The 72,089-nt window shown below is 38.5% G+C and overlaps 3 protein-coding genes across 3 annotated transcripts; 2 read left to right on the top strand and 1 right to left on the bottom strand.

Moving 5' to 3' along the window:
- Positions 1-7: 7 nt before the first annotated feature.
- On the bottom strand, positions 8-1,414 carry LOC107822125 (uncharacterized). Its single transcript, XM_075243405.1, has one exon. The coding sequence runs from the start codon at positions 1,412-1,414 to the stop codon at positions 8-10; it is 1,407 nt and encodes a 468-aa protein (XP_075099506.1).
- A 40,845-nt stretch (positions 1,415-42,259) lies between these two features.
- Positions 42,260-45,237, top strand: LOC107782377 (uncharacterized). Its single transcript, XM_016603257.2, has 2 exons — positions 42,260-42,453; positions 42,810-45,237. The coding sequence occupies exon 2, from the start codon at positions 42,831-42,833 to the stop codon at positions 44,670-44,672; it is 1,842 nt and encodes a 613-aa protein (XP_016458743.2). The 5' UTR covers positions 42,260-42,453; positions 42,810-42,830; the 3' UTR covers positions 44,673-45,237.
- On the top strand, positions 44,754-45,222 carry LOC142176275 (uncharacterized). Its single transcript, XM_075243406.1, has 2 exons — positions 44,754-45,041; positions 45,139-45,222. The coding sequence occupies exons 1-2, from the start codon at positions 44,754-44,756 to the stop codon at positions 45,220-45,222; spliced, it is 372 nt and encodes a 123-aa protein (XP_075099507.1).
- Positions 45,238-72,089: the final 26,852 nt, after the last annotated feature.

The following is a 72,089-nucleotide window of genomic DNA, read 5'->3' on the forward strand; positions in this document are numbered from 1 at the left end:
GAGATCCTCAACGAGTATCACCTGGTCTTTGAAGCCCAAGTTCTTGGTTTAATCCACTTCCTGTATGAACTTCACCAAGCATTAATAACTCATCTATTTTTTTAGCTTGATCATCTCTAAGCATCTCCCTACGCTTATAAGAACCTCCAACAACATTCAAAATATTAGCAAGAATGTCAAAAAAATTATTTACATCATGGTGTTTCTTTGCAACAACTACAAGAGTCAATTGCAACCGATGAGCAAAGCAATGTTTGCAATGTGCCGAAGGATTATCTTTCTGAATCAAAGTTTTAAGACCATTGATGTTTCCTTGCATGTTACTAGCTCCATCATACCCTTGTCCCCGTATTAAAGATGAACTCAATGAATGTTGTAAAAGCAAAGAATATATTTCATTTTGTAATGCATGTGCACTTGTATCTTTAACATGAACAAGGCCAAGGAATCGCTCAATAAGTTCACCCTCTTTATTGACATAGCGCAGAACAAGAGCCAATTGTTCCTTATGAGAGACATCCTTAGACTCATCAACTAATATCCCAAAAAAATTCCCATTCAAGTCTTCAATAATTTCTTTCACCGTTTCTTTTGCACAAGAATTCACAATATCTTTCTGAATATCAGGAGAAGTCATGGTATTATTTTTTGGAGCTTTTTCTAATACCATATTTTTCACATCTTCCTTCATATCTGCATACCATTTTAAGAGATCTAAAAAATGGCCTCTCCTAGTAGAAGTTACACTCTCATCATGGCCCCGAAAAGGAATTCCTTCTTTCAAAAGATACATTATCACATCAATTGAAGCATTCAAACGAACTTGATGATCACTTTTAATTTTCTCAGATTGTTTGTCCAAAGAAGTTAGAATGGATTGTTCTTGGTTCATTAAATCTAGCATCATATTGAAACATCGATTATGAACACTACCCACGTTACCCACATGTGAATTAAATCTTTCTAAAGCTTTATTCCAACCTCTAAAACCATCCGTTGTGAAAGCATCACCTACTTTTTTTCCATATCCTCCAACCTCATTTCTAAACAAGTAACAACATAAACAAAATGCTGCATCTTGTTTAATGCTATATGCTAACCATTGAGAACATGAAGTTTTAAACCATTGAGGATTAAAGTGACGCATTATTCCCCCAAAATCTCTTTTTGGAAAGACAAAACCACGGGGTTGACAAGCTCCATTTTGTATATAATTTCTCCTTATACGGTCACGTAAATTAGGAGGATATTCTGAAATTGGTTTTCTTTTAGCAGGATCGGGCTCATAATAACACACTTTATCCGATGCTTGGGAAGGATTAATATTGTTATTAATAACTGGACATGGAGAACTTGTCAAAGGAGAGCTAGAAGAAGTTGCAGAAGCTTGAGCTTGGTAAAAACTCGTGATCATATCGACTTTTGCTAGAAAAAACTAAAAATCACAAAATAGAAATTTACTTGAAGTAAAAGAGTAAATCATCATGTACTTTATTTCAATTACAAAAGTATGAGACGACATCTAACTTGTGTCAAGTTTCATCAATCAACACCAAATTTCCAGATTCAAGCAAACATCTTCATTGTCTGTTTCAATAATTAAAACCGTGCTTAGTTGTCTACTTGTCTTATTGATTTGATTATTAGTTATGACAATTTACTTCACAAATTAATAGAGGAAAAAGCAAAATTTAGGACCCTAAGATTCTTTCTTTACTGGTCCCAAAATAAAACTATTGAAACTCAGAACTTTTGTCAAGATAGGTAGGGTTGGTGAGAAGCAAACTTTACTTCATGAGATAAACTGACGAACCCTAGCAGAGGAAGCAGCAGAACCTTAGCTTTTTCTTTGATTTGGGAATTGGAAGAAACCCCAGCAGAACCCTAGTTTTTTTTATTTGGGAATTGGGAGAAAAAGTTTGTCTTTAAAAAATTAAAATCCAGAAAGCCTTTGTTAAACAAAGAAAGAAGCAAAGACTTCTGAGTATTAAAGAAAGAAGCAAACATTGCTTCTGTTAAACAAAAGAAACTTTAAGTACTTAAGTTAGAAAACGATGTCGTAGTGAAAAAATGTATTAAAAAAATGAAACAAAAAAAACACTACTTTAGTGGGGAATTGAACCCATATCTTTATCCAAAGAACCCACAACCCTTACCATTGAACCCTATCAACCTTCATCTTTCTTCAGCAACAAAAGAGAAAGAACAGCTTCAGCCGTCTCCAGCCACCGGACCTCCTCTCCAAAACTTCAGCCATGAAACCCACCTTAAACCACCATGAACGTCCAACCATGTAAAGCTCCAAAACTACAGAAATTTTCACCCATAAGACAATCCAAAAGGTAGAAAAGAAAAAAAAAATGAAGCTTCTTCATGTAATAAAAACGCAGCAGCTGCTGCGGATCTTCTTCCTCCAAAACACTTCTAAAAGAAAAAGCCAAAAATCAACGAAAAACAGCCATCAAATTCGCTGAAATTTGGAAGTTGTGTTCGAGGTCTCGGAATTGCTGCGCTTCCGTTTGAGCTCCGGTCGGCTGTCTCTGTTTGAGTTCTTTCCAGTCGCTTGGTTCTGTTTGTTGTCGCCGGTAAACACTCTGATCAACAATTTTCCGGATGTTAAGCTCGTGTAATTCCAACTCAGATAATTTATATAAAAGGTCCGATCTTTTAACTTTTTTTCATCCAGTTCTTCATGTATTGTTCAAATATGTTCCCTTCCCCTTCTTGTGGGCTAAGTTATTATTAGCAGAATGTTTTGTTGTCTTTTTCCTAATTGTTTGCGTGATTTGTTTATTTTAAAATGATATATTATGCCTCTTTATTTTATTTGTTTAGTTCTACTTCAATGAATAATGAAAATATAAGATCTAGGATTAGCCTTCTTTCAAGATTTTGGTTACTTTAATACCGTCCATTCATAGGGACATCTGATTTCTGAGTGTTTACATGGATTATTGGGGTTTTGGTTAGCTCTATTCAAGCTTTAATTAATATTGGCATTAAGCATTTCTCATGCCCATGTTTGAATTATTTTGTTAAGACATTAGATTAAGACTTTCATTATTTCTTTTATTCATGGAACTACGAGGAAGGTTTCAAATTAATTAGGCCATCTGGTATTTGGTCTGAATAGCATGTAAGAAAAGCCAAATATGTTAATTCCATATCCTACGCCCAATTTCTTTAATAATTAGCGATTTGGTTATTGATATCGGAATAATCCAAATACGCTAAAACGCTTTATGCTCGCCCTTAATTAATCTATCATAGTGATTGTGTACACGTTCGCGTGATATAATTATAATTTTCAAAAATAAATCGAGGTATGCGTTCGCGCAACTTCGGCCAAATTTCTTAATACTAATAAAGCGTTATTAGTTATGGACACATACACGTGATATAATTCTTGACGCGCCAAACCAAATGGATATACGTACGCGTGACTCGTTTCAAGATAATTTCCTTATTAAAAAAGGCAGATACACATAGGTAATTAGATAATTTTAATTGAGTCAAGTATGATCAAAGCAACCGTGCTAGAATCACGGAACTCGGGAATGCCTATCACCTTCTCCCGGGTTAACAGAATTCCTTACTCGGATTTCTGTGTTTGCAGACCATAAATAAGAGTCAACTTCCTCGATTCAGGATTTTAAACCGGTGACTTGGGACACCATAAATTATCCCAAGTGGCGACTCTGATTTTAATATAAATAATCCCGTTTCTATTGTCACTTAAATTAGAGAAAACTCCCTTATATCCTTCCGGGAGTAGTAAAAAGGATGTGTGACAACATTCATAAAGGATGAGGTAACCAACCTTCTTAAAATAGGGTCTATTCGGGAGGTAAAATACCCTGAGTGGTTAGCTAACGTGGTTGTAGTTCCTAAAAAGGAAAACAAACTTAGATGTGCGTAGATTATAAGGATTTAAACAAAGCTTGCCCTAAAGACTCTTTTTCACTGCCTAACATCGATCGCATGATCGATGCCACGGCCCGCCACGAGATCCTTACCTTTCTCAATTCCTACTCCGGGTACAATCAGATTCAGATGAACTAGGGGGGCCTGGAGAAGACCTCGTTTATCACTAAGTTTGGAACTTATTGTTACAACATAATGCCTTTCGGGCTAAAAAATGTAGGAGCTACATACCAACGCCTAGTTAACAAAATATTCGAGGAGTAGATAGGTAAATCAATAGAAGTTTACATTGACGATATGTTAGTTAAGTCCCTACGCGCAGAGGACCATTTAACTCACTTGCAGGAAACATTCAAAATCTTGAGGAAGTACAACATGAAGCTTAACCCGAAAAAATGTCCCTTCGAAGTCGGCTCGGAAAAGTTCCCCGGCTTCATGGTGTCTAATCAGGGAATCGAGATCAACCTCGATAAGATTAAGGCCATTAAAGATATCACAATCGTGGATAGCATGAAAGCCATACAAAGGATAACAGGACGAATAGCCACCTTGGGTCGATTCATTTCGAGGTCATCAGATCGAAGTCATAGGTTCTTTTCCTTACTCAAAAAGAAAAAGAATTTCGCATGGACCCCGGAATGCCAACAAGCCTTAGAAGCATTGAAGCGATACTTATCGAGCCCGCCTTTGCTTCACACCCTGAAGGTAGATGAAAGGCTTTACTTATATTTGGTAGTGTACGAGATAGCGGTAAGTGTGGTGCTAGTTCGAGAAGAGCAAGGTATGCAATTCCCTGTTTATTATGTAAGTCAAACTCTAGGAGATGCTGAAACTAGATATCCTCACTTAGAAAAGTGAGCACTTGCATTAATAAGCGCATCTAGGAAGCTAAAGCCATATTTTCAGTGTCATCCCATATGTGTGCTAACCACTTATCCTCTCTGAAATGTTTTGCATAAGCTCGAACTATCAGGCCAATTAGCCAAATGGGCAATCGAACTCGGTGGGTACAATATCGAATATCAACCCTGAACGGCCATCAAGACTCAAATATTGGCCGACTTCATGGCCGATTTTATGCCGACCCTCGTACCCAAAGTGGAAAAGAAACTTTTGCTAAAATCCCTTTTTACAGATGGTGCCTCGAATGTGAAAAGGTCCGGGATCGGCATTGTTTTGAAGCCACCAACAGGTGGTACTATTAGACAATCTATCAAAACTTCTAGGTTGACTGATAATGAGGCCGAGTATGAGGCTCGAGTTAGCTAAAAACTTGGGGGTAGAAATCATTGAAGCTAAGTGCGACCCACTGTTGGTGGTTAATCAAGTAAACAAAAGCTTTGAAGTTTGAGAGGATAGGATGCAACAGTACTTGGATAAGATGCAGGTAACTTTGCACCGCTTTAAGGAGTGGATTCTAGATCATGTGCCTCGAGAACAAAATAGTGAGGCCGACGCACTTGCTAATTTGGGGTCATCTGTAGAAGATGATGATATCATCCCAGGGACTGTCCTCCAATTATCGACGTCTGTGATTGAAGAAGGTCATGCCGAGATAAATTCTACAAGTTTGACTTGGGATTGGAGGAATAAGTATATTGACTATTTGAAAAATGGAAAACTCCCATCGGACCACAAAGAGTCGAGGACTCTACGAACCAAGGCTGCTAGGTTCACATTAGATGAAGATGGAACATTGTACAGGAGGACGTTCGATGGACCATTAGCGGTATGTTTAGGGCCGGGGGACACCGATTATGTTCTACGAGAAATCCACGAAGGTACTCGGCGCCGAGTCTTTGGTCCGCAAAATTATTAGAGCAGGATATTACTGGGATAGCATGGAAAAAGACAATAAGGAGTTTGTTAAAAAGTGTGATAAATGTCAAAGTTTCGCACCAATGATTCATCAACCCGGAGAGCAACTACAGTCAGTTCTGTCCCTGTGGCCTTTCATGAAATGGGGAATGGACATAGTCGGTACTCTACCAACGACACTAAGTAAAGCTAAATTCATTTTGTTTATAATTGACTACTTTTCTAAGTGGGTGGAAGCACAGGCCTTCGAGAAGGTCAGAGAAAAAGAAGTTATCGACTTTATTTGGGACCACATCATGCGTCGGTTCGGGATACCTGCCGAAATTGTGTGCGACAGTGGCAAGCAATTCATCGGTAGCAAGGTAACAGAGTTCCTCAAAGTACACAAAATAAAAAGGATTTTATCAACAACATATCATCCAACTGGGAGCGGACAGGCCGAGTGAACAAACAAAACTATCATTCAAAACCTAAAGAAAAGGTTGGACGATGCCAAAGGAAAATGGAGAGAAGTCCTACCAGAGGTCCTTTGGGCATATCGAACAACATCAAAGTTCAGCATGGGGGATACTCCGTTCTCTTTAGTATACGGCTTCGAGGCCTTAATCCTGGTCGAAGTCGGAGAACCCAGTGCTAGGTTTTGACATGCATCGGAGGAATCAAATCACGATGATATGAGTACTAGCCTCGAGCTGTTGGATGAAAAACTAGAAGTAGCACTTGTTCGGATGGTCGCACAGAAGCAAAGAGTCGAGAGATACTATAAAACAAGGACCAACCTTCGACACTTCAGAATCAGGGACTTATTTATACGGAAAGTCACCCTCAATACTCGAGACCCGAATGAAGGGAAACTAGGCCCGAATTGGGAAGGACCGTACCGAGTCATCGGAGTTGTCGGTAAAGGATCTTACAAACTTAGAACGATGGAAGGCGAGAAATTATCAAACAATTGGAATGTATCATTACTCAAATAATATTACTGGTAAGGTATGGCCTTCTCCTTTTTCATTTGAATTTAAGGCTAACTCATTGCAGGTGTTCGATCGATGTTGAGGGCACCTTTCCACATGCAGACCTTGGGTTTTAAAACACATGTTGCACTCTTTTTCCCTTAGATTGGATTTTGTCCCAAATGGATTTTACCGGTAGGGTTTTTAACGAGGCAATAACTATGTGCTACCTAAGGAGAACTCAACAGTATCCAAGGCTTATTTTCAATCAACCTCAAATACTAGGGTGCATCACCCTCGGAGATTATATTTTTGAGGAAAATATTTCACGCCAAAGAGGGCCTCAATAGAAAAATTTTGTAATTGACCAAATGGTCAGATGAGCCGTGTCCATATAAAATAGTCGAGCCCCGACGACAAAACATGTACGCATGTATCAAATTATTCAAAGAAACATTCCTTATATATCAAAAAACACTTTATGTCTCAACGAAATTTTCTACTATATGAACGTCATACTTATGATTCTGCAAGAAACGACTCAAAGACCAAAACACAATTACACCACGAATACTCGGGGACTGTCATCGATAGTTGACGCATTTGAGTAATCTAAACTCGAATTCATAAGACCTCAAAGAGGCATCCCCTCGACATAAAGGCCAAGGCCATCATACTCGGGGACTAACCTTTTGAACAAGTTCAAAGGGTTATCGGGAAACAAGTCCAAGAGACATACCCGAAGGTTACGGCCATATTAAAGACTATGGTCATATAAAAAGGCTATGGCCGAAATAATGCGATTTGGAGACGTCCGACTTCCGCCATAAGTTAAAGGCCTTCAAATACTTTGAAAAACCGGTTAAACAAAGCTACCCTCCAAAAAGGGCTTCGATAAAATCAGCTCTCGAATAGTTTAAAGGCTTCAATAAAATTAGCCTTCGAAAAAAACTTCAAGAGGTATTCAATTATCGTAACACAAACGGATTACAAATGAGATTCCGATTGATCGAACCTTCGAAAAACCCAATGGGTACAAAAAAACACATGCTAAGGCATAAAGAAATTTTAACTAAGTCTTTTAGCCAAAAAGAGGGAAAAATTATAGTCATCTTAGAGGCCGAAGTGGCCCAACTTAAAGAGCCTAAGGGCCGACCAAAAAGAGCCTAAGGGCCAATATAAAAGAGCCTAAGGGCTGAAGCATGCGGAGTTCGATACCTTACTCTCATTCAACTCGGACTCAAGAGTCCCGTCATCCCGAGCTCACATCAAATAGACTTAAACCTAGCTCGAGGATTAACAAAAACTTTAGGAGTTATTCTATTATAAATATCTCCCATTGATCAATAAAAAACCTAAGGGTTTACTATATTCCGAGTCCGAGCCAATACTCGGACTGATCGTTAGAGGTATAACATCAAACTTTTTCACAAATGAAGATGAGATAAAATTCAGTACAAATCGGCGATGAAGCAGAGAAATTCTTTATATTTATAAAAGATGTTTACAAAAGATATTTACAATACCTACGAGGGGACCTCACACAAAAACACAAAACAAAGGAACCTAATCTACTCCGGGGCCACACCCTTAAGAACCACATCTCTGGAAGCCACATCCTCGGGAGTTGCATCTTCGGGATCTGCATCTTCGGGAATCTCCTCCCCGGGGACTTTATCTTCATTTCCCCCTCTCTCGGAACCACTAGCAAAATCCTCATCATCAAAGAGCAAAACGACAGTCTCTTCCTCCAAAGTCTTTGCTTTTTCAATGTCGGCTGAGAGGTCGAAGCCACAAGCATGTACCTCCTCGAGGGTTTCTCTCCGGGACTGTCACCGGGTATGGTAGAGAGAACATGATAACTTAACTTCAGCCGCAATAGAGATATCATGTACCCGAGTGTTATCAGCTTTGGCGTCCGCTCGATAAGAAGCCACAAATGCCCCTGCCTCGGATTTAGCCTTCGCAAGCTCGACGGCCGATTTAGCTTCGAGCTCCTCAATATTTAAGCTCCGGGTCAAGCTTTCCCTTTTCGCATTTTGAAGTTGGCATTCCACCGAAGCTAACTGGCCCCGAAACATCTCTTTCTCCGAGGCAAGATGGTCCATTTGCTACTTCCACCCCAGGGTCTCGGCCTCTTTCAGCTTAATCTCCTCTCGAAGCTGCTCCGCTAGCTCGCCCTTCTGCTGAGCCTGCAAAATTAAAGGTGTTCGTCACTAAATCAAATAAGTATGCAGTTAACTCCCAAAAAGAACTTGCATTACCTGCTCAATAAGCTCAATATATCATGATGGGCCTTTGCCGGTTCGGCTCGAAGTTCGCTGACCTCCCCCTCTTTTTTGACATAGAGGATCTTGAGGCTGTTCCACTCTTCCGATAGATTTTTGAGCTCGGCCTCACATCGAGCAAGCTTGGCACGAGACTTGGAAAACTCTTCTCAATGAAGCGTCACCGCCTTCACAAATGGAAAAAGTTAAGACTCAGTACAACAAGGATAAAGCACAAGTGTTATTTTAAGGACAAGAACTTACTTGTTTGTGAAGATTTTCGACCTCATCAAAAATAAATGAGGCGTCAGGATCGGGACCATCTTCGATGCCCGCAAGGCATTCCCAAAAAATATCACTCCCTTCATGGGTTGTTCCCACATTAGGAGTCCTCATGGCCTGGGCATCTCGGAATTGCACCTCGGAGAACACCTGGCCCTTTGACAAGTCATCTACATTGATTATCCCAAGTGATTCACTTAGGATATTATTCTTTCTTTGGAGGGTCTCAAAATTAGGCTCTTCGAGCTCGCCCACCAAGTGTCCCCCCGGGACGAGGCACACTTTCTCCACCTGATGGCTCGAGGACTTTGCTCGAGCTCCCCTCCGAAATATCTTCGATTCAAGATTGAACCGCATCTACCACCATCGTTTCAGCGGCCTTTGAAGCGTCGGTGCTTCCTCTTTTTTCGAGCTACCAACAAGCAGTCATCATCTTCTTCTTCTTTATCCCCACCCCGAAGACGTTGGGCCGTTTCTAGAGATAGGGCTACGGTATCGGCCTTACGCTTTCGAGCCTTGCTCTTCTTTGGCTTCGGGGAATTTGTAGGCGACCCCCTCTTCCTTTTATTTTCCTAGGTGGGCTTTGAGATTTCTTCTTCACCAGGTGAGGGCGACTGCATAGAAACAACGTCTCCGAGGCCTGCATAAAGATAAAGTAAGTATTTCACTAAGAAACATAAATATGCAAACAAGAGAACTCACCATGGTTTTTAGCCTCACATCGACCCTTGGCCAAGTCACGCCAGTTGCGTTCCGCATATGAAAAAGTAGAGTCCAATTTCCAAACCCAACCTGCGAGGTCCAGGACTGCACCAGGAAACTAAGCAACAGTTGCACCATCAGAAAGAGATTAGATCGAGAAAAGGATGAGATCGGGAAAGAGTAAGGAAAGCAGAATATTAAGTCAATATCAATAAACCTGTACTTACGTTTCATGTTCCATTCCTCGGGGAATAACATCCTCTCAACAAGAATTAGGTTGGAGGTCCTGATTCGGACAAACCGGCTCATCCATCCTCGGTCCTTGTCCTCATCGATACTAGAGAAGAGAGATTTCGTGGATCGACATTGCAGCTTTATTAGGCCACCTCGATAAAGGCGAGGGTTGTATAGACTGATCAGGTGGTCGAGGGTAAAAGGCATCCCTCGACCAGGCTCGAGAAGTATCTGATTAGATTGATGATGCGCCAGAACAAAGGGTAGATCTGGACAAGCGTCACCTGGTATTGTTGGCAAAAATCAAGAATCACTCAATCTATGGGACCCAGAGTTGGATCTACGGGACCCAACGTAAATGGGTAGATATACACACTTAAGTACTCTGCCTTATGAGTAATGATATCCTCTTCAGGGGAAAGGATCACCGTATCTTTGTTCTTCGAGTTGCAAACCTTTTTCACCTGCTCAAGCTCACCTTCGGTTATCAAGCAGATGTATCGGGGCATGGGCTCGCATCGGCCTGGTGTAGATGTAGGTTTATCGATTTTGAAATCGGAAGTTAGTTCGCATGGCCCAGGAATACACTACTCGATACAAGGTGGCACCACCGTTCAACTTCTGGCCGGCTGCGATGATGAAGAGGCTTTTTTTAGGAACAATTTTAGATGTTTTAGCCATTGCGGTTTGTAAATTCAAGAGAAAAGAAGGAGTAGATGTTGTAGTAAGAGCAAATTGAGAGAGGGGTGAACTCAAAGAGGTTGAAGGAGCTAAAGGGATTTTAAGAATGATTTGAGAAGTAAAGTTTGCAAAAATTGTGAAGTTGGCCTATTTATAGAGGCCGCTTAAGCGTGTTGGGGAAGCCAAATAGCCGACTATTAGACGCCTCCAATTAATGACATTGGGAACTATGTGGAAGCAAATTTTCAATCACTTCAGCCGTTGACATCACGAGATTGACATCATGATCAAGGCGTCGGCGCATCGAAGATCAAATCATTTCTTATTGTCTTACTCTAAGAAACGTGGGGACTATCTGTATACGATCGAAATCTGGTATGCCCGATTTCCCGAGCTCGAGGGGTTGACTTAAGCCTGAATTCAGGATAGATCAAGTTCGAGCTCGATGGACCAGGCTCAAGCTCGATGACAGAGTACAAGGCTTGAAGAATTAAGCGTTTGAGGAATGTCAAAGCGTAATATGACTAGGCCTCGAGATAATGCTGTTATGGATTTATAACAGAATGAGCAAGATTCCTGTCACGTCCCCAAAATCATGGCATAAATCTAGGAATAGATTTGTATGAATCTGTACTAGGCGATTAGACAGTTGTTCCAAGAAGATTCTTTACTATAAATAGAAATGTACCTTATTTAGAGTTTTTCCTATTATATAATGGGGATCCCAATCATTGTAAACATCATCTACTCATTGGCAAAGAATATACTCTCTTACTTTTTCGCTCACCGTTCATCAGAATTGTCCTTTAGCTTTATTATTCTTGCTTTATTATTCTTGATCCATCTCGAGGTCACTTTGGCTCGAGGTCGATACATCCTAGTGACACTGGTTTGATTCACTCATTTCTTTCATTTATACGTTATACTTTTTAATTTATAGTTAGTATTGAATTAAATCACATATACAATGCAAAACGGTCAGTTAAGCACCCTTCATCGAAAAATTATACTGTGTAGTTAAGTAAAAAAGCTCCAATATATATATATATATATATATATATATATATATATATATATATATATATATATATATATACATATATATGTATGTATGTATGTATGTATGTATGTATGTATGTTAAAGAATAGCAGAAGAAGAGTATTATTTGGAAACTTTCTGCTAGCCCAAGATCGTTAACTAAGATTGGAGGATTCAACTAAAGAAGGGCAAGCTTGAAAAGAGAAGATATATTTTAGATAGGAGAACTTATTTTGGAAAGATGGTTGTCTTGATTTTTGGCTTCATTACAAATGAACAAGACACCCCCTATTTATACTAGCCTATGGATGATTCTAGATATGATTCTAGATAATGTACAAAGAAGATTCTAGTAACTTTATCTTCTAACAACACTCTAGAATATCTAGATATGTCTTATCTTCCCACAACATTATAGAACATCTAGATATGTCTACTAGATAAATATCAAGGATACTACACTAGGACATTCTAGAGAATTCTATATTTTTCCAAAATACCAGCTTATTTTTTTTTTCACACTCCCCCTTGAAGTGATATTTTGGAAACTACTCCAAGCTTGTCATAGAAGAACTCGAATGAAGCTTTAGTAAGTTACTTGGTGAATATATCAACGATATTCTTCTTACTTCGCACTTCCAAAGTATTGATAGTTCTATCAAAAATATTTTCCGAATAAAGTGATGTTCCACCTCAATATGTTTAGTTCTTGCATGGAATACTGGATTGTTTGCAAGCTTGAAGGAACTTTGATTATCTCCATAGATCACAATTGGATTTGATATAGGTAGATGCAAGTCTTCAGCAAGTCTTTGCAGCCATACACATTCTTGAGCAGTGAGAGCAACTGCTTTATACTCCGCATCTGTGGTTGACAATGAAACCGAGTCTTGCTTTTTGCTACACCAAGAAACACTTGTTCCACCACAAAGGAAAGGATAGCTCGATGTAGATCTTCGGTCTTCCAAATCACCACCAAAATCAGCATCTGTATAAGTAGCTAACACCAAATCATTCTTCTTCTGGAAGAACAAGCCCATGTCTGATGTTGAGTTGATATAATTTAGAATCCTCTTTTCAGCTTCTAAGTGAGGCTTTCTTGTCCTTTGCATTAATCTACTGACATGTCCCACCGAGAATTCAATGTCCGGCCTTGTAATAATCAAATACAGGAGACTTCCAATAAGAGCTCGAAAAGGCTTGGGATCTGCAAAAAGTGAGCCTTCGTCCCGCCTTAACCTTGTGCGTATATCAAGAGGAGTAGAACATGTTTTGCTTTGCTTCAATCCAAACCTGTCAACGAGTTTCTTGGCATATCCTTCTTGAGTGACAAAGATCCATTTGTTCATGTTTGTCACCTCTAAGCCAAGAAATAGGTGTAGCTCTCCTAACTTCTTGATGTCAAATCTTATGGAAAACTCATCTTGAAGCCTAGCAACTTCATCTTCATTGTTTCTTGTTATTATCATATCATCCACGTACGAAAGAACAACTATATGCAAGTCTCCTTGTTTTTTAACAAATAAGCTAGGATCTTATTGCGATGCATCATAACCGCAGAAATGTAGATACTGAGCAATTTTTCCATATCATGCTCGTGGAGCTTGCTTGAGGCCATAAAGGGCTTTCTTAAGTTTGCATACATGATCAGGATATAAGTTAGAGATATACCTGGGTGGTTTCACCATATAAATATCTTTGTCAAGCTCTCCATATAAGAAAGCATTTTTTACGTCAAGTTGCCATAACTTCTGTCACACCTCTTCTTTACACAACATTCCGGAGGAGGGCATAAGTAAAGAGAGTTTTTCTGATCAAAGGACAATCGAAACGGGATTCTTTATTAATTTCAGAGTCGCCACTTGGGAATTTTATGGCGTCCCAAGTCACCGGTTCTAATCCCGAATCGAGGAAAATATGACTCTGTTTACCAGTCTGCGAACCAGAAATCCGAGTAAGGAATTCTGTTAATTCAGGAGAAGGTGTTAGGCATTCCCGAATTCCGCATTTCTAGCACGGTCGCTTAACAATTTATACTTGGCCTAATTTATCTTGATTTACTAAATACATTTTTTTTTAACTTGTTACATAGTTTTATTACCGCTTTTGGTTAAGATTCTTTATAATTATAGACCTATCTTGAAACGAATCACGCGTACGTATATTCATTTTTTTATATATAAATGTAAAGAATCGTGTCACGCATACGTGTACACAATAAGATTGATAGCATGTTTTTATTTTTATTATATAAAAAAATGAATTTATGGCCTAAATTGTGCGTGCTTAAAATAAACTTACGAACACTCGTCACTCTTGTATGATTAAATGGTGAACTGCACATCTCGGGTTATATGAAATAAATTAATTTAATAACCTCCGAAAAACCCCCTTTTATTAAGAAAGTTTGCTCGAAGTTGTGCGAACGCATACTCCGAATTGTCTTTAGAAATGTAATCATGTCACGCGAACGTGTCCACAATTACACAAAATATTCTTAATGGCAATATAAATTTTCTACAAATGTTTATTATGTCCGTCTATTTTAAATATGAAAGCCATGGAAAATTACTGAATGGAGTGCCTCGAGATTTCCAGAAAAATCAAGATTTATTAGGTGTTGACCACATGTTATATGATTTAAACGTGTGCATTATATACCTCAAAACTATTCAAATTAGAAGAGTTAACGAGATGAAAAATAAATAAATAACGTGCAACTAAAATTACCATTTTATCGTGAATACGGTATCCGTAATTCGTTTATGTATTTTTAGTGATTGATAATTATATGCACAAGTTATTTATTATTTTCCTAGGCTTAGGACTAAGTGTATGTGTTTAAAAACTTGCCAAGCGAATTACGTGTAAAACTAGGAAAAAATTAGTGGAGAAGCAAACTAATAGTTTTCGAAGAATTTTCATTATTCTACTCGGAGCGAACTCTACTTTGTATATCTTTGACTTAAAATGCCGCAATCAGTATTCATAAATCCAATCTTCTTCTACATAACTTGTTTTTAGTCCAAAGTTCTAATTATTTGGTTAATTTGCTTACGATGATTGAGTTTGGGATAGATAAAATCAAACCAATTTTTTATCTCGGCTTATGCAAGCTATTTACAAATACTAAATCTATACTTTGTAAAAAATCATTGACATTATTTTTATATACTATTTTTATAAGAAAATGAGTTAATCGCATTCCTAAAATAAATGGGCCATTTGTTGTTAAGAAAGAGAACTAATCTACAAATTGATTTAATAAAATGACATTACATATACCGCAAATACACATCTGAACCTTCCGGAATATTCCAATATATTAATTGTAACGAATTATATCAATTCACCTCTCACTTATAGTTATCCCCATTATTAGACCATATTTTATGTAAACGAGAATACTTATATCAACTAGAATTAAACAATATCAGGCTTGACGAAGTTTACTAGCGTGGTTCCCCGATATTTCCATGTTACCAAGCGCTTAGTTAACATGGTCTAAATACAAAGTTTAAAGAATAGTCAACTTTCTACCAAGTCCCCTGTCTCGACAATTCGAATATAACTATACTTAATGAGATTCCGAAATAAATAGAATTATTGCAAAGCTTATACTAACTTCAAAAGAGGCCTGATGGACTAATAGCTCCCATGTCGAGCATAAGCTATGTTAGTTAACTAAAAAATTGAAACTCAACTAATGAATTTAAATGGATAGCGGACATATTTGGAATTCCAGATTTCGTTTCTCTGCAACATTGAAACTTTGCAATAACATGGGTCTAAATATATACCTGGAAATGAGGGTAAAAAGAGGTAATATTCAGCAGTAGCAGCACAAAAACCCAACAGCAGAAAAATAGGAAGGTCAGCGAAATTAACAGCAACACACACACAACAGTTCAGCAGATTGAACAGCCCCAAAAAAAATCCGTGAAAACCAGACAAAACAGTAACAGAAAACTCAGAAATTCCAGATTCGAACCAATCAATATCACCAAACAAACCGGACAGTCACAAGGAAACAATATTTCTGATTTTTTAAAACTTAGGAAAGGCAAACTGAAACTCTTAATCTCCAAAATCAGCCTTAACACTAACTTCTAATGTAAAATTCTGTTTTTACCTTTTTCTGATTTTTCTCCCTTTCTTTTCCTCTCTTTTTTTCTTGTTCCTAAAATCAGTCAGTTTTCTTCCTCTCTTTTTCTGTTCTTTCTTTGTTCTTAAAATCCAGTCCCTTCTTTTCTCTCTAATCTCTTTTTTAAAATCTGATCCTAACATCCCCTTTTATACAAATTGTTCCCCCTCCCTCCAGCCTACTGCCCGGACCCCTTTTCCCCTTTTAAAATCAGAAATTTCCCACTTCTCTGATTTTTCACTTAATTAGCTATTAAGGAAAGCTTTTCCTTAATTTCAGCCCCTCCACTCTCTTTGGTTGCCCATTATCACATTATTTTAAAGACACTAAAATCTCACTAACAACACACTAACATTAACATATTATTCCTACTGTTTTATTCTCAAATTACCCTTGAAAACCCATTAATATTACTGCCTATCAGCTGTACCCACTCATTTTAAAGAAGAAAGTTAAACATTTGACTAAACTAATTCCCATCTGATCACCTAAATTATTACAGCTAGAAACCAATTCCAGTCAGAAAAAATACATCCAGTACAAGAGTTCCAATGATTCAGAATAATGCTCATAATTAAACAGAATCTGAATTAATCGGACAATTAACAGTTGAACACTATAATCAACAGAATGCCAAATGATTCAAACTATACGAACAACCTAATCAACGAAGCTTAATTAGTCGATTACATATTACAATTGACATTGAACAAATCAGAAACAAAGAAATAGGCAATTCGGATAATTTTAGTGTTATTGACAGAATCACGGATTAACTGGAAACTAATTAATCGACACAACTTATTAATCGATTACATATAACAATTATAGCAAACATAAACAAATGACAGAATTGGACAAAATAAAAAGTCTAATGAAGACGAGCAGAATTAATTGCTAGAAAATGGAAAATTAATAAAACTAAACTATACAGATACATAGATAGAAAAACATGAATACAAAAATGAAGGAAAATAAAAGTAAAATACATCAGAACCTCAGAAATATTCTGACCTAGGCTCGAACTCATACCTAAGCATTTTGAGGTCGAACAGACTTTAATCGAAGTGTTCTCAATTGAGAACACCTCGATTAAGGTCTATTAGACCCCAACCCTTCAATTAATTTGGACAGATTCCATGATTCGGAATTTTAGGGTTCCGTTTTTTTTTTCAGATTTAGGGCTCGAGTGTTTCTAGCCAGATTCGAAAGGAACCAATGGTGTTTTAGGGGTGAGGGAAGCCTGGGGTCACCTGGTATGAATTTGGGACGGAACTGGGTAAGTTCATATTTGGCTTGAATGTTCAAATGAAGATTCGAAAAGCTTTGAGATGATTCGAGCCAAACGGTTTGAGGATCTGTGTTGGGGGTGGCTGGAAGGTCACTGGGTATTAGTTTGGTGATCATCGGAGATGGTTGGGTTTTCAGGCCAACCTTCGATTTAAGATTCGAAGAGTTGGGGCCTGATTCGAGGGGAGTTATGGTGATGGTTGGAAAGAAGAGGTCGAGGTGATTCAAGGGTGTTAAGGTGGTGACCGGCGGCGTCGTTGCCGCCGGGTTTCAGGTGAGAGGGAACTAGGGCGGCTAGGGTTTGGGGGTGTCGTCTCAGAGACGATGATGAACAGGAAGGCGAGGGGGGTGCTTGGTTAGGGGGCTGGGGTATGAATTCAGTTTATATAGGGGAGGGGTGGTCTGATCTTGACCGTTGGATCAGGTAAGATCTACGGCCTGGATCAACTCATTTAACTGAACGGTGTCGTTTGGTTTAGGTTAGGGAATGGGTCGGTCTCAGACGCAGGTGGGTCGGGTCATGGGGAAAGGCCTGGAACCATCAGATCAAAAATCAATGAACGGTCCCGATTAAATACAATCATGCGACGTCGTTTGGTTTAATGAAAGAACTAAACTAGACCGTTGGATCTATTTGATCAACGGTCCAGATGGAAAATGCCAATACGACGTCGTTTTGTTGTCTTGAGATTACCTAGACGGGCACCATCAAAACGACGTAGCTCTTGCCCTATACTACGTCGTTTGATGGCTTTTGGGTTGACAGATCTGGGTTGGGTAGAAAGTGCAATTCTTGGGCCTAAAACAGGCCCAGTCCGAATCTTTCTTTGCTTTTTTGAACTCTTTTCCTTTCCTTTTTTTAATTTTCTGATTTAAATACAATTCCTAATTAATTAATTATAAAATCTAAATACAACTACAAATATTAATTAATACTTACAATAATTAACACACAAAACAAAGAAAATGAAATCACACAAGGGCACATTTAAATGACAAAATTACAACAATTACATATTTTTTTGTGATTTTCCTTTTTTTATTTTTTTAAAACAAACCTGTTAGTTCCTAAATTGTAAAACTAAATCCTAAATGCACATGCAACACATATTACATTATATTATTTTTTTGTATTTTAAATGCATTAATAAAAGTTACACATGCACACATACCTATGCAAACAAACAGGAAAACCGCACAATATTTCCTAAAAATAACACTTAATTAAAGAAAAGACCTAATTTCGGGAGTTATTTTGGAGTAATTCGTATGAGGCAAAAATCACGTACTCACAGCTGCCCCTCTTTGTCCGGAAACATGAAGAGTTTTCGTGCAAAGATAAAGTAAGCGGATACGAGTGATTTTTGCCTGTTTGAATACTCCGTGGGAAGCATTTTTTGAAAGATTTGACCGAACCTCTGCTTCAAAGGTTTCCTACATATCCTTGGCTATGAAGGAATCAGGTCAATGTAGTTCGGGAAGTTTTGGTAGCTGGGAGTACCATGGGACTGCGATGTTATTGTTGTTGCATGCTGCTTTTACTGCTTGCTGACCTCCTTATTACACCCTGCTTAAAGAAAAACAAAAAGCTAGACTAGACCATGGTATATGAATTACAAAATCTTATCTAGATCATGTCCTTGTGTCGCTTGTTGCTTTGATGTCTTGGTGACTCCTTTGGTATCTTTTGCTTCCGATTTGTCTTGTATTCTCCTTAGACTACCGATCTTGAACTGCTTATTTCCTTTTTGTATTGTTTTTCATCGAGTCTTGTACTTCCTTTCTCTGCTTGGGATTCTTGTTGTTTCCCGCTGGGGATTCCGGTTGGATTCCTCTGCCTTATTGACTCTAAGTGTATTCCTCTATTATATGGGTGGGCTCCTGACTTTGACCGGCAATGTCAAAAATAAATCGCCATTCTGTTCTTCAGGGGGGGCTCCTGACCTCGACAACATCTTTTGAAAATAAATTGACATTCCTCTCTTCAGGCGGGCTCCTGACTTCGACCACAAATGAATCGCCCTTCCTTTCTCTGGGCGGGCGAAATCTTAACAACTTCGAAAATTAATCGCCATTCTATTCTTCAGGGGGGGCTCCTGACCTCGATTACTTTGAAAATTAATCGCCATTCCATTCTTCAGGGGGGCTCCTGACCTCGATTACTTTGAAAATTAATCTCCATTCCATTCTTCAGGGGGGCTCCTGACCTCGACTACTTTGAAAATTAATCGCCATTCCTCTTTTCAGGCGGGCTCCTGACCTCGACTACAAATAAATCGCCATTCCTCTCTTCAGGCGGGCGAAATCTCAACAACTTCGAAATTAATCGTCATTCCATTCTTCAGGGGGGCTCCTGACCTCGATTACTTCAATTGTCCTTCCTTGTTCTTCAGGTGGACGCCTGATTGCTGATACTTCAACTATTCTTCCTTGTTCTCCAGGTGGATGCCTGATTGCTGATATTTCAACTGTTCATCCTTGTTCTCCAGGTGGACGCCTGACTGCTGATATTTCAACTATTCTTCCTTGTTCTCCAGGTGGACGCCTGACTGCTGATATTTCAATTGTTCTTCCTTGTTCTCCAGGTGGACGCCTGATTGCTGCTACTTCAACTATTCTTCCTTGTTCTCCAGGTGGACGCCTGATTGCTGATATTTCAACTATTCTTCCTTGTTCTCTAGGTGGATGCCTGATTGCTGTAAAATAGACAAAAGCAACGAAAACTTTCTGCCCCAGTTTGGTAGTTGGGGACAGCTACTAAATCATATTACCAACTATTACTAAAATTTGAAAGTTGTGTCCCATTATCCAGGAGGTCCCGACAACATTTTAACTAAACGACAATTTCAAATACAAGCTATGTCTTTTAAAGGCATGACTTTTACTAGACCTTGCCATCTAAACCAATTTTAAACTATGTCCCATTATCCAGGAGGGCCCTGAAAACTTTTCGCAAACTTTTACGCCAACCTACATTCCCTTTGGTGCTTATTTGTCCTATATTTATTTACTTATGATTGTTTTAAGGTTTAACCTGTGCCCCATTTTGCAGGAGGGTCCTGAAAATTTATACAACCAAACCTGCATGGTACTTGTTTCCCTCACCGGTGTTTCCTGAAACAAATATTGTCTTTGCCCCTGTTTCAAATCAAAGAAAATCTTGTTAGTTTAAGGCGTGGTGGTTAGTTGTGGCATTCTTGCTGGGGGTGGTTTTCTCTTTGTCCTGCTTTACTGCTTTGAAGCGGTCGAAAGGACTGTTTTGTCCTCATAATTGACTCTTAACCGCAGAATCCCCAACTGTTGTTTTCACTTCTGACCCTTCTAATCGTAACCATATGTCTCTCATGACATTACTGAACCACTTCTCCGATTAAACTTTTGCTCACACCCATATCTTATCTTCATCATATTACCTCCCGCATATCATTCCGTACTTTGCATTGTGCAATTTTGAATCTTGGTAGTATATTTTGACATTCCTTTTTATTTGTTGGAACAAAACTTACCTCAAAAGCTTTAGATGAGTAAGATTATCAGTGATGAAACATGACGACTTTGACAATTAAGAATAAAAAGAAAATCCAAATTTGGATGACTGTTAGAGATAGGAATAAGGAACTTATCTGATTGGAGTCACTGGCACCAATGATCATGGTATGCGTTTTGGATTAATCAGCCCAGTCTATTTAACCAATCTCATTTTCAGATGTTTTACTTTGTTCTCCAAAATTTCCACAACCCAATTTTACTTTTCGCCAACTTACGGACCTTGTTCGACTTGCAGTGTCCTAAAGAGTTTTCACCGACAAACATCCCTCATTTGTTTATTTCTTAATTCCTTTTCGCCTTATGGTTCCTGCGAAGGTTTTCACCGATAAGACTCTCTCTTTTTACTTTCTCTCAGCTTTCGTCGTCTCATGGTGCCCGTGATGGTTTTCACCTATAAGACTCTCTCATTTTCGTCGCTTTTTCCTGTTTGGACTAGAGTGTTATCCTGATATGAATCACCTCCATTTGCTCGACTTGGCATTTCTCTAAGATTGATCAAAAGGTCTTTTGGATATGGTTGGAAAGAAAGGGTATCAAAGGTTTAAAACAATTTGATATGGGTTTAAAATTACAACTCTTGGAGTCACATTTCTTATTAAAATACAACCTCAGCCCCCAGTTTCTTGCTTGGGGGTCTTTTGATATTTTCTTTACCATGTTATACTATGCACATTATGCACATTATTCACCCTATGAGGCGCCTACGTATCCTCTTTGAGGAATCAGGTCAAACGTAGTTCACCCTTTAATTTTTTTTTTATATATTTTTCCTTTTTTTTCTTTTCTTTTGTTATTGATTCCAAAAGAGGGGTATGAAAGAAACAAATGTGGCTCAAAGGGGGAACAAAGGGTACAGTGTTTAGATAGCAGAATAAATTACCTTCGTCATTCCAATCTTCGAAATAATGCCAAATACAAATATTCAATAATTATACCAGAGAAAAATCAAGCGTAATATCTCTTTACTGCATCAGAATTGATAGCCATGTCTATGCATTTTCCTTCAATATCTGTTAAACATAATGCACCATTGGACAATACTCTGGTCACAATGAACGGTCCTTGCCAATTCGGGGCAAACTTGCCCTTTGCTTCAACCTGATGTGGAAGAATACGTTTCAGCACTTGCTGACCCACTTCAAACTTTCGGGGACGCACCTTTTTATTGTATGCTCTTGCTATTCTTCTTTGATACAATTGGCCATGACATACTGCTGCCAATCGTTTTTCATCAATCAAGTTCAACTGCTCCAAACGGGTTTTGACCCATTCATCATCCTCAATCTTAGCTTCGGCGACGATCCGAAGGGAAGGAATTTCAACTTCTGCAGGAATTACCGCCTCAGTTCCATATACCAACAAATAAGGAGTTGCTCCTACCAAAGTGCGAACAGTAGTGCGATATCCCAACAACGCAAATGGTAATTTTTCGTGCCATTGTCTTGAACCTTCTACCATTTTCCGAAGTATCTTCTTTATGTTTTTGTTGGCTGCCTCGACTGCTCCATTTGCCTTGGGCCGATATGGGGTAGAATTGCGATGTATAAACTTAAACTGTTGACATACCTCTTCCATTAAGTTACTGTTGATATTAACATCGTTATCTGTGATGATCACCTTTGGGATTCCGAATCGACAGATGATATTTGAGTGAACGAAATCGACAACGGCTTTCTTGGTCACCGATTTGAATGTTTTGGCCTCAACCCACTTGGTGAAGTAATCAATGGCTACCAGAATGAACCTGTGCCCGTTGGATGTTGTCGGTTCAATTGGTCCAATAATATCCATGCCCCAAGCGACGAAGGGCCATGGTGCCGACATTGTGTGCAATTCGGATGGTGGAGAATGAATCAAATCTCCGTGTATCTGGCATTGATGACATTTGCACACAAAACTGATACAATCTCGCTCCATGGTAAGCCAATAGTAACCAGCTCGGAGAATTTTCTTTGCCAACACATATCCGCTCATGTGGGGTCCGCAAACTCCTGAATGTACTTCAGACATGACAGTCGTAGCTTGTCTAGCATCTATGCATCTTAATAATCCAAGGTCTGGTGTTATTTTATACAAAACTCCTCCACTTAAGAAGAATCCATTTGCCAACCGTCTAATGGTTCTCTTTTGATCCCCTGTGGCTTGTGCTGGATATATCCCCATTCTGATATACTCCTTGATGTCGTGGAACCATGGTTCACCATCAAATTCTTCTTCAATCATGTTGCAGTAAGCGTGCTGATCGTGGACTTGAATATGCAGTGGATCCACATAAGCTTTGTCCGGATGGTGCAACATTGATGCCAGGGTAGCCAATGCATCGGCGACCTCATTATGGATCCTTGGAATATGCCTGAACTCCACTGATCGAAACCGTTGACACAGATCATGTAAACATTGTCGGTATGGTATGAGCTTCAAGTCTCGCGTTTCCCATTCTCCTTGAATTTGATGTACCAGAAGATCCGAGTCTCCCAAGACCAAGATTTCCTGGATATGCATGTCTGCAGCTAGCCTTAACCCCAAAATACAAGCTTCATACTCAGCCATATTATTGGTGCAATAAAACCGAAGTTGAGCCGTAACAGGATAGTGATGCCCGGTTTCAGAAATAATCACAGCTCCTATCCCGACTCCTTTCATGTTAGCAGCCCCATCAAAGAAAAGTTTCCAGCCAGGTTTTTCAATTTTCTCCATCTCACCGATATGCATCACTTCTTCATCGGGAAAATAAGTTCTCAATGGCTCATAATCTTCGTCGACCGGATTTTTCGGCTAAATGATCGGCCAATGCTTGGGTTTTTATTGCAGTCCGAGTCACATAGATGATGTCAAATTCTGTGAGCAATATCTGCCACTTTGCAAGTCTCCCTGTTGGCATAGGCTTTTGAAATATATATTTCAACGGATCCAGACGCGAAATAAGGTAAGTAGTGTAGGATGACAAATAGTGTGTCAATTTCTGAGCTACCCAAGTTAGGGCGCAACATGTCCTTTCCAGATGAGTGTACTTAACCTCATAAGCTGTGAACTTCTTGCTAAGATAATAGATGGCCTGTTCCTTTCTGCCGGTGATGTCATGTTGCCCCAGTATACAACCAAATGAATTTTCTAAGACTGTCAAGTAAAGAATCAAAGGTCTTCCTAGTTCTGGCGGAACCATCACAGGTGGTTTTGACAAGTATCCTTTTATCTTATCAAACGCTTCTTGACACTCATCAGTCCACTTGACCGTAGCATCCTTCTTCAACAATTTGAAAATAGGCTCACAAGTTGTCGTGAGTTGAGCAATAAACCTGCTGATGTAGTTCAACCTCCCTAACAAACTCATTACTTCAGTCTTGTTCCTTGGAGGTGGCAATTCTTGGATGGCTTTGATCTTTGATGGGTCCAACTCGATGCCTCGCCGACTGACTATGAATCCCAATAGTTTTCCAGATGGAACACCAAATGCGCACTTGGCAGGGTTAAGCTTGAGGTTGTACCTGCGAAGTCTCAGGAAAAATTTCCTCAAATCCCCAACGTGGTCGGCCTGATGCTTTGATTTTATGATCACATAGTCCACTTATACCTCAATCTCCTTATGTATCATATCATAAAACACCGTAGTCATTGCTCTCATGTAAGTTGCCCCGGCGTTCTTCAAACCAAATGGCATTACCCGGTAACAATAAGTTCCCCATGGTGTGATGAATGCCGTTTTTTCTGCATCTTCTTCATCCATTAGAATTTGATGATACCCGACATAACAATCCACAAAAGATCCTATCTCATGCCTGGCACAATTATCGATCAAAATATGGATATTGGGTAATGAGAAATTATCTTTCGGACTTGCTTTGTTGAGATTGCAGTAATCGATGCATACTCTAATCTTGTCGTCTTTCTTTGGCACATGAACGACATTAGCCAACCAAACAGGGTATTGAGTGACCCGAATGACCTTTGCATCCAACTGTTTGGTGATTTCTTCTTTAATTCTCACACTCATATCAGTCTTGAATTTCCTCAACTTTTGCTTGACAGGAGGAACCATTGGATCAGTGGGCAATTTGTGAACCACTAAATCAGTTCTCAATCCTGGCATGTCGTCATATGACCATGCGAAAACATCTTTGAATTCGATGAGTGCTTTAATTAACTCTTCCCGGATCTTTGGTTCAAGGTGGACACTTATTTTAGTTTCTTGGATATTATTTGTGTCTCCTAAATTGACGGCTTCTGAATCACTTAGGTTGGGTTTGGGCTTTTCTTCAAAATGAATTAACTCTTTACTAATCTCTTCGAAAGCCTTATCCTCATCATATTCTGATTCGTAATCACAATATACTTCTTGAATTATTATTTCGGAATCAGATTGATTTTTAAGACTGGGCTGAGGATTCCTTATGCATGTCATATCACTTGAGCTAGCGTAAAAAGGACTGTACAGAAAAGAGAAGAAAAACAAAAGAACAACTACCAGGAATGATAATGAAAAGGAAAATATATTTCATTGGATGATGAAAGATAACAAGGTTTGCACACTTCAAACAAACTGCAAGATAAAAAATTGGATTACAACCCTGAAATAACCCAGACAAACTGAAGCAAAATCAAAATAAACTACCAAGACTCCTTTCGAATGGGGAGAGGAGTGGCTTTCCAGTTATTAAGCTATATCTCTGGCGCAACGAATTGAACTTCTGCGTTGCTAGAATCTTCACCGCTTTCCACCATGTTCACATCGTCAAACAGCTTTTCAAATCTTTCAATTAATTCCTCCTCAGGATTAATCATAGATTTAGGAATTGTTGTTATCGGGTGATTTCTGGTACCGGACTTGACAAAAGATTTTAACAGATGTGGGACTGGCTTTGGAAGGACCCATGCCTTCTGTTTTAGCTTTCTGGCCTTTCTCACGTCTGTGAGAGTGGGTATGAATCCCAAACCAAATGTTCCCAAGTTCTCGGGAAGAGATACTGGTTGTATGATGCCTTGCAAAGATGAGCCCAAACCTTTACCGAGTACAAAACCATTTTTCAACATCTCATATGCTACCATGACTGATGCAGCGGTCATCTTTGGATTTGGAATGTATTTCCCCTCCGGAATTTTCTCTACCAACATTGCGTCAGAAACCTGGTAAACCCATGGTCCCTGGTCATTTTTGATTCCCTCGACCGGTACAATGGCACTGCTGTGAACATCTAAGCTGTCTTCCCCATGCACAACTATTTCTTGTCTATCCCATTCAAACTTGACCACCTGGTGTAGTGTTGATGGGACTGCTTTAGCAGCATGGATCCATGGTCGACCCAACAGTAAATTATAGGAAACAGCTATATCCAACACCTGAAACTCCATTGTGAATTCAACTGGCCCTATTGTCAGCTCCAGCCCTATTGTCAGCTCCAGCCCTATGTCGCCAAATGAATCTCTGCTTCCACCGTCAAATCCCCGTACGCAAATACTATTTTTGTGGATCCTCTCCTCTTTTATTTTCAACTTGCTCAGAGTGGAGAGAGGGCAGATGTTTGCGCTTGACCCGTTGTCAACCAATACCCAGGTCACTACGGAGTTTTCACATTTCAATGTGAGGTAAAGAGCTCTGTTGTGCTCAGTACCTTCCACAGGCAATTCATCATCAGAAAATGTGATTCTGTTTGCCTCAAAGATTTTGTTGGCTATTTTTTCCAAGTGATTCAAGGAGATCTTATCGGGAACGTGTGCCTCATTCAAGATCTTCATTAAAGCTTGACGGTGCTCGTCCGAATGGATCAGCAATGACCATAGTGAAATTTGAGCGGGCGTCTTTTTTAATTGTTCCACGATAGAATAGTCATGCAGCTTCATCTTTCTCAAGAATTCTTCCGCTTTTTCTTCAGTCACGGCTTTCTTCATTGGTGTTGGATTATTTTTAGCTTTTCTTAATTCCTCGAGAGTAAAACATCTTCCTGAGCGAGTCAAACCTTGTACTTCACAGATTTCTTCCTTGACTTCTTTTCCTTTGTACATTACCATCACCCGTTCGTAGTTCCATGGAATAGCCTTGTTGTTGATCACTGGTAACTGGGTTACTGGCTTGATAATAACCCGATCTACGCGGGCTCCTTCCACGACTATGATGGGTTTGCTGGCCACCCCTGGTACAATCACCTTTACCCCTTCCTGCTTCGTGGCAACTTCGCTCGAAGATCCCTTCTCAACAACCACAGATGGCTCAATATTGTTTTTGTTCTGCTTAGGTACCGACTTCTTATCTGCTAATTGTTCATCTGTCTTGGCTTCATGAGACCTAATCATCATGACGGTTTGTGACGGCTTCTTGGTTTCCCCATCAGCCCGCACTATTTCTATCATGTTGGCCTCCTGATGGGCTGGCATCGGATTTCTGTTGATATTGGGAGCTTCGGGGGCTTGAACTTCAATTTTATTAGTATCAATCAGCTCATGTATTGCATTTTTTAAGTGCCAGCACTTTTCTGTATCATGACCTGGTGTACCAGAATAATACTCACAGCTAACAGTGTAGTCCAGATTCTTTGGAGGAGGATTTGGCAGCTTAGATTGTATCGGCCTTAGCATATCTAGTTGTCTTAGCCTGTGGAACAGACTAGTGTAGGATTCTCCCAATAGAGTAAAGGTTTTCTTTTTCTGCAACCTTTCACCCTTGAGTGCTTGATTAGGCCTGAAACCTGGTCCGGGATAGGTTCGCGGATATGGGTAGGTACTCGGTATGACAGGAGCATGCCAATGAGCGCGGGCATGTGGTTGATTGTATGCTTGCACATGGTGGACGGAAAAATGAGGTTCCGACGGGTGATAGTAGTATTGGGGTGAATTGTGGTGATAAGTTGGTTGGTGGGATCGAGGTTGATTGTAGTAATGAGGTAAACTTCTGGATCCGGACCAAGTTCCTGAATCAACCATTGCCACTTCCTCTCTTTTCTTCTTTTCCATCCCTCCTACGCCACCTTGAATAGCTTGAGTAGTTGCTTTGATAGCCGAATAGCTCATGATTTTATTTGACTTGAGGCCTTCTTCCACCATACCTCCCATCTTCACTACTTCGTTGAATTATTTTCCTATCGCTGAGACCAAATGGCCATAGTAAGTAGGTTCCAAGGCCTGTAGGAAGTAATCTACCATCTCACTTTCCTTCATTGGGGGATCCACCCTTGCTGCTTGTTCCCTCCACCGGAAACCATATTCTCTAAAGCTTTCACTGTGCTTTTTTCTCAAATTTTGTCAAGGATAGTCGATCTCGGATGATTTCCAGATTGTATTGGAAGTGACAAGCAAATGCCTGTGCCAGGTCATCCCATGTGTACCATCTCCCATGGTCTTGGTGGGTATACCATTCCAAAGCTGATCCGCTCAAACTCTAACTGAAGTAAGCCATTAATAATTCGTCTCTTCCCCCAGCTCCCCTCATCTTGCTGCAAAAACCCCTCAAGTGGGCTACTGGATCGCCGTGCCCGTTGTATAGGTCGAACTTGGGCATCTTGAAACCAGCTGGTAATTGCACATTTGGGAACAAACATAGGTCTTTGTAGGCCACACTAACCTGCCCTCCTAACCCTCGCATGTCTCGTAACGATTGTTCTAAGCTTTTAACTTTCCTGAACATCTCTTCCTGGTCGGTATTTTTGACAAGCTTGTCAATTTCTGTTAGGAGGTCAAAACGGGGAGTAAATGAATGGATTTATGAAGCTTTCAAAGTGGGCTCCAAGGGGTAGTATTGGTTGTCCTGGGCCTGGAACATAGGCTCACTAGGGGATTTGTGGAGTGTAGCTGGGGGAGGTGCTACGAAGACAGGAGTTACTGGTGGAGGAGGGTATGGAACTGGTTTGGGGGGGAGATTGTGGTGCATGAGAAGTGGTGCCTCGGTAGTGCTGGTAAATGGGGAAACTCGGGGATAGATCAGTGGTAGGATTATCCTGAGTTTAAGCTAGTGGTGGGGTGGAGGCAGGGTTAGCAGGGTAAGCTGGGGGTGATTGTCCTGTGGACCAAGACCGATACATCTCGGCCATCTGTTGCTTAAGTTTAAGCATCTCTTCTTTCATTTTACTGACGTCCAACTCCTCTATCTCAACACCTGTGTCGACATCCGGGATAGACAAGCTTTCGGGTATCGGTCCTTTTGATCTGGTTTGATAATGATAATGTGCCAGTATACTCTAGATAAACTAACTGCTTGAATTTTGGAAATGAGCACACTTGTTAGTTTTGAGAGTTTAACACATATACAATTACACGTTGAGATGCAATGTTCCTAGGCAATTAACCATTTTCTATCATGTATTTGCTCGGTTGCTTGTGTCATCCCAGCTTTTCTTGATCTTTCTTTTTATTGTCACTCACTCTTATCTTTATTTCCCTCCCTTTTCATTTTATTCCTTCTTTTGATTGTGGTCAAATCTTATAGAGATTGCCTACGTATCATGTCCCCGCATGAATCAGACCGTGCGTAGTTCTGGCAGAAGGCAATTATCAACACTTTTATTTATTCTTGAAACAATACAAAGACGGAAAGGACATTACATTTGGAAAACATTATAAGAAAATGGTTTAAAAGACTCGACACAAACCCAAATCAAACAAAAAGACATAACTCCTAACAGCTGTGAATATGCTCCACTCCCCACCTTTGTTTTCAATCATTGGAACATCTGCTCACGGTGGGGCTTGACCCGGCTGACCTCCTAGTGTACGATATATTCTTTCTAACTCCATTGCCAAATGACGGGCAAAAGTAGGTGCATGCTCTAGAAACCTTTCATAATCCATCCCTTGGCAGTTCACATAACTTTGAGAGGTGTAAACCGCCAAATCATGAATTTGTGCCCTGAAATCTTGGAGACGTTGGTCTTGGTTTTGCAGTTGCTGTTGGCGAGTGGTGGCTATATCTCTTATGCGGTCTTCGCGATCTAAGGCTGACTCCAATTGAGCTCGAAGTCTGGCCTGATCGAGTCTTGCCTGTGCTCTTTCTCTGTCGATGTCTGCATGCTAATGTTCTCTATTGTACCTTCTCATTTCTTCCAATTGTGCATGGAGTTGAGCTTCTGAATGTATCCAACGGTCCTTCTCTTTCTTGAATTGTGCCTTGTCTTCTTCGGATCTCATTACTTGGCGTTCATTATTAGATTTGACCTCCTCGTTTAATTGTATGATTTTTTTTCCTTAGCTTTGCCTAACTCCTTTTCAGTCTTTGCCAAGATTGAGTCATAATCTTGCATTTTTTCCATCAGATTGATAATGATTTTTTGATCTTTCCAACTTCTCACTGGTGCTTCTGAAGCTTTCTTCATCTGTTGAAATTGAGCGCGGAGATTTTTATTTTCACAAATCAGACTCTTCTTTTCACCTTCTGCTTCTTGTGCTTGTAAGTCTTTCTCCAAATTGAGGTTCCTCAGACTTTCTTTTAAGGCATGAATAGTTGCTTTGTATCCCTTTTCCTTTTCTCCCCAAGCCAATCATTCTTGGATTTTATCATCAAAGGTTTGAACATGTGGTCTTTTTATAGGCCTTCCAAGATCAGGTTCTGGTGCATCATCCACACGGGATCTTTTCTCAAACCACCTAACATATCCTGGATTTATCTCGCCCTTTGCAGGATCTGGAACTTGAGTATCATCTTTCAAGTATCGACACCCATTCCACATATGCTGAATTAAAGCCTCGGGGAGAGTGGCTTCGGGGTGTAGCTCGATCACTTGCATACTCAAATCCTCATCATCAGGCACCACTTGGTATCTACCTAGTTGTCTTAGAACTCTCTGTGGCACATATGGATGGACGTTTCTCAAACCCAACAGCAGCAAATAACTATTCAAGATTGACATGTGTATCACTTTTCTTACCGGGAGCCATCCCAAAGTCCACTCAATTTGACTTCCCGTTAAAGATCTTAAACGAGATATCCAGGCTTCCACCCCTTCTGGAGATTTATAATCTTTTATTCTTTCTTCATAACTCTCGATGAAATTGTCATTGCTTGGACCATACTGCATGAACTTGGGGTGATGCCGGAGATGTTTGATCATCCACATTTGAAACAAAATTTTGCACCCTTCGAAGACTTTTGCCCCTTATTTACATAAAGTCAACGCCCGATAAATGTCTGAGAGAATGATCGGGGCAAGGGTGTGACTTTCCTTGGTAGTGAGGACTTGTACAACTCTCGCTATGCGAATATCAATTGTCCGTTCTTTGTTTGGGAAGATCATGATTCCCAGAAAAGCCACCATGAAAGCGAAGCGACGGTGAATCTGCCAGGTGTCCTTGTTCTGCTTGTTAGTAAGGCCCCTTTTATGAATTTCAAATCCATCCGGCTTTCCGAACCTTGAATACAGGAAGTTGAAAGAACAACACCCTTTGACAACATTGCTTTTTCTGATTTGATTACTGATGTTCAGAAGACCAAAGAATCGATGCACTGAGGAGCCTTTGGGAATATAAGATTTTGGTTTCTCAAATCTCCGTCAAAACCGGCATATCCAGCTATCTCTTCTAATGTGGGAGTAAGCTCGAAATCAGAGAAGCGAAAGACATTGTGAACAGGGTCCCAAAAAGTTACTAACGCCGTAATCAAATCATCGCGTGGTTTAACTTTCATAATATCTGTGAGACTTCCCAAATACTTAATGACCCATTTCTGACCATCTTCTCCTAACTCATGCCACTATATCTGAAGCCGAAATAGAAACTCATCTACATTTGCGAATGGTGGGTTTTGGATGGTGCTCATTTTGTATCTGCGATTAATTTTAACAAAATCAAGACTCCTTTTGACAACAGACACTCATAAAAAAAATTATTTTTTAAAAAAATTTATTTTTTTATTTTTTAAAAAAAAAATAAAAAAAACGACACTTCCCCTTTTTTTCAAAATTTTAAACTATTTTGGGAATTTTCTAAAACAGCCCATTTTCTTTCTCGGCTTTCACAATGATTTTCTATCCTTTCCCAATTAAGCTGGTCAACATGCAAATCCGAGGCAAATGAATGCACAAGTAGCAAGTAAGATGCATCAGGATGGTCTTTTCATTTCGGGTGCACCTGTCCTAGACAGACTCAACCCCTGTGTTGAGTCTCCAAGGTCAAATGCACATGATGCAAACAGACGTTCCTACTAGGGATCCGGTATGAGGCTGAGTTATTCTAAGTGAAAAACCTGAGGCATACTGTTCTAGACCTAGCTTACCCAAACGGACAGCTTGAGCCGAAGTGGGGGCAACGTACCGGGAGCACGAAAGTCTACCCGGCCTAGTTACTTGTCCCAACTTCGTCTTATTTGGTATGACTTCTAACAGAAAGGTGGGCCACGCGCACGTGTGCACCATAAATTCAGAAGACTCAGAAAGAAGAAGGGTTTCGTAGCAGTTTTATATGCATAATTCAGATAATATTAAAGCGGTAAAAAGCAACATTTAGTACATTAAGCATAAATATGTAAAAAAAAATCAGATAACAAGCAAAGCCAACTATAACAGTTATTTTAAGCTCGAATTCTTGAACCCTGAACCAGAGATTCTGGGTTTGTTAATCCCCAGCAGAGTCGCCAGAGCTGTCACACCTCTTTTTTACACAACATCCCGGAGGAGGGCATAAGTAAAGAGAGTTTTTCCGATCAAAGGACAATCGAAACGGGATTCTTTATTAATTTCAGAGTCGCCACCTGGGAATTTTATGGCGTCCCAAGTCATCGGTTCTAATCCCGAATCGAGGAAAATATGACTCTGTTTACCAGTCTGCGAACCAGAAATCCGAGTAAGGAATTCTGTTAATTCGAGAGAAGGTGTTAGGCATTCCCGAATTCCGCGTTTCTAGCACGGTCGCTTAGCAATTTATACTTGGCCTAATTTATCTTGATTTACTAAATACATTTTTTTAACTTGTTACATAGTTTTATTACCGCTTTTGGTTAAGATTGTTTATAATTATAGACCTATCATGAAACGAATCACGCGTACGTATATTCATTTTTTATATATATAAATGTAAATAATCGTGTCACGCATACGTGTACACAATAAGATTGATAGCATGTTTTTATTTTTATTATATAAAAAAAATGAATTTATGGCCTAAATTGTGCGTGCTTAAAATAAACTTACGAACACTCGTCACTCTTGTATGATTAAATGGTGAACTGCACATCTCGGGTTATATGAAATAAATTAATTTAATAACCTCCGAAAAACCCCCTTTTATTAAGAAAGTTTGCTCGAAGTTGTGCGAACGCATACTCCGAATTGTCTTTAGAAATGTAATCATGTCACGCGAACGTGTCCACAATTACACAAAATATTCTTAATGGCAATATAAATTTTCTACAAATGTTTATTATGTCCGTCTATTTTAAATATGAAAGCCATGGGAAATTACTGAATGGAGTGCCTCGAGATTTCCAGAAAAATAAAGATTTATTAGGTGTTGACCACAGGTTATATGATTTAAACGTGTGAATTATATACCTCAAAACTATTCAAATTAGAAGAGTTAATGAGATGAAAAATAAATAAATAAATAACGTGCAACTAAAATTACCATTTTATCGTGAATACGGTATCCGTAATTCGTTTATGTATTTTTAGTGCTTGATAATTATATGCACAAGTTATTTATTATTTTCCTAGTCTTAGGACTAAGTGTATGTGTTTAAAAACTTGCCAAGCGAATTACGTGTAAAACTAGGAAAAAATTAGTTGATAAGCAAACTAATATTTTTCGAAGAATTTTCATTATTCTACTTGGAGCGAACTCTACTTTGTATATCTTTGACTTAAAATGCCGCAATCTGTATTCATAAATCCAATCTTCTTCTACACAACTTGTTTTTAGTCCAAAGTTCTAATTATTTGGTTAATTTGCTTACGATGATTGAGTTTGGGATAGATAAAATCAAACCAATTTTTTATCTCGGCTTATGCAAGCTATTTACAAATACTAAATCTATACTTTGTAAAAAATCATTGACATTATTTTTATATACTATTTTTATAAGAAAATGAGTTAATCGCATTCCTAAAATAAATGGGCCATTTGTTGTTAAGAAAGAGAACTAATCTACAAATTGATTTAATAAAATGACATTACATATACCGCAAATACACATCTGAACCTTCCGGAATATTTCAATATCTTAATTGTAACGAATTATATCAATTCACCTCTCACTTATAGTTATCCCCATTATTAGACCATATTTTATGTAAACGAGAATACTTATATCAACTAGAATTAAACAATATCAGGCTTGACGAAGTTTACTAGCGTGGTTCCCCGATATTTCCATGTTACCAAGCGCTTAGTTAACATGGTCTAAATACAAAGTTTAAAGAATAGTCAACTTTCTACCAAGTCCCATGTCTCGACAATTCGAATATAACTATACTTAATGAGATTTCGAAATAAATAGAATTATTGCAAAGCTTATACTAACTTCAAAAGAGGCCTGATGGACTAATAGCTCCCATGTCGAGCATAAGCTATATTAGTTAACTAAAAAATTGAAACTCAACTAATGAATTTAAATGGATAGCAGACATATTTGGAATTCCAGATTTCGTTTCTCTTCAACATTGAAACTTTGCAATAACATGAATCTAAATATATACCTGGAAATGAGGGTAAAAAGAGGTAATATTCAGCAGTAGCAGCACAAAAACCCAACAGCAGAAAAATAGGAAGGTCAGCGAAATTAACAGCAGCACACACACATCAGTTCAACAGATTGAACAGCCCCAAAAAAAATCCGTGAAAACCAGACAAAACAGTAACAGGAAACTCAGAAATTCCAGATTCGAACCAATCAATATCACCAAACAAACCGGACAGCCACAAGGAAACAATATTTCTGATTTTTTAAAACTTAGGAAAGGCAAACTGAAACTCTTAATCTCCAAAATCAGCCTTAACACTAACTTCGAATGTAAAATTCTGTTTTTACCTTTTTCTGATTTTTCTCCCTTTCTTTTCCTCTTTTTTTTTTTTCTTGTTCCTAAAATCAGCCAGTTTTCTTCCTATCTCTTTTTCTATTCTTTCTTTGTTCTTAAAATCCAATCCCTTCTTTTCTCTCTAATCTCTTTTTTAAAATCTGATCCTAACATCCCCTTTTATACAAATTGTTCCCCCTCCCTCCAGCCTACTGCCCGGACCCCTTTTCCCCTTTTAAAATCAGAAATTTCCCACTTCTCTGATTTTTCACTTAATTAGCCATTAAGGAAAGCTTTTCCTTAATTTCAGCCCCTCCACTCCCTTTGGTTACCCATTATCACATTAATTTAAAGACACTAAAATCCCACTAACAACACACTAACATTAACATATTATTCCTACTGTTTTATTCTCAAATTACCCCTGAAAACCCCTTAATATTACTGCCTATCAGCTGTACCCACTCATTTTAAAGAAGAAAGTTAAACATTTGACTAAACTAATTCCCATCTGATCACCTAAATTATTACAGCTATAAACCAATTCTAGTCAGAAAAAATACATCCAGTACAAGAGTTCCAATGATTCAGAATAATGCTCATAATTAAACAGAATCTGAATTAATCGGACAATTAACAGTTGAACACTATAATCAACAGAATGCCAAATGATTCAAACTATACGAACAACCTAATCAACGAAGCTTAATTAGTCGATTACATATTACAATTGACATTGAACAAATCAGAAACAAAGAAATAGGCAATTCGGGTAATTTTAGTGTTATTGACAGAATCACGGATTAACTGGAAACTAATTAATCGACGCAACTTATTAATCGATTACACATAACAATTATAGCAAACATAAACAAATGACAGAATTGGACAAAATAAAAGTCCACTGAAGATGAGCAGAATTAATTGCTAGAAAATGGAAAATTAATAAAATTAAACTAAACAGATACATAGATAGAAAAACATGAATACAAAAATGAAGGAAAATAAAAGTAAAATACCTCAGAACCTCAGAAATATTCTGACTTAGGCTCGAACTCAGACCTAAGCATTTTGAGGTCGAACAGACTTTAATTGAAGTGTTCTCAATTGAGAACACCTCGATTAAGGTCTATTAGATCCAACCCTTCAATTAATTTGGACAGATTCCATGATTCGGAATTTTAGGGTTCCGTTTTTTTCAGATTTAGGGCTTGAGTGTTTCTAGCCAGATTCGAAAGGAACCAATGGTGTTTTAGGGGTGAGGGAAGCCTGGGGGTCACCTGGTATGAATTTGGGATGGATCTGGGTAAGTTCATATTTGGCTTGAATCTTCAAATGAAGATTCGAGCAGCTTTGAGATGATTCGAGCCAAACTGTTTGAGGATCTGTGTTGGGGGTGGCTGGAAGGTCACTGGGTGTTAGTTTGGTAATCATCGGAGATGGTTGGGTTTACAGTCCAACCTTCGATTTAAGATTCGAAGAGTTGGGTCCTGATTCGAGGGGAGTTATGGTGATGGTTGGAAAGAAGAGGTCGAGGTGATTCAGGGGTGTTAAGGTGGTGACCGGCGGCGTCGTTGCCGCCGGGTTTCAGGTGAGAGGGAACTAGGGCGGCTAGGGTTTGGGGGGGTGTCGTCTCAGAGACGATGATGAACAGGAAGGCGAGGGGGGTGCTTGGTTAGGGGGCTGGGGTATGAATTCAGTTTATATAGGGGAGGGGTGGTCTGATCTTGACCGTTGGATCAGGTAAGATCTACGGCCTGGATCAACTCATTTAACTGAACGGTGTCGTTTGGTTTAGGTTGGGGAATGGGTCGGTCTCAGACGCAGGTGGGTCGGGTCATGGGGAAAGGCCTGGAACCATCAGATCAAAAATCAATGAACGGTCCCGATTAAATACAATCATGCGACGTCGTTTGGTTTAATGAAAGAACTAAACTAGACCGTTGGATCTATTTGATCAACGGTCCAGATGGAAAATGCCAATACGACGTCGTTTGGTTTAATGAAAGAACTAAACTAGACTGTTGGATCTATTTGATCAACGGTCCAGATGGAAAATGCCAATACGACGTCGTTTGGTTGTCTTGAGATTACCTAGACGGGCACCATCAAAACGACGTAGCTCTTGCCCTATACTACGTTGTTTGATGGCTTTTGGGTTGACAGATCTGGGCTGGGTAGGAAGTGCAATTCTTGGGCCTAAAACAAGCCCAGTCCGAATCTTTCTTTGTTTTTTTGAACTCTTTTCCTTTTCTTTTTTTAATTTTCTGATTTAAATACAATTCCTAATTAATTAATTGTAAAATCTAAATACAACTACAAATATTAATTAATACTTACAATAATTAACACACAAAACAAAGAAAATGAAATCACACAAGGGCACATTTAAATGACAAAATTACAACAATTACATATTTTTTATGACTTTCCTTTTTTTTTAAAACAAACCTGTTAATTCCTAAATGCACATGCAACACATATTACATTATATTATTTTTTGTATTTTTAAATGCATTAATTAAATTACACATGCACACATACCTATGCAAACAAACAGGAAAACCGCACAATATTTCCTAAAAATAACACATAATTAAAGAAAAGACCTAATTTCGGGAGTTATTTTGGAGTAATTCGTATGAGGCAAAAATCACGTGCTCACAACTTCCAATTATGGGAGGCTACCAAGGCTGGCACAACTTGGACAAAGATCATCTTAGCCACCGGACTGAAAGTTTCTTCATAATCTTTACCATACTTTTGAGAAAATCCCCGAGCAACCAGCCTTGCTTTATGCCCTATCTATGCTGCCATCTGCTCTTCTTTTGATTTTGTAAACCCATTTACAAGAAATGGGTTGTACATCCTTCGGCTTTGGTACAAGGCTCCAAGTTTGATTTTTCATCAGAGCCTCCATTTCACCATCCATAGCAAGCTCCCACTCTTTGACTCCTTTAGCTTCTTCGAATGAGGAAGGTTCTTCATCATCAATTGGTCCTGCAAAGAAATAGGAATACGTACTGACAAAATTTTTATCTATGAAGCGAGGTGGCTTGATAATAGTTCTTTTTGGCCTTCCCAAACCACTTGAATCATTTTCTTGTTGAGTTTCATGTTGTTGAGGTCCAGGACTCCCCCTTTCTCTTAACTCCTCGGCATTTGTATTATCTAGAGAAGCATCTGCAATGGGCAAGCTTGAATCTCCATTATTTAAGCTTTTGAAACTCGCTCCATCCAATGCAGCTCCATAATACAAAGACACTTCATCAAATATGACATCCCTTGAGACAACAAAGAGATGAGTTTTAGAATCCATGTACTACCATCCCTTTTTTCTTTCATCATATCCGACAAATATGCATTTTCTTACCTTGACATCTGTCTTGCTCCGTTGAGAATCCTGAATGTGAACATAACAAATAGAGCCAAAAACCCTGAGGTGTTTCACGCTAGGCTTTTCTCCAAATATTAATTCATAGGGAGACTTCATATTGTTTGGAGAAAGCGGTATCTTGTTAATCACGTACGCTGCACATTTCATACCTTCAGCCCACAAGGCTCTAGGTAAATTCTTGGCATTATGTCAACTCTTACATGTCTCAGTTAAATGTCGGATCTTCCTTTCAGCCATTCCATTTTGTTGTGGTGTGTCAGCACATGTTAGCTCTCTTTTAATGCCATGCTGATGACAAAAGGAAAGAAACTCATCTAATGTGAACTCACCGCCATTATCAGTTCGCAACCGCCTTATTCTGGAATTGAGTTCACCTTTAACTGTTTCTTTGAACTCCATAAACTTACTGAAAACTTCTGACTTGTGCTTCACAAAATAAACCCAAGTGAATCTAGTAAAATCATTAATGAAAATTAGCATATAAGAATAACCTGAAAATAAAGGAGTTCTCGTTGGCCCCATCAAGTCACTGTGAATAAGTTCTAGTTGGGCATTGCACCTTGACAAGGATCTGTCTAATGGAATCCGATATGCAAACCATATTGACATCCTTCACAAACCTCTCCTCCACCAAAATTTCTTAAGTTAGGCAAACCTTTTACTAGATTTAACTTTACCATGGCTTTTAATTTATCCATGCTTAGATGTCCAAGTCTAGCATGCCAAAGATGTGTATTATCATTGCTACTCATTTTCTCAATATATAAATTAGAGGTAGATAAGACATATAAATCGTTAACTCTCTTACCTGAGTGAACGATATCTGCCTTGAGTACCTTGATATTTCGGAGGAACATTTGCAACTGAAAATAGATTTTTCTTCATTCCTGGAACATGAAAGACATTGTTGAGGGTGATAGTGTCTTTTTGCTTCTCGTTGATCACAATAGTGCCTTCCTTCTCAACATCATGGACCTATTATCTGCTGTAACAATGATATCTTGTCTGTTGTATTCGTGAAAGGTGGAGAATTTGGATTGATATCTAGTGAGATAGTGCCCACATCCTGAATCCACAATCCAGTCTCTTTCAAAATTTATGGAAGCCATGACATTTATTACTTGAGTCTCCGTTGCGAAGCACTTTTCCAGTCTTCTTCTTTTTCTTCTTCTTCAACAACTTTCTTGGTTTGAGCCATATTGCTCTCTTTGGCTCGACAATATCTTTTTATATGCCCGACTTTGCCACAACGGTAATATTTTAGAAGCTTTTTACCATTACTGGAAGATTCCCCCTTCTTTCCTAGCGATCTTGAACCACTTGAGGATTGAAAGTGCATGATATCTCTTAATTTCCATTTATAGTTTCTCTTATCGGCGACAAGAGCATTTCCTTCCCCTTCTTTGATAGATACACCATCCATCTGTTTGGCTAGTAGCTCTTGTGACGACAACAAATTCTCAAATTCTTCCAAAGATGGTTGTTGAACCCATCCTTGAATCGATGTAACAAATGGAATATATTCTAGCTTTAAACCACGAATAATGATTCTTCTTATTTGTGCTTCAGAGGTAGCCTCGTCTGGATTCAATAGAGAAATTTCGAAACACAATTTTTTAACTTTCAAGAAATACTCACCGATAGAGAGATTACCTTGAGTGGTGTTAGCTAACTCATTCTCCAAAATCTGTAGCCGAGCTTCATCCTTCTTGTTGAACAGTCGATCGAAGGTCCTCCATATTTCATGAGCTGATTTACACCTTATAATATGATCAAATAAATTAGGAGAGATAAACCTCTTTAGGATAAACTCCGCCTTAGCATTAATCTACTTTCACTTCTTACGTGCATTGCTATTTTTCGGTGCGTCAGCAGGAGCACTTGTGTTACTCCCATTGACAACTTCCCACAAATCCTCACCAACAAGGTTCATTACAAGTTTTCCATACCTTATAGTTGGACTGGTTCAATAACTCAAACCCCAATCCATTAGCACGACCATCCAAATCCATTTAGAGAAACCAGTTGAATCAACCACTAACCCGACCTTGAAATCCAGAAGTCGTCTTATGGTACTGATACCATGTAAAGAATAGCAGAAGAAGAATATTATTTGGAAACATTCTACTAGCGCAAGATCATTAACTAAGATTGGAAATTTCAACTAAAGAAGAGGAAGCTTGAAAAGAGAAGATTACTACTATATATAAAGGACCATGTAAAGAGTTTTGTAGTCCTTAGCTACACTGTAACTATCTTGTTAGCTTGCCAACAAAAAGGGTTTGCTCTTTCAAATATGTCCTTGTATTTATTATTTATTACTTCATATACAAAAATATGTTTCTAATAAATCAAGATACTTTCAAACCCTTTTTGGTAATACATAGCTCCTTAACCTAACTTTTTGCAGGTGAAGTATGCACCATAAGTTTTTTGCCCCTACTTTATTTATTTTTTGCTTAGGTTCCTATATTTAATTTGGTAAATATATTATTCTCTGAGCCTTTCAAAAATGCTTGAAAATTTGTGAATGATGATGACTAATTATGCACAAAGATAAATCTACAATGCTGATAACAAAAACCTTGAAGAATTTATTTGATAATGGGAGAGTACCCTGTCGATCAAATTTTCATAATAATTCTAAACTTATAATTAAATTTCTCTTCGGTCTTATTTTTAATAGAAAAATTATTTTGAAAATATAATTTAGATTTAGTGATTTAACTCAATTATACAATAGAAAATAAATTTCAAAACTTTTCTAAAATTAATAGATTAGAATCTTGAAAATAAAATTAAAAAATATTTAAATTTTATCCAATTTAGTTAATCAAATGGGGATAGAACAAAAGAAAAGGGAGAAGTGCTTAGCAAGTGATCAACTTGTAATCTCACATTTATTAAATACGGTTGATGGTCACATGCTATTGAAACAAAGATATATATTTTTCTTAAAATAATTTAATTTGTCAGAAATCATATAATCATTAATTGGTTGGGTATCGGAATTTTCTTTTAAAAATAAAGCATTAATGAGTTAATGATAATCTAAGTTAATTCTTGGACTTTGTTTTAATAAATTTGAATTTTTCTGAATTTCATCTAAACCTAGGCTTTAATCACCATATTTTTTATGGCATAAACTATGGTCATACGAAATTATGAGTAGTTAATCAATAAATACCAAAATAATCAATTAAAATATCTTCTTTATTTCTACCTCTAAATAGAAATAATATGCTCACAAATTCATAAAATATTAAAATATCTTCTTTAATCTATGATTATAGTCCATTTGAAATCATTTTGCATACTTTAAATTATGTTAATAAATATCAAGTCACCTTTGTCCTAGTGATATATGCTTATTCCTTAGCACATTTGTTTTCTTATAAATATTTCTTTTAATATTATATAATGATATGATCAGAAAACATAAATAATGTACTGAATAATAAATGGGTAAGAAGCGATGATCATAAAAAAGTTATGCCTAAAAACGTAACACAAATTATTATTATTATTATTATTATTGTTGTTGTTGTTGTTATTATTATCATTAATTATTATTGCCTTGATTTGGGGCTCGGGCTCAGCACGAGCTTTGCAAGACTAGTAGATTTTAGATGGGAAAACTTGTTTTGGAAAGTAGGCTTTCTTGATTTTTAGTTTCATTACAAATGAACACAACCCCTATTTATACTAGCCTACAGGGGCGGAGGTACAGTAGTGGGTGCGGGTTCGGGCGAACCCAGTGACTTTTTTCGAAACCCTGTATTTGTATTGAAATATTTACCACATCTATATAAATATATCATGCTGAACCCAGTAACAAAAGAGGTATGAGTTCAATGGTAAGGGTTGTGGGTTCTTTGGAAAAAGATATGGGTTCGATTCCCCACTAAAGCAGTGTTTTTTTTGTTTCGTTTCTTTAATACATTTTTTACTACGACATCGTTTTCTAACTTAAGTACTTAAAGTTTCTTTTGTTTAATAGAAGCAACGTGTTTCTTTCTTTAATACTCCTACATTATTTCGTTTTCTTTCTTTGTTTAACAGAAGTCTTTGCTTCTTTCTTTGTTTAACAAAGGCTTTCTGGCTTTTAATTTTTTAAAGACAAACTTTTTCTCCCAATTCCCAAATAAAAAAAACTAGGGTTCTGCTGGGTTTTCTTCCAATTCCCAAATCAAAGAAAAAGCTAGGGTTCTGCTGCTTCCTCTGCTAGGGTTCGTCAGTTTATCTCATGAGGTAAAGTTTGCTTCACACCAACCCTACCCATCTTGACAAAAGTTCTAAGTTTCATTAGTTTTATTTTGGGACCAGCAAAGAAAGAATCTTAGGGTCCTAAATTTTGCTTTTTCCTCTATTAATTTGTGAAGTAAATTGTCATAACTAATAATCAAATCAATAAGACAAGTAGACAACTAAGCACGGTTTTAATTATTGAAACAGACAATGAAGATGTTTGCTTGAATCTGGAAATTTGGTGTTGATTGATGCAACTTGACACAAGTTAGATGTCGTCTCATACTTTTGTAATTGAAATAAAGTACATGATGATTTACTCTTTTACTTCAAGTAAATTTCTATTTTGTGATTTTTAGGTTTTTCTAGCAAAAGTCGATATGATCACGAGTTTTTACCAAGCTCAAGCTTCTGCAACTTCTTCTAGCTCTCCTTTGACAAGTTCTCCATGTCCAGTTATTAATAACAATATTAATCATTCCCAAGCATCGGATAAAGTGTGCTACTATGAGCCCGATCCTGCTAAAAGAAAACCAATTTCAGAATATCCTCCTAATTTACGTAACCGTATAAGGAGAAATTATATACAAAATAGAGCTTGTCAACCCCGTGATTTTGTCTTTCCAAAAAGAGATTTTGGGGGAATAATGCGTCACTTTAATCCTCAATGGTTTAAAATTTCATGTTCTCAATGGTTAGAATATAGCATTAAACAAGATGCAACATTTTGTTTATGTTGTTACTTGTTTAAAAATGAGGTTGGAGGATATGGAAAAAAAGTAGGTGATGCTTTCACAACGGATGGTTTTAGAGGTTGGAATAAAGCTTTAGAAAGATTTAATTCACATGTGGGTAACGTGGGTAGTGTTCATAATCGATGTTTCAATATGATGCTAGATTTAATGAACCAAGAACAATCCATTCTAACTTCTTTGGACAAACAATCTGAGAAAATTAAAAGTGATCATCGAGTTCGTTTGAATGCTTCAATTGATGTGATAAGGTATCTTTTGAAAGAAGGAATTCCTTTTCGGGGCCATGATGAGAGTGTAACTTCTACTAGGAGAGGCCATTTTTTAGATCGCTTAAAATGGTATGCAGATAGGAAGGAAGATGTGAAAAATGTGGTATTAGAAAAAGCTCCAAAAAATAATACCATGACTTCTCCTGATATTCAGAAAGATATTGTGAATTCTTGTGCAAAAGAAACGGTGAAAGCAATTATTGAAGACTTGAATGGGGATTTATTTGGGATATTAGTTGATGAGTCTAAAGATGTCTCTCATAAGGAACAAATGGCTCTTGTTCTGCGCTATGTCAATAAAGAGGGTGAACTTATTGAGCGATTCCTTGGCCTTGTTCATGTTAAAGATACAAGTGCACATGCATTACAAAATGAAATATATTCTTTGCTTTTACAACATTCATTGAGTTCATCTTTAATACGGGGACAAGGGTATGATGGAGCTAGTAACATGCAAGGAAACATCAATGGTCTTAAAACTTTGATTCTGAAAGATAATCCTTCGGCACATTGCATACATTGCTTTGCTCATCAGTTGCAATTGACTCTTGTAGTTGTTGCAAAGAAACACCATGATGTAAATAATTTTTTTGACATTCTTGCTAATATTTTGAATGTTGTTGGAGGTTCTTATAAGCGTAGGGAGATGCTTAGAGATGATCAAGCTAAAAAATTAGATGAGTTATTAGTGCTTGGTGAAGTTCATACAGGAAGTGGATTAAACCAAGAACTTGGGCTTCAAAGACCAGGTGATACTCGTTGGGGATCTCACTTTAAGACATTGCGTAACTTTGTTTCTTTAATCTCATCGATTGTTCATATACTTGGAGTTCTTGCAAATGAGGGTTCAAATTATCAGGAGAAAGCATTAGCCAAAAATCTAGTGGAAGATATAAGATCTTATGAGTTCGTTTGTATATTACATTTGATGTTAAAACTATTAGCAATTACATATGATTTGAATATGGCCCTACAAAAAAAAGATCAAGATATTGTTAGTGCAATGAAACTTATTGATATTACAAAGAGGCAATTGCAAACAATGAGAGAATCTAAATGGAATTCTTTGATAGAAGATGTCTCTTCGTTTTGTGATAAGAATGGTATTGTGATCCCAAAAATGGATGAGAAGTATGCACTTGGAAAGTCGAAGCGTAAAAGCTCAACTGTTACATATTCCCATCATTTGTACGTATAGGTTTTTTGTGCTACTATTGATTTGCAACTTTCGGAGCTTAATAGTCGATTTAGTGAAGTGAATACTTCTCTGCTTCTTGGTATGGCTAGTTTGAGTCCCGATGATTCTTTTGCGAATTATGATAAAAACAAGATTATGAAACTTGCTACATATTATCCAAATGAGTTCCCCGCTTCTAAGCTTGAAGATCTTAGTTATGAGCTTGACAACTATATTGACTATGTGCGAGAAATGGACAATGCATTCTCTAACTTGAAAGCGCTGGGTGATCTGTCAAAGACATTGGTTAAAATAAATATTTACAAGACATGGGGACTTGTTTATTTGCTTGTGAAGCTGAGTTTGATATTACCTGTGGCTACTGCAACGGTTGAAAGAGCTTTTTCTTCAATGAAGTTTATTAAAAATGATTTGCGAAGCAAGATTGGTGATGACTTTTTGAATGATTGTTTAGTTTGTTTTTTAGGATGAAGTATTTGAAAGTGTATCTAATGATGCGATCATTGATCGTTTTCAAAATATGACAACTCGTCGAGTGCAATTGAAATGATAATGTTTATATTCATATATTGTGTTTGTCTTTAGTTACTTTTTAACTATATATTAAATATCGATACTTATTCTTTAGTCGGTTTGATATTGTATATCAGTTTTAGGTTATCCGCCTCTGCTAGCCTATGGATGATTCTAGATAATGTACAAAGAAGATTCTAGCAACTTTATCTTCTAACAATACTCTAGGATATCCAGATGTCTTATCTTCCCACAACATTCTAGAATATTTAGATATGTCTACTAGATAAATATCAAGCATGATTCCATGAGGATAATATATATATATATATATATATATATATATATATATATATATATATATATATATATAATATTAAATCTTGCATACCTTTACAAGCTATATTTTCGATAAACTCTCGGCAGATTGCAGCTAGACACTAATTTGAAGTAGATTGTTCAATGCGCCACGATTCAACTCGAGAACCCCAGTCAGGACTTAAAAATTCAGCTTATGAGTTCTGAGCTTTTTCGCCAACACAGTAATTAGTTTTAGTTATTTGGTTAATATTGCCATCAAGATATTTAATTCGATCAAAATATAATAGTGTTCAAAAGATTTTTTTTTTTTTATTTCAAGATGATTTAATCTCAACTCGACGTCAAAGGTTTCCTTGTTTTAGATTTTTTTTTTTTTTTTTTTTAATTTCAGCGCTCAAATATACGAAATATTGACATTCAATTTACAATAGGTAAAAAGTTATCAAAAATACCCCAAATTTTCTTTGCACGATACAATCCACATAGAATCAATTATTGGGAAACAGAGCAATGGAAAAAACCAAAAAGCAAAATAAAATTCACTCATCTTAATTGGATAAAGAAAATCCACACCCATACATCACAGTAGTACAAGAATCAGATACCTTCAGACCTTAACTAATAATATTAAGGCCCAAAAACTAAATAAAAAAACATAAATGTAATACTCCACTGGTGTTCAAATAAAATTAATACAAGAGGAAACCCATAAAAGATAAGAAGAGAGAAGAGTAAATCAAGGCAGTTGACAAAGTGAGCTGAGACCCAGCTCCGGCGTCCATTCCCGGTGCCGGTGCCGGAGCAAAATCGCCTTCCTGAGCTGTGATTTTAGTAGCTGCTAAATAAATCAGAGTGAAAATGGTGAACATGGTAAGTTTCAAGATTCTTACTGCTGCCATTTTCCCCTGATCTATATTGATATAATAAACAGAGAAATTAAGAAGCAGGAAATAGAGTTTAGGAGTGAAAGAATGAGGAATTGAAGATGACGAAGTCTCTGCTTTTATAGCCGTTTTGTTGGGTTTTTTCAGTAACGTTCGAATTACGAGAGGGTGGAAAGTTCAAAAATTTTCAGAAACAATACAAACGTTCGAAATTCTGAAACAACGGACCTAATTGTGGACAAAATAAAAGATGTAGGACCCACTCATGATGTACAGCTAGGCCTGTACCCCTCCTTGGCTCAAGTGTGTCTTTACGTTCTACGTTGTATTCAACTTAGGGCCCGTTTGGCCCGTTCTATTTTTTTCGGAATCAATATTTGTCCATGAAAATTTTAATTTTTACTTGAAGTTGAATTTCAAATTTTTTAAAAATTCTAAAAAGCTATTTTTCAATATTTTTATTTCAAATCACTCATAAAAATTCAAAAACAACGCAAATTCTATTCATGTCTAAACACAACTCTACTTTTCAAACATTATTTTCACTTATATTTTTTCGTGTAATTTTACAATTCTTATATCCAAACGCCCACTTAAATAGTGGTTTTAAAAGAATTCATAACATATATAAATAGTAGGTTAACAAATGGGAAAATGCATAAGTACCCCCTAACCTATGACCGAAGTTTCAATTACACTTTTTTTCTTTTCGGGGGTCCTATTACACCCTAAACTATTTTAAAATAAAATTATTACCTCCCTAAATACTTACGTGGCATATTGAGTGTATTTCACTCTCTTTAAGAGTTTGAGCAACAAAAATTTTATTTCTAATATGCCTTTTATTAAATATATATAGTTTTTAGTTTTTCTTTTCTTTTCTATTTCTATCTCTTTTTTAATTTCTTTTCTTCCTCTACCCGACTAGCAACATGGCCGATGCCACCACCGCTTCGTCGAAGTTTTTTATCAAATATATGTATTAATACTGTACAGAAACGGATAAGTAGGAAAAAATGACACCACTTAATATAAATTGAGTCTTGATTGTTATGTGCTTGAATTTGCTCTAAGAGGTCAAAGGTTCAAACCTCAACTAGCACATTTCTCTTTTACAAATATTTGTGTTTAAAAATTATGATGAAGTAGAACTGAACTCAGGATCTTTTCTAACTTAAGGCTCAACAAAATCAATAGACTAAAGCCATTTCTTGTCTAAAAGTATGATAATCAAAGTTATATTCCAGTTTTTCTATAAATTTTGATACCGCTTAAAAATATTCCTGCATACACCCCTGGTCGCAACCCCCAAATTTCTCCGCCATTGAAACCCTAATTTATATACTCCACCCTCTTATTTTCCTAAGTCCATAGCCGCATCCCCCATTTTTCCAACTCCCCAGCAACTCTTCTCTCTCTTATAGGGTCTGCAGCCGCTGCCGCCCCGGTGACTTGGCTGGTTGGTGACCACGACCTCACTCTCTCTCTCTCATCTATTACCCTTAGTGTAACTAGTTTTTTAAGAAGATAATTTTTTTTAAACAACTCAACAATTGCAGATTTATTCTAAATCATTTGAGAAGTAAACAATGTGAAGGATTCGGGATTGTAGAATTTTCTTTAATTATCGGTCCATAAATTTGCAAGAAAAATAATCAGGTTGTGAAGGAATTCCCTCGCCAAAACGTTTTCCGACCATAGAAATCAATTTTTCCAGCCAAATTTTGCAGATTTTTCATCAGTGTTCCATTATATTAACAGTAGATCCCACCATTTATAATTATATTCTTCTTGCATAATCACAAACTAAACAATAATTTCAGATTTGATAAATAAAAAAGAAAAAGACGGAAAAAAGAAAATTTGGAAAGATTTGTGGGAGTAGGCGGTCACGTTTTGGGAAGAAGGTACGTAATTGGAGGAAGAGAAGGAAAAGAAAAAGAAAGAAAAAAATGATAGAATAATAAAACAAAAAACAAGGGAAAGAATAAGAAAAGATAAAAAAAAAAAAAAATCCTAATGAAATGTATCTGGTGCATGGCTTCGACGATCAATATATGATGTGGTTGTGGCCTTTCATGGGTGTAACAATTCCGTTTTAAAATAGTTAAGGGGGTAATAGAATATCCCGAAAAGAAAAATTGTGTTATTGAAATTTCGGTCATAGATTGGGGGAGCGGGGGAGAGTGCTTAATGCATCTTCCCTTAAGAAATCATAAAATGAAAATTTAATTTGCTAATATTTTCATAAATATAAATTATTATTTTTCAAATTCGAATTTCGCATAACAATCTAATCCAAATTAAAAGTTTCTTCTAGTTATATTTATATAGTGATGCTGGTGTGACACCTTTTTTTCTTTAGTTGTTTTCCTGTAATGAAAGAATTGAAGCAGCAAACTAAGCTCTCGTTTCATCATAAATTTTGGCTTTATTTTTTCAAAAAAAAAAAAATCAAAAATTTCAAGTTCCCAAAAATCAAATATTATTTTTCAACGGCACTTCAAAAAATCTTTTTTAAAGTTTTAATAAAATCTATGTCCAAGTGCTAGCTAAAAGTATTAAAATAGGAAATCTTACGAGAATGTACTAAATCACTAATTACCAACGACTAGCCATTTTAGTCGTACTACCAAAAATAGCTCAAAAAATTACGAATGATATAAAAGATTCAAGAAGATATATAGGCAAAAGAGATATTCTTTTCAATGAGTATTGTTGTGATTTGGTAAAAACATATAGATGAGGCAATATATAAGATTTGACGAAGTTTGAAGGTGAGTTAGTCTAGCTTGGAGTCAAAATTCATTACCAATGATAAACAATATAAAAAAATTATGCAAAAAAGATTTTTTTTCTCCAATGGGTATGGCTGAAATTCGTTGAAAACATATAGATGAGGAAATATATAAAATTTGAACAAGATTGGAGGCGATTTGGACTTGTTTAATTTGGTATCAAAATTCGTAGTTACAATCGAATTTAAAAAATTCTTCTATGATACATGTATCAAACATGTATCACGCATGCATCGTGCGTACATGTTGTTAGAAAAATAATTTTGATAACTCAAAAAGAAATATTCAAATCAGTGCATAGATTCATTCTTTTAATATTATTTAATGGGTCTTTATTATACCATTTAATAGAATATATTTTAATGTCTTTGAATATAATATTTTTACTAACCTTTAATGGCTATCATTATGGCTATCAAAATCAGTTTGACTTTTGAAGATAATGAATTTGGTGTTTGAAACGGTTTAGCTTAATTGCTTTCATTGTTATGTAACGTTTCTTTATTTAATATATAGATGTCCAACTTTGGATTATATATATATGAATATGTTTGTGTTCATTTTGAGTGTGTGAAGAAAAAAGTAAAAACTTTTCTTCTTATTTTCTTTTAATGTACTGGGTTTTTTTTATTCATTTTTTGTTGTTTCTGCTCCTAGTTATACTAGAAGAGCTTGTTAAATTTGGGGGGATATGTCTAAGTTTATTCATCATAGTGTGGACGAAATATCTTTAAGGACAGTGTCCTTGACACGCTTCAAGCTAAATCTTTTATTCTCCATAATCAATCATATTCTTCCAACAATCTTAAGGATATTTCCACATTTTTTTTATTATGGAGAATCAAATTTGACGTTGTCCAAGTTATTGTTCTAATTCTTAAAATGGAACCCACACTTCAAGTTTGCACAATGGTCTTATGGAGAATACCACTCTTTATGAAAATTATTTTTGTGAGCAACGAAATATTAATCAAGTTGTTATTTCAATTTTGTGCATTATCGCATTATGGAGGATAAATCGCACCACAAAATTAAGGTATGCTTTTTATAGTATTCATATGCTCCTGAGCCTACAAAAATGTCGACTTTTATTGCTTGCCATTTTTTGAAAATTTTGAAAGCTTTAAGATAGCGAGTTTAAATTTATTCTTCAATTACAACAAATTTGAGTTTTGAATTTGGAGTGTTACAAATAAAAACATGATTGATTTCACCCAAGTCGTATAAATTCTTTGCTAATTCTCTGAGAATGAAAGAGTGAATAATTTACTATACATAATAATCATTCATGTCAAATAGAATTTGACAGATCTTTCTGATGGAAGGGAAGATGATGATTAATGTGTTGGTGGAATGCTTTATGAGTTGTGAAAAGATTATCTCCTTAACCTGAAATTTTTTTAAAATGTGGGGGTTCATCATGCTCAAAGTTATATATCATGTTATAACGAAGCCTTAAAAAATTGAGATTTTTTGTGGTGAAAATTTATATTAGAAGATAAAAAATATCTTGTATTTCTGGCTCTAAAAAGTTATGTTGCTACGGGTCTCTAGTCATTTGGTGTGATGAACTAAAGGGTCATCTTCTGTTTTAGAACTCGAATCTGTATTCCCAGGCATTAAAAATCTTATTTTATCTTTTCTTGATTTGCGCGTGCAGTCCGGGCGTGTATCCGAAAAGCCCTTATGTGAAAATTTATGAAATAATAATTTTTGGCCTAAAAAGTTAATTTTTATTGATTTCGGCCAACGTTTTGGGTAAACGGATCGGACCCGTATTTTAATGGTCCCGGTAGGTCCGGAATCGAATTCCGAGGTCCCAAACCCGAGAAATAAATTTTTGATGAAAATTGTAAGACTAAAAATCTAAGAAATTAAAGAAATTGATTAATATTTGATCTTGTTGGTATCATGCCCGTATTTTGATTCTGGAGCCCGATACACGTTTAATATAATATTTAAGTCATGTCTGAGAAATTTGGTGAAAAACGGAGTTTATTTGACGTAATTCGGACCTTTGGTTGAAAAGTTAGAAGTTTTGAAACCTTCTTGAAAATTTCATGCAATTGGGTGCTAAATTCGTAGTTTTAGGTGTTATTTTGGCGATTTGATCATGCGGGCAAGTTCGTATGATATTTTAAGACTTGTGTGCATGATTGGTTTGGAGCCCCGAGGGTTCAGGTGAGTTTCGGATAGTCTACGGAGTGATTTGGAACTTAGAAAAATAGCTGGTGTGCTTCAGCTGTGTTGCAGGCCTCAGACCTCGCAAATGCGAGGTCAGGGTTCGCATTTGCGATCACTGTTGAGTTTGCAATTGCGAACTTCTCATCGCAAATGCGAAGAGAAGCTGGGTCAGCCTGTGTTCGCAATTTCGAACTTTCCTTCGCAATTGGGAAGGGAGTCTGGGATGGGTATGATTGCAAATGCGATCTTTTACTCGCATTTGCGAGGAAACAGTATTCGCAAATGCGACACTTTCCTCGCAGTTGCGAAGGCAGCAAGACTGTAAAGGGCTTCGCATTTGCAAAGCTTAGGTCGCAAATGCGACATCTGCAGCTGATAACTTTTGACTTAGACGGGATTTTTCATTCATTCTCCCATTTTTCAAAACCTAAACTTCAAGAGGCAATTTTCCAAAGGCTAGTTCTTCCCCAAATTATATGTAAATGATTCTTAACTCATTGTTTTTAATCTTTTACTTCTTTTCACAAGATTTCATCCTAGAATCTAGGGTTTTTTCATGGTGGACTTGGGGATTTTTGGGTAGAACTTAGGAATTTCGAAATTTGGGAATTTAGACCTCAAATTGAGGTCGGATTGCAAAACCAATTGTATATCCAGACTCAGGGTGAATGGGTATTCGGGTTTTGGTCCGAATTTCGGGTTTTGACCAAGCAGGCCTGAGGTCATTTTTTGACTTTTTGGGAAAAATATTGGGAAACCTACAATTATGCATTGGAATTAATATTTTTAGCGATAATTGATGTTATTAAGTAAATTATGACTAGATACGAGTGGATTGGAGGTGAAATCGGGAGGTAAAGCGGTAATTGAGCTTTGAATTGCCCGTTGGATTGAGGTAAGTGTTTGGTCTATCTTTGACTAGAGGGATTGGGGATCCCCGACTTAGTTGCTATGTGAAATTCCTTGTATGTGGCGTATAGGTGTGGTGACGAGTATCTATGCGCTGCCAAATTAATTGTTTAACTTGTTCCCTTCCCCGTTTCCAAAATATTGTCTTCCTATCTTAATTGCTACATGCTTATTGATGCTCCCATGTCTAATTGCTTCTTGTTAGATGTAGTTTTCTTTATTGAGGGTATTAATCGTTCCGTAGTTTCATTGTATTACATTACTGGTTTAAGTTGGTTTATTGGAGTTTCATGATACATTTTGGTTGGTCTCGCTGTATAGTAATAATTGATGAGATTTTATAATTGTATAGATTTCCGTTTGATTTGGTTGAGGCATAAATATTGTGGAGGATTTGAGTTAAATTGTGAAATACTTGTTCTTATTGTGTGATTGGTGCTGATATGGTGGGATCGGGTTGCATGCCGCAACAGGAGGAATAAGGGTGAATTGTGATTGTCTGGTGGGATCAAGTTGCGCACCGCAACAAGGAGTAATAAGGGTGGACAGGTGGGATCGGGTTGCGCGCCACAACATGAGGAATAAGGGTGATATATTGAGAAGTAATAAGGGTGAACTGGTGGGATCGGGTTGCACGTTGCAACAAGGAGTAATAAGGGTGAATGTTCATATTGTTACTGATTATATGGTGGGATCAGGATGCGCACCACATCATTTGGTTGTTTTATATATTTTTTCTATGTTGTGATTCCATTCTGTGGCATTGTAACTCTCTTAAGAATTGATTATAGCTGAGTACTGGCAAGATAATTGAGTTCCGTATTTATTTTTACTGCAAATTACTGTTCCATTTCATTTCGTACCTCATTTTGCTTTATTATCAACTGTATGCAGGTTATATTGTAAATGCCCCGCCTTAGCCTCGTCACTACCTCTTTGAGGTTAGGCACAGTACTTACCAGTACATGGGGTCGGTTGTACTGATATTGCACTATGCACTTTCTGTGCTGATTTTGGAGCTCATTGTGGCTGATCAAGAGGTCGGTTGCAAGCATTCATCAAGGAGACCCAAGGTAGTCCTGCAGGCGTCCGCAGGCCTTGGCGTCCCCTCCTATGTTCTGCATTTCTATTTTATTTTCTCTTGAGACAGATGTACTTTTCTTTCAGACCATTACTTGTAGATATTTATAGAATGTTCGTGGGTTGTGACAACAGTTTCTGGGTGGTAACTGTTTCGGATTTGTTAATAGTATAAGGATGATCAGTTAATTATGTACTTCTGCTTTTATTTCCGTTGATTTAGTTTTGTTAAAATTTAATTATAAAAAGTAAAGGAAAAAGGTGAATAGAACTCTAATGTTGGCTTGCCTAGCAAGTGCGATGTTAGGCACCATCACGGTCCCGACGATGGGAAATTCGCGTCGTGACATTTGGGTGAAGAAATCATTGTATTATGACCTATTTCCTACTGATTTGAGATATTTTTTGTAGAAGTTAGTTCCTTCCATTTTTAGAAAATTTTACTCTGGTACTTAACTATGGAAAATACAAAAAGAAAATAAATTCTTATGTGTTGAAAGATATTTCAAAAGGCACTTGTACAGAAGTAAAATTTTATTTCATTTGAGATGATTTTATGCTTTACTTGAGAAATACTTTGAGTTAGTATTTTGTATGAGAATTTTTCACTGTATTAGAAGGATACAATGATGATATTGAATCTCCGATTCGGATAAGAAAAACTCAATAGCGATTGTGTGATCACTTTTTGGTGGGTGTTGTGGTATTAAAATTACCTGAAAATGAGGTTGATTAAGGAACCTCTTGGTGAGTTAAACCAACAATAATTATGTCGATGAATTGTGATTGCCAAAGCGCAATAGCCATTATAAGAAAATAAATCTTTCAAAGAAAAGAGTAGATACATTCTCTAGAGACATAATATGATATAGCAATTGTTTAGAGATGAGAATTTTTTTATACATATTATATGTAGTCAAAAGAGGATTTGGCCGATCCTTTGACTTATAAGTGAAACATCGAGGGGTTGAGACTTTTGCCAATTTGAGATGTATCAACAATGAAGGTAACTCAACCTATGTGATTGGAGATCCTATGAAGTAGGTTCATATGGGTAATAACAAGTCATTAGTTGATCAAATGTGCACTATTAAAGTATGTCTCTTCCTATGGTGTGTGTATACATAGGATAAGATTGCAAGGAATATGAGGTTGAATTATTAAACTCTTAATCCAATAATTCATAGCCTTTTGTAGGTGGAGTGGGGCCGCTCCTATGAAATTTGTGGCAAAATTTCTAGAGCACTCATGAAAACCAGGCACGCACATGACCTATTAATGTAAAACCGCGACAAACAACAACGTGTGTGTGTGTGTGAGTATAATGTAATAGATAAGACACTAAACTTATAAAAGAATGCTTGGTTCATAGAAGTTTTAAACTTCACCAATTGTTCCGTAAGCTTAATCTTATTTTATCTAGGTATGGTTCATAGTCCAATAGACACCAGATTCGACGCATTATGCTCATTTGTGAAAACTCAACGAATTTTTTTATTTTATTCTATTACTTAATATTCTTTTTGAGTTATGTGGGGGATTGTTAGAAAAATAATTTTGATAACTCAAAAAAATATTCAAATTAGTGTCTAGATTCATTCTTTTAATATTATTTTAATGGGTCTTTATTATACCATTTAATAGAATATATTTTAATGTCTATAACTGAAGATTTAAATAACTTTGAATATAATATTTTTACTAACCTGTAATGGCTATCAAAATCAGTTTGACTTTTGAAGATAATGAATTTGACGTTTGAAATGTTTTAGATTAATTGCTTTCTTTGTTATGTAATGTTTCTTTATTTAACATATAGATATCCAACTTTGGATTATATATATGAATATGTTTGTGTTCATTTTGAGTGTGTGAAGAAAAAAAGTAAAAACTTTTCTTCTTATTTTCTTTTAATGTGCTGGGTTTTCTTTTTATTTAATCTTTGTTGTTTCTGTTCCTAGTTATACTAGAAGAGCTTGTTGAATCCTGGGGGATACGCCTAAGTTTATTCATCACGGTGTGGGCGAAATATCTTTAAAGACAATGTTCTTTGACACGCCTCAAGCTAAATCTTTTATTCTCCATAATCAATTAAATTTTTACAACACATGTATGCATGGATATATATGTTATACACATTTGATGCACATATGATACTTATGTGATACACAAATGATACATAGTGTGATACACATATGATTTTCTTCCATGTTCATCTTGTGTACTTCAAATTTGGCTCAAATATCAATTCAAATCACCTAAAATCTCCACCAAGTCATCCCAAAATTGAGATTCACACTCCTTAAGATGTACTCGATCTATTCCAACAATACCCACTCGAAAAAAAATTTAATTTTAAAAACTCAAATTCTGAATTCAAGCTTAAGCAAGTTTCAATAGTTGTCCACGGTGTTTTCAGTTTAATCCGACAAACTAATGTTTAATAATAATTTCCAAATCGAGTTAAGGTGCTCGATTCTCTAAATTTCAACTTAAAGGAATTAGAATATTGCAATAATGTTGAAGTATCAAAAAGTTTGAACTATCTTTGTGTTTTAGCAAAATAGATACGTCACAAAATGACATTTCACCAATTTTTAGTAGATTTTTTGTATATGGCTAGATTTGTGTAACGACCCGGATGGTTGTTTCGAGAGTTATACTCTCGTTCCCCCATTTCCTGCTTCTTTTGTATCCTTTAGTAGTATTTTGACTTACCGGGTTAGTTAGTTCGTGTTCGAAGTAATTTTGGAGTGAGTTGAGACAATTAGTCTCTTGTGAGAAGGTTAAGTTGGGAAAGTTGACTGGATGTTGATTTATGTATAAACGACCTCGGATTTGAATTTTAATGGTTCCGTTAGGTTATTTTGGACTTAGGAGCGCGTCCAGAATGTGATTTGAAGGTCCGTAGTAGAATTAGGCTTGCATTAGCAAAAGTAGGAATTTTGGCGATTTTGGTCAGTAGTGAAAATTTTGATATCAGGATTAGATTGGAGTTTCGAAAGTTGGAGAAGGTTCGTGGTGTTACTTTTGACTTGTGTGCAAAAGTTGAGGTCATTCAGATATGTTTTGATAGGTTTTGGCGTTGTTTGTAGAATTTGGATGTTTCGAAGTTCATTAGGCTTGAATCCGTGTGTAATTCATATTTCTGATGTTCTTCGAGGTGATTTGATTATTTGATTAAGTTCGTATGATGCTACGGGATATGTTGGTATGTTTGGTTGAGGTCCCGAGGGCCTCGGGTTGATTTCGGGTGATTAACGGAACAAGTTTGGAAATTGGAGGATTGCTGAAGTGGAACTCAGCTGTCATAATTGCACGTGCGGATGAGTCACAATCGCACATGCGGATGTCTCATCGCAGGTGTGAGCCCGCAGAAGCGAGCGGGAGATCGCAGATACGGGATTGGAGGAGCTGGGTTGAAGGCGCAGGTGCGATGAAGTTCCAGCACCTGCGATAGTCGCAGAAGCAGATTATGGGGGTCGCAGGTGCGATGGTATTTTCGCACCTGCGATGATCGCAGATGCACTCAGAGGATCACAGAAGCGAAGATTGGATTTTTAATAATTTTCCACAGAAGCGGAACTTTGTCCGCAAAAGCGGTTCCACAGATGCGGTAAATGAGCCGCAGGTGCGATTTTACTGGGCAAAAAGTATAAATAGAGGACTTCGGGAATTCTTCTCATTTTCACAATTGTGAGCACGAGATTTGGAGATTTTGAAGAGATTTTTTAGGGAAAATTTGAGGTTTATCACTGAGGTAAGTTTCTTGAGCCTAATTATCCTTAACAATGGTGTTTTCCCGTTGATTTCCCCCTAAATTAGTAAGGTTTTGAAGTGAAAATTGGGGGTTAGGGCTTGGGAATTTGGAGAGTATACTTTGGGGCTTTGAGTGATCAAATGAGGTCGGATTTTGGTAAATTTGATATGGTTAGACTCGTGAGTGAATTGGCTTTCGGGTTTTGTAACTTTTGTCGGATTTCAAGACGTGGTCTCGGGGGCCGGGTTTGAGCCAATTTCGGGATTTAAGTCCAATTTAGTAGTTTTTCTTGTGGGATTGGTTCCTTTGGCATATATTGGTTGTGTTGGAGGCCGATTCGAGAGGCAAAGGTATCACAGAGTAGGATTTTGCTCGAATTGAGATAAGTAACGGTTACAAATTTGGTCTTTAGGGTATAAAACCTCGGATACTGTGTCGTATGACTATTTTGGAGGTGACGGGCGTGTGGGCGTGCACCGTAGGTATTGTGACTTGGCCCATCCCGTGAGACTATAGAATCGATTAGCCTAATGTTTACTACGTGTTCCCTCTTTTTTATGGCAATTGACTGCACTTCATGTTAGAATTCATGTTTAGGCCTTGTGATACCACTGTTGAGACCCATGAGGTCGTACACTTGCTAAATTAACTACAATTTGATGTTTTGTTCTCAGCCATGATATTACCTGCGTATTTTACCTCCACCCCTTCCTATTTATCATTGACACATGTTATTATATCTGTTTGGGCTGAATTATATGCTTTTTGAGAGCCCGAAGGACTGGTGAGGTTGGTGACTGAGATAGGGCCTGAGTGAGCTATACGAGTGTATATGGATATGGTTGCACGCTGCAACAAGCCTTGGGGCTATATATGTATATATATTAGATCGAGTTGAACGCGGCATCGAGCTTTATGGCTGTTTATATATTGGATCAGGCTGCACGCCACAATGATATAACGCCTGGGCTGAAGGAGCCCCTCAGGAGTGTACACACCCCAAGTGAGCGCAAATACCTATTGAGTATGATTATTGAGGGCTGAGAGCCGAGTGATTGAGCTGTTGAGATGAGCTGAGTGATTGTTGCCTTGAGAGGATGTACTTGCTTTCAGTTAATTGCTGCACTTAGTTGTTATTTGTCCTTGTTGTACAAATTTTTGGAAGATTTGATATCTGGTTTACTTGAGCACGAACTGATGTGACTTAAACTATCAAATTTGAAAGCATGACTGTTCTTATTTGAAAATAATTGAGATAACTATATCTACATAGCCCGTCACTACTTCTCAGTTCCTTATTTATTTCTGTTACTTCCTGAGTTGGAAGTACTCGCGTTACTCCATGCACCTTGTGTGCAGATCTGGGTGAGACCGGTCGCATAGATCGTTGAGTTCGTGCGCACTTGGTTATCGGAGACATACGAGGTAGCTGCCGGCATCCGCAACCCTTGACTCTCCTTCTACCGTTATCTTTTCTTTCTATTTTGGTATTTGGTGGAACATTATAAACTCTGATTATAGACTGGTTTTAGATGCTCATAACTTAGTGACACCCCGATGTCAAGCTATCTTCTCCGCATTTTGTTTTTGAGTTGAACTCTTTTATGAATTTTTTAGTATGAAAAAACATTGACTTAACTTTTAATGAAATATCAAAGTGTTTTGAAAGGTGTCGGCTTGCCTAGTACCGCGATAGATGCCATCACGACAGGTTAGAGTTTTAGGATCGTGACAAGTTGGTATCAGAGCCTAGGTTACATAGGTCTCACAAGTCATGAGCATGTTTAGTAGAGTCTTGCATATCGATATGGAGACGTCTGTACTTATCTTTGAGAGGCTGCAGAACCCTTAGGAAACTTCATATTCTTGAATTCTTATCGTGTGAACCTGTTGATTCTAGTAACTAAACTTGTGTTATTCTATTCTCTCATAGATGGTGAGGACATGCGCTACCGGTCATGACGGACGGCCACCAATACCACCAGTTGGGGTCGCGAGAGGCCGAGGTCGCGGTAGAGGCCGTGGGGGAGAGGGGTGCAACCCACACAATAGCTAGAGCATCACCTGCAGATCCACCAGTTGCCCAGTACAGGATCATGTCCCAGTTGTGGATGCACCAGCGGGACCAGCTCAGGCACCAGCTGTGCCCGTCGTGATCCCAAGTCTTTTAGAGACCTTAGCTTAGATTCTGACCGTGTGCACCAGTTTTGCTCATGTGGTCTCTCTTTCTACTACAGCAGCCACTTCCCAGTCCAGGAGAGGTACTCAACCTCCCGCCGCCCATACACCAGAGCAGGTGGTACAGAGACTTCAGACACCGGGGGTACCTCTAGCCCAGCCGGTTGCACCTGCTCAGGACTATGTGGTTCCAGTCATGCCTGATGATGAGCAGCGTAGATTTGAGAGGTTTGGGAGGCTCCAACCTCCGACTTTAAGTGGTGCATAGGGCGAGGATGGCCAGAGTTTCTTGGACAAGTGTTAGAGGATTCTCCGTACGGCGGGTATTCTGGAGACCAGTGGGGTCTCATTCACTACATTTTAGTTCACTGGAGCTGCCTTCACTTGGTGGGAGGCTTATGAGAGGCGTAGGCCGGTTGATGCACCGCCCCTTATATGGCAACAATTCTCCGTTCTCTTTCTGGAGAAGTATGTAACGCTGTCCCGCAAAGAGGAGCTGCATAGACAGTTGAGCAGTTGTGTCAGGATGATATAACTATAATGCAGCACGAGATGAGATTTTCTAAGTTAGCTCGTCATGCTATTTGGTTGGTTCCCACAGACAGGGAGAGATTCAGAAGGTTTGTGGATGACCACGCATATCAGCTACGGAATCTTATGACTAGAGAGAGGGTGACTAGTGCTACCTTTGAGGAGGTTGTTGACATTGCCCAGGAGATAGAGTTTGTTTGCCGCCAGGAGCAGGCTGAGAGGGAGGCCAAGAGGCTCGGGCATTAGGTAGTTTTGGTAGTGTTCCTTCTGGAGGTCAGTTCCACCATGGCAGAGGTCGTCCTTTCAGGCATGCTCAGACGGCTCGCCCAGCACACCGTGGTGCATTGTTTGGCCATGGTTCTCACAGTTCACATCAGGGACACTCATCTCTTAGTGCCCTCCCAGCTTAGAGATCGACTCATGCACCATCAGCTTAGGGTTCATCCATGCCAGGTTCTTCTACCAGTTATCCCGATGGTCGTGGCTCCCTTCAGTCCCCACCACCAGCACCGAGGAGTTGCTACGAGTGTGGAGAGTTTGTTCATATCAGGAGGTAGTGTCCCCGCTCCTTAAGATGTACTCGATCTATTCCAACAATACCCACTCGAAAAAAATTTTAATTTTAAAAACTCAAATTCTGAATTCAAGCTTAAGCAAGTTTCAATAGTTGTCCACGGTGTTTTCAGTTTAATCCGACAAACTAATGTTTAATAATAATTTCCAAATCGAGTTAAGGTGCTCGATTCTCTAAATTTCAACTTAAAGGAATTAGAATATTGCAATAATGTTGAAGTATCAAAAAGTTTGAACTATCTTTGTGTTTTAGCAAAATAGATACGTCACAAAATGACATTTCACCAATTTTTAGTAGGTTTTTTGTATATGGCTAGATTTGTGTAACGACCCGGATGGTTGTTTCGAGAGTTATACTCTCGTTCCCCCATTTCCTGCTTCTTTTGTATCCTTTAGTAGTATTTTGACTTACCGGGTTAGTTAGTTCGTGTTCGGAGTAATTTTGGAGTGAGTTGAGACAATTAGTCTCTTGTGAGAAGGTTAAGTTGGGAAAGTTGACTGGATGTTGATTTATGTATAAACGACCTCGGATTTGAATTTTAATGGTTCCGTTAGGTTATTTTGGACTTAGGAGCGCGTCCAGAATGTGATTTGAAGGTCCGTAGTAGAATTAGGCTTGCATTAGCAAAAGTAGGAATTTTGGCGATTTTGGTCAGTAGTGAAAATTTTGATATCAGGATTAGATTGGAGTTTCGAAAGTTGGAGAAGGTTCGTGGTGTTACTTTTGACTTGTGTGCAAAAGTTGAGGTCATTCAGATATGTTTTGATAGTTTTTGGCGTTGTTTGTAGAATTTGGATGTTTCGAAATTCATTAGGCTTGAATCCGTGTGTAATTCATATTTCTGATGTTCTTCGAGGTGATTTGATGATTTGATTAAGTTCGTATGATGCTACGGGATATGTTGGTATGTTTGGTTGAGGTCCCGAGGGCCTCGGGTTGATTTCGGGTGATTAACGGAACAAGTTTGGAAATTGGAGGATTGCTGAAGTGGAACTCAGCTGTCATAATTGCACGTGCGGATGAGTCACAATCGCACATGCGGATGTCTCATCGCAGGTGTGAGCCCGCAGAAGCGAGCGGGAGATCGCAAATACGGGATTGGAGGAGCTGGGTTGAAGGCGCAGGTGCGATGAAGTTCCAGCACCTGCGATAGTCGCAGAAGCAGATTATGGGGGTCGCAGGTGCGATGGTATTTTCGCACCTGCGATGATCGCAGATGCGCTCAGAGGATCATAGAAGCGAAGATTGGATTTTTAATAATTTTCCACAGAAGCGGAACTTTGTCCGCAAAAGCGGTTCCACAGATGCGGTAAATGAGCCGCAGGTGCGATTTTACTGGGCAAAAAGTATAAATAGAGGACTTCGGGAATTCTTCTCATTTTCACAATTGTGAGCACGAGATTTGGAGATTTTGAAGAGATTTTTTAGGGAAAATTTGAGGTTTATCACTGAGGTAAGTTTCTTGAGCCTAATTATCCTTAACAATGGTGTTTTCCCGTTGATTTCCCCCTAAATTAGTAAGGTTTTGAAGTGAAAATTGGGGGTTAGGGCTTGGGAATTTGGAGAGTATACTTTGGGGCTTTGAGTGATCAAATGAGGTCGGATTTTGGTAAATTTGATATGGTTAGACTCGTGAGTGAATTGGCTTTCGGGTTTTGTAACTTTTGTCGGATTTCAAGACGTGGTCTCGGGGGCCAGGTTTGAGCCAATTTCGGGATTTAAGTCCAATTTAGTAGTTTTTCTTGTGGGATTGGTTCCTTTGGCATATATTGGTTGTGTTGGAGGCCGATTCGAGAGGCAAAGGTATCACAGAGTAGGATTTCCTCGAATTGAGGTAAGTAACGGTTACAAATTTGGTCTTTAGGGTATAAAACCCCGGATACTGTGTCGTATGACTATTTTGGAGGTGACGGGCGTGTGGGCGTGCACCGTAGGTATTGTGACTTGGCCCATCCCGTGAGACTATAGAATCGATTAGCCTAATGTTTACTACGTGTTCCCTCTTTTTTATGGCAATTGACTGCACTTCATGTTAGAATTCATGTTTAGGCCTTGTGATACCACTGTTGAGACCCATGAGGTCGTACACTTGCTAAATTAACTACAATTTGCTGTTTTGTTCTCAGCCATGATATTACCTGCGTATTTTACCTCCACCCCTTCCTATTTATCATTGACACATGTTATTATATCTGTTTGGGCTGAATTATATGCTTTTTGAGAGCCCGAAGGACTGGTGAGGTTGGTGACTGAGATAGGGCCTGAGTGAGCTATACGAGTGTATATGGATATGGTTGCACGCTGCAACAAGCCTTGGGGCTATATATGTATATATATTAGATCGAGTTGAACGCGGCATCGAGCTTTATGGCTGTTTATATATTGGATCAGGCTGCACGCCACAATGATATAACGTCTGGGCTGAAGGAGCCCCTCAGGAGTGTACACACCCCAAGTGAGCGCAAATACCTATTGAGTATGATTATTGAGGGCTGGGAGCCGAGTGATTGAGCTGTTGAGATGAGCTGAGTGATTGTTGCCTTGAGAGGATGTACTTGCTTTCAGTTAATTGCTGCACTTAGTTGTTATTTGTCCTTGTTGTACAAATTTTTGGAAGACTTGATATCTGGTTTACTTGAGCACGAACTGATGTGACTTAAACTATCAAATTTGAAAGCATGACTGTTCTTATTTGAAAATAATTGAGATAACTATATCTACATAGCCCGTCACTACTTCTCAGTTCCTTATTTATTTCTGTTACTTCCTGAGTTGGAAGTACTCGCGTTACTCCATGCACCTTGTGTGCAGATCTGGGTGAGACCGGTCGCATAGATCGTTGAGTTCGTGCGCACTTGGTTATCGGAGACATACGAGGTAGCTGCCGGCATCCGCAACCCTTGACTCTCCTTCTACCGTTATCTTTTCTTTCTATTTTGGTATTTGGTGGAACATTATAAACTCTGATTATAGACTGGTTTTAGATGCTCATAACTTAGTGACACCCTGATGTCAAGCTATCTTCTCCGCATTTTGTTTTTGAGTTGAACTCTTTTATGAATTTTTTAGTATGAAAAAACATTGACTTAACTTTTAATGAAATATCAAAGTGTTTTGAAAGGTGTCGGCTTGCCTAGTACCGCGATAGATGCCATCACGACAGGTTAGAGTTTTAGATCGTGACAAGTTGGTATCAGAGCCTAGGTTACATAGGTCTCACAAGTCATGAGCATGTTTAGTAGAGTCTTGCATATCGATATGGAGACGTCTGTACTTATCTTTGAGAGGCTGCAGAACCCTTAGGAAACTTCATATTCTTGAATTCTTATCGTGTGAACCTGTTGATTCTAGTAACTAAACTTGTGTTATTCTATTCTCTCATAGATGGTGAGGACATGCGCTACCGGTCATGACGGACGGCCACCAATACCACCAGTTGGGGTCGCGAGAGGCCGAGGTCGCGGTAGAGGCCGTGGGGGAGAGGGGTGCAACCCACACAATAGCTAGAGCATCACCTGCAGATCCACCAGTTGCCCAGTACAGGATCATGTCCCAGTTGTGGATGCACCAGCGGGACCAGCTCAGGCACCAGCTGTGCCCGTCGTGATCCCAAGTCTTTTAGAGACCTTAGCTTAGATTCTGACCGTGTGCACCAGTTTTGCTCATGTGGTCTCTCTTTCTACTACAGCAGCCACTTCCCAGTCCAGGAGAGGTACTCAACCTCCCGCCGCCCATACACCAGAGCAGGTGGTACAGAGACTTCAGACACCGGGGGTACCTCTAGCCCAGCCGGTTGCACCTGCTCAGGACTATGTGGTTCCAGTCATGCCTGATGATGAGCAACGTAGATTTGAGAGGTTTGGGAGGCTCCAACCTCCGACTTTAAGTGGTGCATAGGGCGAGGATGGCCAGGGTTTCTTGGACAAGTGTTAGAGGATTCTCCGTACGGCGGGTATTCTGGAGACCAGTGGGGTCTCATTCACTACATTTTAGTTCACTGGAGCTGCCTTCACTTGGTGGGAGGCTTATGAGAGGCGTAGGCCGGTTGATGCACCGCCCCTTATATGGCAACAATTCTCCGTTCTCTTTCTGGAGAAGTATGTAACGCTGTCCCGCAAAGAGGAGCTGCATAGACAGTTGAGCAGTTGTGTCAGGATGATATAACTATAATGCAGCACGAGATGAGATTTTCTAAGTTAGCTCGTCATGCTATTTGGTTGGTTCCCACAGACAGGGAGAGATTCAGAAGGTTTGTGGATGACCACGCATATCAGCTACGGAATCTTATGACTAGAGAGAGGGTGACTAGTGCTACCTTTGAGGAGGTTGTTGACATTGCCCAGGAGATAGAGTTTGTTCGCCGCCAGGAGCAGGCTGAGAGGGAGGCCAAGAGGCTCGGGCATTAGGTAGTTTTGGTAGTGTTCCTTCTGGAGGTCAGTTCCACCATGGCAGAGGTCGTCCTTTCAGGCATGCTCAGACGGCTCGCCCAGCACACCGTGGTGCATTGTTTGGCCATGGTTCTCACAGTTCACATCAGGGACACTCATCTCTTAGTGCCCTCCCAGCTTAGAGATCGACTCATGCACCATCAGCTTAGGGTTCATCCATGCCAGGTTCTTCTACCAGTTATCCCGATGGTCGTGGCTCCCTTCAGTCCCCACCACCAGCACCGAGGAGTTGCTACGAGTGTGGAGAGTTTGTTCATATCAGGAGGTAGTGTCCCCGCTTAGTGGGAGGTCCAGCTCAGCAGCAGAGGGGTCAGCCTTAGACTTTAGCACCAGTCACTTTACCACCCGCCCATCCAGATTGGGGTGGAGGTCAGTCAACTAGAGGTCGCCCTAGAGGGGGAGGCCGATCAGGTGGCGGTCAGGTCCGTTTCTATGCACTCCCTTCCAGACCTGATGTTATTGCTTCAAATGCTGTGATCACATGTATTGTCTTAGTCTACCACAGGGATGCCTCCGTATTATTTTACCCTGGCTCTACTTTTTCATATATGTCGTCATATTTTGCTCATTATTTGGATACGCCTCGTGAGTCTCTTGTTTCATCTATTCATGTATCTATACCGATGAGCGATAACATTATTGTGGACCGTGTATATCGGTCATGTGTAGTGACTATTGGGAGACTAAAGTGGATCTATTGTTGCTTAGTATGGTTGGATTTGATGTGATATTGGGCATGGATTGTTGTCTCCATGTCATGCTATTTTGGACTATCATGCTAAGACGGTGACGTTGGCTATGCCGGGGTTGCCATAAATTGAGTGGAGAGGTTCATTAGATTATATCCCCAGTAGAGTGATCTCGTTCTTGAAGGCCCAACAGATGGTTGATAAGGGTTGTCTTTCTTATCTGGTCTTTGTCAAGGATGTCACTACAAAGGCTCCTGCTATTGATTCAGTTTCGGTGGTGCAAGATTTTCCGGATGTGTTTCCTGCAGACCCGTCGGACAAGGATATTGACTTTGGTATTGATTTAATGCTGGGCACTCAGCCCATTTCTATTCCACCGTATCGTATGGCACCAACAGAATTGAAAAAATTAAAGGAGCAGCTTCAAGAACTCCTTGATAAGGGGTTTATTCGACCTAGTGTATCACCTTGGGGTGCACCAGTTTAATTTGTGAAGAAGAAGGATGGCACTATGAGAATGTGCATTGATTACAGGCAATTGAACAAAGTTACAATCAAGAATAAGTATCCCTTACCTCGTATTGATGATTTATTTGACCAGCTTCAGGGAGCGAGGGTGTTCTCAAAGATTGATTTAAGGTCAGGGTATCACCAGTTGAAGATTAGGGACTCAAACATTCTTAAAACGGCTTTCAAGACCCGATATGGTCATTATGAGTTCCTTATGACATCTTTTGGACTAACCAACGCCCCAGCAACGTTCATGCATTTGATGAACATCGTGTTTCAGCCTTATCTCGACTCGTTTACTATTTTATTCATTGATGATAGTCTGGTGTACTCTCATAGCCACGAGGAGCATGCCGAGCATTTGCGGATTGTGTTACAGCGGTTGATGGAGGAGAAGCTTTATGCTAAGTTCTCCAAGTATGAGCTCTGGCTTAGTTCAGTGGCGTCCATGGGGCACGTGGTGTCCAGTGAGGGTATTCAGGTTGATCCAAAGAAGATATAGGCGATTCAGAGTTGGCCCAGACCGTCCTCAGCCATAGAGATTCAGAGCTTTCTTGGTTTGGTTGGTTACTACCATCGGTTAGTTCAGGGTTTCTTGTCTATTTCATCTCCCTTGATCAAATTTACCCAAAAGTGCACTCCTTTCAGGCGGTCGGATGAGTGTGAGGCGAGCTTTTAGAAGCTCAAGACTGCCTTGACTACAACTCTAGTGTTAGTTCTGCCATTAGCTTCTAGTTCTTATATCGTATGTTGTGATGCTTCCAGGGTTGGAATTGGGTGTGTTTTGATGCACGAGGGTAGAGTGATTGCTTATGCTTCATGCCACTTGAAGCCCCATGAGAAGAACTACCCTATTCATGATTTGGAGTTGGCTGCCATTGTTCACGCGTTGAAGATTTAGAGGCATTATCTCTATGGTGTGTTTTGTGAGGTGTTTACTGATCATCGTAGTCTCCAATACTTGTTCAAGCAAAAAGATCTCAATTTGAGGCAGCGAAGATGGTTGGAGCTGCTAAAGGACTATGATATCACCATTTTGTACTATCAGGGAAAGGCCAATGTGGTGGTTGATGCCTTGAGTAGGAAGGCAGTGAGTATGGGTAGTTTTGCATTCCCGCCTATTGGAGAGAGACCTCTTGTAGTTGATGTTCAGGCTTTGGCCAGTTGATTTGTCAGATTGGATATTTCAGAGCCCAGTCGGGTTATAGCTTGTGTGGTTTCTCGGTCTTCCTTGTTTGATCGCATCAGAGAGCGCCAGTATGATGATCCTCATTTGCTTGTCCTCAAGGACAGGGTTTAGCACGGTGATGCCAGAGATGTGACTATTGGGGATGATGGGGTAATGAGGATGCAGGGTCGGATTTGTGTGCTCAATGTGGATGGGCTACGTGAGTTGATTCTAGAGGAGGCCCATAGCTTTCCGGTATTCCATCCATCTGGGTGCCACAAAGATGTATCAGGATTTGAGACAATACTATTGGTGGAGGAGAATGAAGAAAGATATAGTTGGATTTGTAGCTTGGTGTCTCAATTGTCAGCAGGTGAAATATGAGCATCAGAGGTCGGGTGGCTTGCTTCAGCAGATAGAAATTCCATAGAGGAAGTGGGAGAGGATCACCATGGATTTCGTAGTTGGGCTCCCATGGACTTCGAGGAAGTTCGATGCTATTTGGGTGATTGTGGATTGACTGACCAAGTCCGTGCACTTTATTCCTATGATCACTACCTATTCTTTAGAGCAGTTGGCTGAGATTTACATCAGAGAGATTGTTCGCCTTCATGGGGTGCTAGTTTCCATCATTTCAGACAGAGGCACGCAGTTTACATCGTAGTTTTGGAAGGCCATGCCGCGAGAGTTGGGCACTCATGTTGAGTTGAGCACAACATTTCACCCTCGGACGGACGGGCAGTCCAAGCGCACTATTCAGATATTAGAGGACATGAAACGTGCTTGTGTCATTGATTTTGGGGGTTCATGGGACCAATATTTGCCACTCGCGGCGTTTGCTTACAACAACAGTTATCAGTCGAGTATTCAGATAGCTCCGTATGAGGTTTTATATGGTAGGCAGTGTAGATCTCCAGTGGGTTGGGTTTGAGCCGGGTGAGGCTAGGATTTTGGATACAAACTTAGTACAGGATTCTTTGGACAAGGTGAAAGTAATTCAGGAGTGGTTTCGCATGGCGCAGTCAAGACAAAAGAGTTATGCTGATAGAAAAGTCTGGGATATGTCTTACATGGTTGGGGAGAAGGTCTTTCTGAAGGTTTTACCCATGAAGAGTGTTGTGAGATTTGGAAAGAAGGGCAAGTTGAGCCTTCGGTTTATTGGGTCGTTTGTGGTGCTTCGCAGGATTGGGGAGGTGGCCTATGAACTTGCTTTGCCACCTAGATCGAGTGTGCATCCGGTATTTCATGTGTAGACATGTAATTTTTGACCCTACCCAAGATTTTACACATTTTAGCGTAAATATTTAATTTAGGTTTAGTATCGCTATTCTAAATAGTGTTGTCTCTTTTACTTTATTTTTATCACAAAAAGTAAAAAATTACAAAAAAATATTTTTTTTCATCTTTAGGTTAAAGTCAATTAGTATATTTATATTTATAGTAATATAACATTTGAAAATACAAAAAAAATTAGTTTCACTCGTAATATTTAGTTTTATATTAGTTTATTTTAATGTAGAGTGATTTTTACATTTTTATAGATACATTATATTATTTGGTCTTTTTAGCCTAAGTTCAAACCGAAAAGACATGGTCCAACCCAATTACCAATAGCTCATTCTTCTCAACCCATTAGCCCACTTAAGTGCAAGATTTAATTCTAGCCATTTATTTCCTTCTAATCCAATGGTCATCATCCCTTCCCACCTCCATATAAAATACTCAATTATAGAAAACCAACCCTAAGTTTTCAATTCCAAAACCTAGACAAAAAGAGAAAACGGCAGGATTCCTCTCGAGATCCATTTGATCGTCCCTCGAATTTTCCTTCTCCTCTATGACTTTGTTCGACCAAACTTCTGTACACCTAATGGAAAGCTCATCAACACTTAACAACTTCTTATAAGTATTTGAACCATCTTGCTTCCTTGCAAATTCATGTGACGATTAAACTCCACAAACCCACTCCCCGCTTTATACAACTCTTTATTAGAAGTTGATCGACTTTAGTGGTGGGGATGTGATGAATTCAGATGAAGTGCTTACACATGAATGTGATGTTCTCATACCTTGTGCTTTGGGAGGAGTTTGGAACAGGTTTAGACCCTTAAATTACATTGAAACTTTTGGTCCTTATATGCTGCGAATATAAAGTAAAGTTCCCAAAAGTAATTGATTGTAGAAAGCCCTTATGAGGTGTTAACTTTTAACTTTTTGTTACTATGTGAAAGATGATTACTTTTTTCCTATGTTCAATTTACATGATATACGTGCGCACCAATAATAAACCTTCTCTTATTTTCTTTGATGAGATTATGTGGAGAAGAAAGTCTTTACTGTGTGAATTTTTCCTTTATTCTGTCTTTATTACTAAACCATACATAGGGATTTATTATACATACATCTAATTTTGTCCTTGCGTTCTTGGTCGTTAGGCCTTTGTGTCCTTGGTATTTAACAAGTCTTAGTTTTTGTTTAACTTATTTTAATTAGTTTTTATTTCGATTGTGATGTATCTCGTCTAGTTTTGGTTCTTGAATAAATACTTTTAATTGGGTAGATGAAAAACTTGGAGTTGTTTCTTTCTTGGCAAGGAATAAGAATGGACCATAAGGAATCTGGGCCAAGTAATAGATCATATTAGCTAGCCTATTTGCCCCCCAATAATATTTTGTTCATAAATTTGGCCTTACAACAATCTCAAAGATTAGGGAATAATTAAATGCGCTAGTTGCTTTAGGCGTGATTAATGATAATCATCGTGACTATGGGTACTGTTCCCGTGACATGGTTACAATACGTAATTCCTAAATTCTGGTGCACATTTCATGTGATCCGACCACAATTTGAAGCAGTAATAAAATTAAACATGTTGTAGATTGTGGGTACGGTTCCCGTGACGTGATTCACAATATGTACCAAACAAATAAGTGTACGACAATCGTAACTTGTTCCAGAATAATTCCATAAATAATTAAAAGCGGTCAAAAGCTAAAAATGCATAATAGGTATAAAACACGTAATAAATCAGATAATTAGGCCAGTTATTAATAGTTAAGCGACCGTGCTAAAACCAGGGAATGACTAACACCTTCTCCCGAGTTAACAAAATTCCTTACCTGGATTTCTGTGTTCGCAAATCACAAATAAGAGTCAACTTCCTCGATTCAGGATTTTAAACTGGTGACTTGGGATACCATAAATTATCCCCTGTGGCGACTCTGAATAAATATAAAATAATCCTGTTTCGATTATTGTCACTTTAATTGAAAAAACTCCCTTATATACCCTTTCGAGGTACAAAAAGGAGGCGTGACATTATGTTTCTATTCTTCGAAGTACATCGGCGATCTGTCTCATGTTTTGGACTTCAACACGATTTAGTTGGATGGTGATTTGACTTATGATGTGAAGCGGTGGCTATTTTGGAGCGGCAGGTCCGAAAGTTAAGATCAAAGGATAGAGCATCAGTAAAAGTGTAGTGGAGAGGTCGGCCCATGGAGGAGGCTACTTGGGAGACTGAGCGAGAGATGCGAAGTAGATATTCACACTTATTTGAGGCTCCAGGTATGTTTCTGGACCCGTTCGAGGACGAACGTTTGTTTAAGAGGGGGAGGATGTAACGACCCGGTCGGTCATTTCGAGAGTTATAGCCTCGTTCCCCCATTTCCTGCTTCTTTTGTGTTATTTAGCTGTATTTTGACTTACCGAGTTAGTTGGTTCGGGTTCGGAGTGATTTTGGAGTGAGTTGAGACACTTAGTCTCTTGTGAGAAGGCTAAGTTGAGAAAGTTGACCGGATTTTGACTTATGTGTAAATGACCTCGGATTTGAATTTTCATGGTTCCGTTAGCTCTGTTAGGTGATTTTGGACTTAGGAGCGCGTCCAGAATGTGATTTGGAGGTCCGTAGTAGAATTAGGCTTGAATTGGCAAAAGTTGGAATTTTGTCAATTTTGGTCAACAGTTAAAATTTTGATATCGGGGTCGGATTGGATTTTTGGAAGTTGGAGTAGGTTTGTGGTGTCATTTTTGACTTTTGTGCAAAATTTGAGGTCATTCGGATATGATTTGATAGGTTTTGGCGTTGTTTGTAGAATTTGGATGTTTCGAAGTTTATTAGGCTTGAATCCGTGAGTAATTCGTGCTTCTGATTTTGTTCGAGGTGATTTGATGATTTGACTAAGTTTGTATGATGTTGTGGGATATGTTGGTATGTTTGTTTGAGGTCCCGAGGGCTTCCGGGTGATTTCGGGTGATTAACGGGATAAGTTTTGTAATTGGAGGATTGTTGAAGTTGAACTCAGCTATCATAATCGCACCTGCGGATGTCTCATCGCAGGTGCGAGCCCGCAAAAGTGAGCGCGAGATTGTAGATGTGAGATTGGAGGAGTTGGGTAGAAGACGCAGGTGCGATGAAGTTCCCGCACCTGTGATGGTCGCAGAAGCGGATTATGGGCGCATGTGGGTGTTTGGACCGCAGGTGCGATGGTATTTCCGCACCTCCGATGATCGCAGATGCGCTTAGAGGATCGCAGAAGCGGATATTGGATTTTTAATAATTTTTCACATAAGCAGAACTTTGTCCGCAAAAGCTATTCCGCAGATGCGGTAAATGAGCCGCATGTGTGGTTTTGCTGGGCAGAAAGTATAAATAGAGGACTTCGGGAAGTCTTCTCATTTTCACAATTGTGAGCACGAGATTTGGAGATTATGAAGAGAATTTTGAAGGTGAATTCGAGGTTTATCATTGAGGTAAGTTTCTTGAGCCTAATTATCCTTAGCAATGGTGTTTTCCCGTTGATTTCCCCCTAAATTAGTGAGGTTTTGAAGTGAAAATTGGGGGTTAGGGCTTGGAAATTTGGAGAGTGAA

The sequence above is a fragment of the Nicotiana tabacum genome, chromosome 22, assembly GCF_000715075.1.
Source record: "Nicotiana tabacum cultivar K326 chromosome 22, ASM71507v2, whole genome shotgun sequence".
Lineage (NCBI taxonomy): Eukaryota > Viridiplantae > Streptophyta > Magnoliopsida > Solanales > Solanaceae > Nicotiana > Nicotiana tabacum.

What these genes read in the sequence shown, in the direction of transcription:
- LOC107822125 (XM_075243405.1), bottom strand. Translation starts at nt 1,414, where the DNA reads ATGATCACGAGTTTTTACCAAGCTCAAGCTTCTGCAACTTCTTCTAGC.
- LOC107782377 (XM_016603257.2), top strand. Translation starts at nt 42,831, where the DNA reads ATGATCACGAGTTTTTACCAAGCTCAAGCTTCTGCAACTTCTTCTAGC.
- LOC142176275 (XM_075243406.1), top strand. Translation starts at nt 44,754, where the DNA reads ATGGCTAGTTTGAGTCCCGATGATTCTTTTGCGAATTATGATAAAAAC. An exon ending in TACCTGTGGCTACTGCAACG is followed by an intron (nt 45,042 to 45,138) that starts GTTGAAAGAGCT and finishes TTTGTTTTTTAG; the next exon opens with GATGAAGTATTTGAAAGTGT.